We start from the raw sequence: 63,407 nt of genomic DNA on the forward strand, positions 1-63,407 counted from the left end.
TCATATTAAAAATTTGAGCTTGTGAGCTCAAACCATGTTCCGTGTTTTAATTGAACCGTTTGTTTGATTGCAAAACCTAAATAGAAGGGCCCCACCCTCGGTCTGTGTTTCCACGGGTGCCGTTCAAGCTATTTCATGCGTGGACGCGTCTTTCAGCCAGCCGGTCACGATCCAACCCCTCTACCCGCTACACCCCTCCTCCTCCCCCATCTGTCTCGAGCTCAACGGAGCCAGACGCCACTGACGCAGCACACGGCGTGTTCACTTTCGGCAGTCACGACTCAGGCTTCGTCGTGCACAAAAGGACAAAAAACTGCAAATAAGGACTCAAATGTCATTATCGAGCTCTATTTAAGCCGGTGAGCAGCTTTTTACTTGACTACTTGATTTACTTTATGTCTAAAACACCTCACGAGGACGAGCGGTCTTTCTGGCCACATTTAAATCAGTAAAAGAAAAAAAAAGGGAATAGCAATCAAAATAAATACACCAAAAAATGTATTTTGTGATAAATAGAAGTGCATTGAAAGATTCTGTAACGCACAGAGTGGTGTATTGCACGGACGCTATAGAAAGGAGCATTTCAGCACCACAAAGGGGGGACAGCTCCCCACTCGCGAAAAAAAATATTCAAAGCAATAATACTGCTTCAAAAGGTCATAACGACACTAATGTTATGAAAGTAAATTGCCAATGCATATAATAATCATCAGATATAGTCGTACTTCTCCTAATAGGGTGCAAACACAGATCTCCCTTACTTCTTAGCTGCACAGAATGGCATGAATCAACACTGAAGACTGCACAAATGATGCAAAATCTGACAAAAGGATGCAAGATAGATGAGAAAGCTTTCCAGAATACTCACCGTGCAAGACTGAGGAGTGTCACCATACAGGACAAAAAAGATAAAATAAAGCTGGTCTCTGCTTTAAAATGTTCTCTTGCTTTTCGGTTCTTCCTACTGTGCACACACTGTACTCTTGAATGGTGTGCCTTTTATAGGAGTGATGCCCCCTATCTATTTCTGGATCACGATCCAACCCTGTTTCTATTTTTAGCATGCGCGTGATGAAAAAAAAGAAGGAAAAAAAAGAAAAGCTCGCAGAGGTTCCTTGGAGGAATTTCGTGCGTGCAGCCTTCATCACCCCCCGCCCCTTTACCCTCCTCAACCCCCATCCTACACTCTCCCTCGCGCATGTTTAATGCGCGTGCACAGAGACGTCTCCTTCACACAATGAGTGGAAATGCATTTCTGATTTTCTGCAGATTCAAAAGCATGTGCATGGTGGGGCTTTCATTACATTTACAATTTCCTTTAAAAGCAAGCAAGAAATAAAAACTGCATACTGATATTCACTCATACAAATCCCAGTATTCCATGTTGTTCAAAATGGCAAAAAGAAAGCGACTTCCTTCTTTCATAGCTGCGTCAATGTTGACGTCAGGTAGAGAATCTCCCACTTGGATGATGAATGTAGGAGCCTCCATGCACAGCTTGTGGCAGAAAATGCACCCGCATGTGTCCAATGAAACATGTTTGAAAACAAATAAGGGGAAAAGGAGGGACATGCTGTAACTAAAATAAAATCTCCCCCTCTGCCTCAACAATAGAAGGCCATTCTATTATCTGCACACACCTCAGACGTCATGTGAGCTGGAGCGCCATGGATAGAAGTGTTTGTTTAAGCGCATCAGCTAGTGATCGTGAGGACAAAATACTAATGCTTCCAGGTTGGGTTTCCCCTCCAGCAGACCCACGTAGGGGCCCCAGGTATGCACTCCTTCCACGTGTGATGATGCAGAGCTGCAGATGGAGTTGGAGGGCTGCAGACCTCTCCACTCTATACCCCTACCCGATGCCTCCCCCTGCACAGGGCAGAATGCTGAAACGCGTAGTAACGGAGCGCCGCTTGGCCGACTGATGATGCTATTTTTAACTCCTATCCTCAACATGCCTGCCGCTGCAGCTTTCTCTGCTCAAGGTGGTCTACTACTGTACACAGGGCTAGCGCATGGTGAATGGTCAATATCTCTGGGTTCCTCTAGTTCTGCATATAAGCTTTCATAATTGTGATTGGGCATTAAAAAAGTAATAATCAATGAGCAACCACAAATACGTAACAGAAAATGAAGTGTGCTCAGCAGTGACATTTTCCTGTCTTTTTCTAGTGATGAACTATGATGACTACGATGTTTAACGTGTCCACTTGGTTTGTAAACTAGTATCCACAGTACACATTGTGCCGCAGCCATTGCTTTATTTGATATAAGATGACACACTTATATTGCCATTAAGATTGGTTTCCTGTCCTGAAAGGCTACTGTTGTCGTCAAAGGGAAAGACAATACCTACTATTGATAACCTTCATTAAAAAATATTTATGCATTCAAATCACAATTTTTTTTAGATCTCTGATAATGGAGAAAAAAGTTTAGACACAAATAATGGCACTGCTTACAGGCACAGCCATTTTGTGATGTCAGTTATACTCATGCATATTAGACTAGAGCACAGGTGCATGTGAGAACTGAAATTAATGACGTAAAGCGGAAGGGCGGGCAATTTGGAATAATCACATCTGATTAGCTTACATCAGGGGTGCTCAAGTCCAGTCCTCTAGAGCCCCTATCCAGCTTGTTTTCCATTTCTCCCACCTCCAACACACCTGACTCAAATAATCAGGATCATTATTAGGCTCCTGCAGAGCTTGCTGATGAGCTGATCATTTGATTCGGGTGTGTTCAGGTAGGGAGACATGGAAAACAAGTTGGATAGGGGCTCTCAAGGACCGGACTTGGGCACCTCTGGCTTACATAGTACCAGCGATGATAAAATATCTGTGCCCATCTTGAACGGCCACTTCTTGGAAATATTGTTTTTATTTACACGTTTCTCCATTATTATGCATTGTAAACATGTATTTATCTATTTTTCAGTATATTAAGCAAGATTCTTTCCTCTAGGGTGGAAAAAATGAAGGTGTTGTCTTTCCGTTTGCTCACGTTGCACTGGAACTGTCCATGGTGCTAAGGGAAGAATACTGCTTTGAGCTTAATTGCTTACTTATTTAACTAAGAGGAGGCATCTAAAAATATTTTCTTTCTTGTCCCCCAAAATAACATACAAGTCACAAATACAATGATGTGGGGTTTTAATTCTTATAAACTACACCTGTGTCAGTTGTACCAACTACATGACTTACCTTTTGTGTTTTAACAAAGCAAGAGCCACCACAACTTGAAACGTAAAAAAGACATTAGTACATGTGGTGGTAAACCAGGCTGATTTTGATGCCGTTAGTCTGGAATTCAGTCCCATTCATTGTAAACATGGTTTTCTAACAGCAAAGGTCCATCAGAGAACATTGGTGTGTAGTACAATTTGAGTACTGTAGTAATGATGTGTCCTGTCAGTAAAAAAGGGTTCCGTTTACAGTTTTCATTTTGGGGTTAAATGAACCACGCATATCGTAAAAATGCTCCATCAAGCAGCACAAGGGGGCACACTCATTTACCACAAAACACCCTTAATTTATTTAGATTGTTTTAAATTTTGGGCCAGAACGCTTTTTTTTCTCTCATAAAGATAATATTTCTGGGGGGAAAATATATATTATTTATGTTTGTATTCACTGATATGTTGTTCAACTGACCATTATGTACATCAACTATCATGCTATTTTAATACATTGTTAGTGCATTAGTTTTAGTAGAAAAAAATACTGGCATGTAAATAATTATCATACATCAGTATTAAAATTAATGCGCCATATTTTCAGGGCTATGATGGTTGGTGACCAGAGTGTACCTTTGCTGAAGCCAGAAGAACTAGATGGACAGGATATTTTCAGGAAGCAAAACATAACCTTTTCAAAATGTGCATGCGTGTGTATAAAGGTTGGTATGTGTGATTCATTGTTACGCAGAAAAGGCTTGCCGTCTTACCTAAGAAGAAATAAACACCTCGGTAAAAACATACAAAATACAGTGTATCACAAAAGTGAGTACACCCCTCGCATTTCTGCAGATATTTAAGTATATCTTTTCATGGGACAACACTGACAAAATGACACTTTGACAAAATGAAACGTTGTGTGTATGCAGCTTATGTAATAGAGTTAATTTATTTTCCCCTCTAAAATAACTCAAAATATTGCCATTAATATCTAAACCCCTGGCAACAAAAGTGAGTACACCGCACGGGAACTACGTACATCCCTAAATGTCCAAATTGAGTACTGCTTGTCATTTTTTTCTCCAAAATGTCATGTGACTTAAAGGAGTGATGTCAGCATTGCTGCAGATATTGAAGAGGTGGTGGGGGGGGGGGGGGGGTGTCATTCCCACCACCATGCTTGACTGTAGGCATGACACACTTTGTACTCCTCACCTGGTCGCTGCCACACATGGACCATAGGACATGGTTCCAGTAATACATGTGCTTTGTTGACATGTCTTCAGCAAACTGTTTGCAGGCTTTCTTGTGTACCGTCTTCAGAAGAGGCTTCCTCCTGGGGTGACAGCCATGCACGCCGATTTGATGTAGAGTGCGGCTTATGGTCTGAGCACTAACAGGCTGACCCCCCACCGCTTCAATCTCTGCAGCAATGCTGACAGCACTCCTGTAACGAGTCACATGACATTGTGGAGGGAAAATGACAAGCAGTACTCAATTTGGACATTTAGGGATGTACGTTTTTTCATAGGGGTGTACTCACTTTTGTTGCCAGGGGTTTAGATATTGATGGCCATATTTTGAGTTATTTTGAGGGGAAAATAAATTAACTCTATTATATAAGCTGCACACAGACAACTTTTCATTGTGTCAAAGCGTCATTTTGTCAGTGTTGTCCCATGAAAAGACATACATAAATATCTGCAAAAATGCAAGGGGTGTACTCACTTTTGTGAATGTACTATGGACTTTAGTAATGGGATGTTTTACACAACAGTCTTTATTTTAGCTTTTATAAACCCTAACATTTTGTTCTTTGTAAAGTTCTTCTTACACAGTGGTAAGTTTCTTTTCCTGGTTATTATGTAATATTTTACTGAATGGAGCAATGCACTCGTGTCATGTTCAGCTCGAATCAGGTCCTGCGCTGTTTTTCTGCAGCAACTATAAAAAGTCACTATCACTCAATTATGTAATATCATGCTGCAACGTTTGTTACTATACTCGGCAGTGCTGTGCTAAAAATATATGCTCAGATGTGAAATGATAGATTGTAGCACAACAATGATCATCAAAAGTTTAGCTGGAACAAATGCCAAACTTTTTTCAGTTGGCCAAGACAACATGGACAGGAACAGTTTATCAATGACTTGAATGCTGAGGGGATTGGGGGGCGGGGGGGGGGGGGCTCTCCTTTTAATGAATACTTACCTAGGGAAAACTGGCAAAAATACAATTAACATCTGACAAAACAAACAATTTACGTTTCAAGGCTGGGATGCACAAGGCATGAATATATCACTTTTTAAAAATTTAAACACAGTTCCTGCGAGAGTGGACGTGTGTCAATAAATGCGGTATAAGTACCTTGTAAATGGAGTAAGACAACAACTGCCTGAGCTACCACAGCAGTGAATACGCAGTACTATCAGTCTGAAAACACTGAATGGATACAAAGCCTCACACACTCATTCAATGCAGTGGCTCTGTGGTGTGCCAAGTCACATGCCTATTACATAACAAGACTCCTACTGCTGCGCTCAACGTCCCTGGCTAATCCATGCATGCTTTGATGCACATGAGCTATTTATATACTGCAGATAAGATAGGCCAGGTCAAAAATATAACTCTGCTCAATTATTCATTGAGAAACATTTTTTAGCAGAGCTGGCACTGTTAGACAGGAATAGACCAAGGGAGTAACAATAAATAATGCATATTAGCAATGCAGGAGTCTATTTGATGGCTTCAAATCTGAATGGGAATAGTGGAATAGTGTGCATACGCTTCAGCCACTCTGCAACCATCCTGTTTTATTTTTTGTACAGGATTCTAAAAATAGCAGGCTGCACTGTCCTCGTGCCATTTTTAGGTCTTGTGAGTTAACGGTGCGTGGGTGGAGGGATGTAGCATGAAAGAAAATATCTTTCACACATGTGCAGTGTAGTTACACTTGTGCATCTGAATGAATCTCTTTTAAGATCAGCCATTCAGATCAAACCATCACATTTACAATTTGCTGCGAGCTCTAACCTACAGCTCCCTAAGAGATGCATTGATGATCAATTTGACGACTGCAGCCACCTCACCAAGCTGAAGTAAAATAAACTAATCAGTAAATAAATCCATACGCATCGTCAGTCGTGGAAATCATGTAATGTGAAGCATATCGAATACTATACAGATCTGCACAGCTCATTGGAATATAAATGTGACACTTACAGTGTGTCACAAAAGTGAGTACCCCCCTTGCATTTCTGCAGATATTTAATTATATCTTTTCATGGGACAACACTGACAAAATGACACTTTGACATAAGGAAAAGTAGTCTGTGTGCAGTTCATATAATAGAGTTAATTTATTTTCCCCTCAAAATAACTAAAAATATAGCCATTAACATCTAAACCCCTGGCAACAAAAGTGAGTACATTGCACTGCTGGTCATTTTCCCTCCAAAATGTCATGTGACTCGTTACAGGATTGTGGGTGTGGGTGGTGGGGGGGGGTGTCATTCCCCATTCCATTTCTTGTGTACCGCCTTCAGAAGAGGCTTCCTCCTGGGTTGACAGCCATACACACCAATTTGATGTAGAGTGCGGCGTATGGTCTGAGCACTAACAGGTTGAGCCCCCACCTCTTCAATCTCTGCAGCAATGCTGACAGCACTCCTGTAACGGAGTGAAAATGACAAGCAGTACTCAATTTGGACATTTAGGGATGTACGTAGCTCCGATGTGGTGTACTCACTTTTGTTGCATGGGGTTTAGATATTAATGGCTATATTTTGAGTTATTTTGAGGGGAAAATAAATTAACTCTATTATATAAGCTGCACACAGACTACTTTTCATTATGTCAAAGTGTCATTTTGTCAGTGTTGTCCCATGAAAAGATATACTTAAATATCTGCGGAACTGCAAGGAGTGTACTCACTTTTGTGATACACTGTATATATGTTAGTATAAGAAACAAGGTTTCTATTGGACTTCTTCATTGACCATGAGTTTTGGGTAAAATAATACATTTTACATAATAAATAATAAAATTAAAATTTTCACAGAACACCTGCCTAAAAATGTGTTATTAACTGCTTATAATACATTTCAATCCTAGCTGAAAAGAGTATAATTCAAAATTTAAGGCAATTGACTTCAAACTGTGTCATCATTAGTTTTTGTTCCCCTGAGTGGGAAATAAAAAGCATAAAATAGCACTCTGATTTCTAACATGAAAATGAAGCCAGTGTGAGTACAACAAAAAGAAGGTGTGTTGAGATATGTTTGTTGAGCCATATGAAGAGAGCGTTAACCATTGAAGAAATGAGGAGATGAATCCCCATTTCTAGTTCATAATGTGCCTTAATTTGGCGTAAGAGGTTGCAAAGTCAGAGATACAATTTGAAAGTGTGAATCAAAAAGCATAGTCTAATCGGATATGACTTCAGGGTTTCTTAACACGATTACGTTTTTAGAAGATACTGTATATGAGGCCTCAGAAATCATAATTGTAGTAGTAACAGTAACAGTAGTAACAGCATAGTATGCAGGTAAACCTTGAAGGGAAAAATGGCATGCTAGGAGATACTGTACATACAGTGGTATGAAAAAGTATCTAAACCTTTTGGAATTTCTCCCATTTCTGCATAAAATCACCATTAAATATGATCTGATGTTTGTCAAAATCACAGATGAAAAAACTGTCTGCTTTAACTAAAACCACCGAAAAATGTATAGGTTTTCATATTTTAATGAGGATAGTATGCAAACAATGACGGGGGGAAAATAAGTAAGTGAACCATCACAATTAATATTCTGTGCCCCTCCCTTTTGGCGGCGATAAACTTCAACCAGATGCCTTCTGTAGCTGCAGATCACTCTGGCACAACCATCAGGACTAACTTTGGTCCATTCTTCTCAACAAAACTGCTGTAGTTAAGTCAGATTCCTGGGATGTCTGGCATGAATCACTGTCCTTAGGTCATGCCACAGCATATCAATGGGGTTCAAGTCTGGACTTTGACTTGGCCTCTCCAGAACGTGTATTTTGTTCTTGTGAAACCATTGTGAAGTTGATTTACTGATGTGTTTTGGCTCATTGTCTTGTTGCAGCATTCATCCTCTTTTTTAGCTTCAACTGTCTGACAGACGGCCTCAGGTTTGTCTGCAAAACATCCTGATAAACTTTTGGATTCATTCTTCCATTAATAATTGCAAGTTGTCCAGGCCCTGAGGCAGCTAAACAGCCCCAAATCATGATGCTCCCTCCACCATGCTTCACGGTATGGATGAGGTGCTGATGTCGGTAAGCTGTTCCATTTTTCCTTCACACATGATGTTGTGTGTTACTCCCAAACAATTCAGCTTTGGTTTCATCAGTTCACAAAATATTTTGCCAAAACTTCGGTGGAGTGTCCATGTGCCTATTTGTGAACATTAAAGGAGTAACATTGTTTTTTTTTGTTTTGTTTTTTTTAGACAGCAGTGGCTTTCTCCGTGGAGTCCTCCCATGAAAACCATTCTGGGCCATAGTTTAACATATAGTTGATGTGTGAACAGAGATATAGGACTGTGCTGGTGATTTCTGTAAGTCATTAGCAGACACTCTAGGCTTCTTTTTTGCTTCTCTGAGTATTCTGTGCTGAACTTTTAGCATCATCTTTGGTGGACGGCCACTCCTAGGGAGAGAAGCAACAGTGCCAAACTTTCTCCATCTGTAGACAACTTCTCTGTCTGTCGATTGATGAACATCCAGACTTTTAGAGATGGTTTTGTATCCTTTCCCAGCTTTATACAAATCAGCAATCCTTGATTGCAGGTGTTCAGACAGCTCTGCCATGAGCCATGATGCTCATCAGACAATGCTTCTCATCAAGACAATTCTTACCAGGTGTGTGTTTTAAAGTGGGCAGGGCAGCTTTAAACCACTCATCAGTGATTGGGCACACACCTGACTTAAATTGTTTGGTAAAAATTGGTTTCAAATGCTCAAATAAGTAATCTTAGGCAGAGGTTTCACTTACTTATTTTTCCCATTTTTGTCATTGTTTGCATGCTATCCTCATTAAAATATGAAAACCTATAAATTTTGGGGTGATTTTAATTAAAGCAGACACTTTTTTTTGCATCTGTGTGATTTTGAGAAGGATCAGATCACATCTGATGGTGATTTTATGCAGAAATACTTTTTCATACCATTGTATATATATTTGATTTGGAAAAAAAAAAAAAAAAAAAAGAAAAAAAAAACAGCATTTTTTTTACATCATCATGATAATATTGTTTGGAAAAAAAAATAAAATTGATTGATGCCAAAATTATTTTTTTAATCAGCATAATTATCATAACAAAACAATGTTTGTCCCTCAATGTTATCTTTGTAGAAATACTATTTGTAGTTGGCACAGTGAGAGTTCTGGCACTGATTAAATCCCTTTCACCCAAAAAGATGAAAGGTTTTCCAGCAGTTTCGTGTTGTGGGGAGTTTTCATTCTGCACTGATTGCTATAACACAAAGTCAACAAGTTCACCTACACTTCAACACAGTAATTCACAAGTGACTATTCCAAATGGTTTTATTACTATACAGCAGACAGGTCCAACGTCCGGCCCGGGGCCAAAATGCGGCCCATGGTCAAATTTCATCCGGCCCCCAGCCTCTGTCATAAAATCAGTAATATCTGGCCCGCACACAGACTTGATAAATTGGTCAGCAGTACTGCCACCAGCATATGAAGTAGCTTACATACTAAATGCTGCTCCTCATTTACCCACTAAAAGGCAGCAGCACTCTAAGCAACATTACCCCGTGTGACCCTTTACTCCCAATTTTCTAAAATGGCGACAATCAACAAAAAAAGTTGACTGCGACGGCTGACGCTTCAAGGATAGGTGAAAATTGGACTATTTCGTCACTAAAATACGCAACAACTGTGTCTGCCTCATTTGCAAAGAGACAGTCGCTGTTTTTAAAGAGTTCAATGTGAGGCGATATTACCAAACAAGACACGCTGACCTGTACGACAAGATTACAGGCAGCGAGAAATTGAAGCAACTTGAAGCTAGTTTAATTTCAAAGCAGCAGTATTTCGCAAGAGCCCGAGAGTCGAAAGAGAACGCCACAAGGCTCGTTGCGAGATTGTTGAAATTATTACCGTATTGGCCCGAATATAAGACGGCCCTGATTATAAGACGACCCCCTCTTTTTCAAGACTCAAGTTTGAATAAAAACTTTTTGAACACCAAATTAATTTTTATGTAGAAAATAATCACAGTACATCTGAAACAAATGATTATAACAATATATTTGAGAGAAAAAGCATGTTATTTTGCATCATTCAAACCTTAATATCTGAACATTTAAATATGTAAACTAAAGTGCAATCACATTCGTAAATGAATGGCTTCTGGTTTTTGAAATGTAAATAAACCAATCTATTGTGATAAAACGACAAAATTGAAATAACTGCATTAACCATCAAAGTGAATTATAACTGTAACTGTAGTCTTGAAACAAATCTGAAAGGAAAAACATTGCAAAAAAATAATGCAAACTGGTTAGACTTGAGAGTAGCTGAGATCTGTCATGACAGAACATCGCTTCAATGATATCTGGCGCCATCTAGCGTCGTTAATGGGTATAACGTCTAGACCGCGAATATAAGACGACCCCCACTTTTTCAGTCTTATTTCAATGCAAAAAAACACCGTCTTATATTAGGGCCAATACTGTAACTTAAAAAAAGATAATGAGGCAAAGGTGACACACAGTATGGCTTGCTAAAACTTGCTTAAATATATTGTTCTATGTAAAGGTTGTCAGCCAAGGTCGGCCCCCCACATTTTTACCACACCAAATCTGGCCCCCTGTGCAAAAAGTTTGAACACTCCTGCTATAGACCCTACCCACCGACGTCACAAAACCACGTGCTCGCTGTATGGTTCCGCCCACTTGTCCGTCATTTTGTCTCTGTATTAGCATTGGTTTCAATTGATCGAGGAATTTAAAATGCATTTCATGGAAGACCCGGTGCTTTCTGATGCCGTAAACTCACTGGATGTGTTGCATAAAAGGCGTTATGTGGAAAAGCTTCGTTCTATACAGTCGCCAGATCCATATTTGATGCCCAAATCGATGTTTTTCGACTTACTGTCTTCGCCCTGTCTGCCTGACATCTGCTACGCTGATATTTACAATTATCTTGTCCACACAAAATCAGCCTATTCTCACGAAAATTTGAAAAACTTGAAGAGCTTGGAGGCTTATAAATACTTCGTTGCTGGTTGGGTGAAACAGGTCCTCGTCCACGAAAATTCGGCAGGAATCTATCTTGTGCTTGGAAAGGTGAGTTACGAAATTTTCAATTCAAAATCTTTTGTTATTGCTAACATCCACTGTCAAGTCTAATGTATTTCATGTCGTTTGTCAATGGAGTTAAGGCTTTTAATGTTTATATGGTTTAGCGATAGCACTCTCACTACATACATACGTGTATGTTGTCGGCGATTAGCCTAGCAATGATCTTAATTGTGGTTATTTGTCAGCCCAAAACCCTCTAAGTATATCTTAAATGCATCTTACCGGATATAAAATGACTACTACATAGTCTGTGGTGATTTTTTGGTGCCCAGTTTTCACGTCGAATTGCAGCCGTCCATTTCGCTCTCCTTTTTGGATCCCTCGGAATACGGTAAAACTCCAAGTCTCTCCTTCCATCTTCTCTGTTAGTGCAACCAACAGCCACACACGCCTTCACCATTTTGATTATTAATGTTAAGGAGCAGAAAAACACGCCGTAAATAGGAGGAATGTACGTAGCCGTAACAGGTTAACACTATGTTTTGACGGACAATTGGGCGGTACCATTCAGGAGAGCGGAGTTGTGACGTCACGTGGGTAGAGTCTATACAGGGAATAGTAACATTGTTTTCCATTTTAGGGGCTCCTCCTGATTTATTTGGTATTCTTTATCGATACAGTATTATCAAGCACTCTTTCCTCTTACTTTTGTTTGTTTTTAACCTGCCTTTATTTTGATTGTGTTTATTTGAAAGTTGAAAGCGTGGAACATAAAAGGCCCTGTTAATCTGGAATATCCTAATTGCACTTTGTCAATTGACTCAGCATTTAGCAATTGATTGCTCCTGTAATCTTAATTCCTTACTCACAGATGCACCTTTAATTAACAACATTGTGTACCATGAAATTCTTTAAGGTTTGTATGACTTTAACAGCATTTACCGTAGATCGCTGACTGGTGGAAGGGTACTTGTTCCCAACACTGAATAAAGAAACCTCTTATCTCACACTATCCCATACTGTGATTACACTTACACCTATAATTTACTCTGTATTAACTACAGTAATGTGGCACCCTGTCATTACATTACTTTTTTTGTTTTTCTAATACAGTACTCCTTACATTATACAGAGATATACGAAAATGTTTGGGAACTTGTGACAATTTCCACTATTGTCATTCATAATTCATTGGTGTTTGGATAAACAACTTTATTTTTATAGATTAAACAAAAGATGGGCAGAGTAATATTTCAGAGGTCTATTGGGCTATTGGAACATTAGAAACATGCATCAAAATTTTACATATATATATATATATATATATATATATTAGGGCTGTCAAAATTATCGCGTTAACGGGCGTTAATTAATTTTTAAAATTAATCACGTTAAAATATTTGACGCAATTAACGCACTAGGCCCGCTCAGACAGATTTAAATGTCAGTACAGTGAAAGGCCAACTTGTTAATTGTGTTTTATGGAGTTTTTCCGCCCTCTGCTGGCGCTTGGGTGTGACTTGCATATGTTATGTGGCGTAATGTCGCCCTCTGCTGGCGATTCAGTGCAGCTGATTATTTGGGTTTCGGCGCGCTTTTCTGACGTGTTTATATGTCGACGCGAACTCACACTAATAGACAGTGCTATTCAGACCAGCTAACGTCCGCATCCAGTATTCAGTGGCAGTTCTCATAGCCCCATTACACTGTTTGTGTCTAATAGATGCATCGCTTGTGAGTTATATTCCTCCTTTGTTTATATTCATGAGCATTAGATAGTTATTGATGATGTGTATTTGAGTTTGTTCACATATATGGTGAAATGCAGTTACATTGTTAGATGCTTGTGAGCTAATTGGCTAGTGCTACTGCTCAAATGGACACGTGTGTGTACATTTTATGTTATTTTGTGATTTGTGCAAGTTATTGACACATTGCCTTGTTATTTTTAGTTTTACAAAAATACAAGAAACGTGCTCCTGTCAAAAAGAGATGACTTCAGTAAAGCCCATGCAACTTTGCCACACCGTCTGATTTCTTTTTGGAACTTATGTTCGCTATCTGTCAATTTGTGTACTCACACACATTGAGGACAGAATAGGGCTACTAGTTTATTTTTTGATTGAAAATTTTACAAATTTTATTAAAACGAAAACATTAAGAGGCGTTTTAATATAACATTTCTATAACTTGTACTAATATTCATCTTTTAAGAACTACAAGTCTTTCTATCCATGGATCACTTTAACAGAATGTTAATAATGTTAATGCCATCTTGTTGATTTATTGTTATAATAAACAAATACAGTCCTTATGTACCGTATGTTGAATGTATATATCCATCTTGTCTTTCCATTCCAACAATAATTTACAGAAAAATATGGCATATTTTATAGATGGTTTGAATTGCGATTAATTACGATTAATTAATTTTTAAGCTGTAATTAAATCGATTAAAATTTTAATCGTTTGACAGCCCTAATATATATATATATACATACACACACATATATATATATATATATATATATATATATATATATATTCACTTGCTTCCTTTTGTCATAAATAACAGCCTGTAGGAATTTCTTAGCCTCCCTACAAAACATCTCCAGTTCATGGTTGCCAAGCATGGACAGCCCATACCACATCACCTAGATTTTCCACTAAATTCAGGCCTGGGGTAGCTCTCAAAGAACATTGTATCTGCTCCTTTGTATGAATACCAGAGTAGATTTGTACAGTTAAAATATCGAGCCCTGACATGACTTCAACGTTGCGACTGTTTGTTGAACATTATTTTAGAGCGGGGTGGGCAAACTATTCCACAAAGGGCTGCAGTGGGTGCTAGTTTTGGTACATCCCCATCATGAGGACAGCATTTCACCAATCTGTTTTTTTATTACAAGTGCAATCAGTTGACTGCAGTCAGGTGCTTCTTGTTTCCACTGAAACCTCATTGGTTAAACTGTCTGTGCTGAATCAGTTGGAACAAAGACCAGGACCCACTGCGGCCCTCGAGGACCAGTTTGCTCGCCCTTGTTCTAGAGAATGTTGATATTCATGGAAACCATGCAACCCTGCAACCAATGCAAATGAGTTTGATCAGTGATTATTGCCGGCAGGAATGAGGAGTCCAGTTTGGGTCCTGGGGTCTGCATGTAACGTGAGGCTGTGCGTGCGCCAGAGATTAGAGCAAGAGAAAGAGTTCACCGCTACACTTGGGTTTGGTTGCTGAATCAATAACATTCAGAAGTGTCACAAGTTGGATTGTCTTGTGTGTTGTTAGATCAAGTTTTCCTCCATCAGAGGTGAGTAAATGTATTTTAGGTTGATGAGACGTTACTATTGTATTTAGCATGGAGCGCTAATCTAGTTAGCAACCATGCTGATCAGTGTCTTAAGTGTCTGTTTGTATTGTGTTTTGGAGAAGCATATCAGCACTTGAGTTATTGTTAGATAGTAAAGTTGTCTCCTTTCTTTTTATAAAGAAACCATACACATGAACCCATTCATAAAGCAGCTCAAAGTCTCAGAACAAACTCTCATTCAAACTGTAAATTGTCAATACAAGAGTGTGCTTTGAAATTGATTTGGATTGTATTCATAAACAACTGTTTGATAAAGAAAGCTGATTAATTGCAGTCTGCCTTATTCAATTTTGTATGAAAATTGATTCATTCAAACATTTTTTATCAGTCCTTTGCCCACCAGAAAAAAAAAGTCAATCACCAGCACTTTTTTTTATTTGAATGAACAAGACTTTTGTCTGATTTGTGTGCTGAGAAATTCTTGTTTTACACGCAGAACTTTTATTAACTTAACAAATTTTATGTACTTCAAACAGTAGTTATAAACTAGTTAAGTAATAATAATAATGTAATAAAAATAGTCATCAATTTTTTCTTCATTGTTACTTACAACAGTCAAGTGAAAATGTAATAAAAATAATAATAATAGTTTAGTTGCAGCTGTATCACTAACATACTAAAAAAGCAGCAAAGATGCTATTTAAAAAAAAAAAAAGTGTGTTCGTGTGTGTCTGATGGGTTAGGGCCGGTTGCGACGTGGTCACGTGGGTCGCTATATTTCACTTCGCATTCACAAACAAGAATGGGTAGTTACGCCCCTGAAGACAGTCATTTGCTTTACTTAGCCAAACTAAACATGAGGGGGCAAGATGGATATTTAGAATTTCTTTAAAACCTAAGCTTTCAAAGTCTTCAACAACAACTGAGCTTGAAGCGAGGATTGAACACAAATATGTACTGTATATGTATGTTGTGAATTCCCTGCTGTGAAGGCTGGACAGTGAGCTGCCTCAGTTTAGGACAACAGTGTTGCTGCGCATGCGCAGACTATTCTTGAAAAAGAGTAAAGTTCATCCTCGGCTAAGTATTGTTGTGCCTGCATTTGCATAAATAACAGTGTTTGTTGGTGATAAATACACCCACTCACATTAATGTCTGAATGCACTCAAATGGCCCAAAGGACGAAATCAACTGCAATTAAAGTTCATTCAACCAATTGAAATCACTGCATCTTCTTTGACCGGAGGATTAGGATAATTATATACAGCCAGCAACATTGTCACAGACTCCCAAATCCCTACACGTGGTCCTTCGAGCTGGATCCTGTTCATAATTGCACTATGGCAACTTCTAGTAACTATGAAGAAGAACAACCTGCAGTTGTACCTTGTCCAATTCGGCCTCATCAACTTCCCAGACACCTACATGACTTTGTCATCGACAGCCCAGCCTATCTGACTCGACGACAGTCACACCAGGTAATGGAAGTGCAACAAGAGGAACTGGCAGAAGATGCTTCGTTGACTGGGACAGAAGAACGTATGATGGTAAATAGTGTTATACTTGTATAGCGCTTTTCCACCTTTCAAGGTGCTCAAAACACTTTACACTACATTGCTATCTACCTACTGGTGACGCAGCACCAGGAGCAATGTGGGGTTCAGTATCTTGCTCAAGGATACCTTTGGGTTGGGGGTCAACTACTCTACCACTGAGCCACGCCACTCTAATGAGAGACATCATTTGGCAAATGAGACAGCTACAGTCAGCCATGGACAGTGTCAAAGGTCAAACTTGCCCTCCTTAAAATCAGTTTGATTCATCCGCAATGAATTTCTAGCCTTCCTCACATTAGTGGAACCATCAGAACATCCCCCCTAATGGATAATCAGATGAGTTCGACATCAGCTGACGGTGGACATCATCATCTACTAGACACCTACGAGGTTGGCCCGTTGACAACACAGTCCACACAGCAGCAAGAAAGCACTTGACATCTACAAGTGGCACGTTCTGCCATTTGGCACAGTGTGCAGTCCTTGTTGTGCCGTATACGCTCTACAGCGCCGCGTTCGACATCACCAGAATGACGACGATTACCTGATGGAGACGGTAACCACTTAATTCTGTGGAAATAACTGTCTGAAATCACTCCGCTCACCACGACAAGCTTAAGATCTTCTGGACCGCCTGAGTGCATTCATGGCCAAGGGTGGATTCGAGACAGTGGGCAGTGGGACTCAGACAGTGGGCATCCAACAAGACCGAGGTAATATCCCACCTTCCAACTGATGCACAATCAGCAATATCTGAACTGTGGCTAACTGCTGAAGGAGCTGAGCCCAAAGAGTCCACACTTGGACTGATCTGGCACTGTGTGACGGACACACAGGGTTACAAATATCAGCTTGCTGCACCTAAACTGCCCACTTTACAGAATCTTTAGACTGCTTGCCTCACAATATGACCCACTTGGCCACATCATCCCTATTACCACCAGAGCCAAGGTCTTGGTCCAGGCTCTTTGGGCTACAGAATGACAGTGGGATGAGCCAATTGCCAATGAGTTACTTCCAGTATGGCAGGCAGGGGAATACGAGCTCGCTCAGTTGCAAAACATCGTCTGACCAAGGTGTTATGTCCGAGAATCTGCTGACGACTCATCAGTGAAGCAGATTCACATTTTCTGCGACGCCTCCGAGAGGGCCTATGGCTTAGTGGCCTACTTGCGATATGAGGATGCAGAAGGACGTATCACCGTGTCATTTATTATGGCCAGGTCACGTGTCGCACCCAAACGACAGCAGACGATGCCCCGACGAGAATTATGCGCTGCAGTCACAGGGGCTCAACTGGCCAATGTTCTTCAGACGGAGTTGAGTTCGCCTATTCAATCTGTGGTGATGTGGTCTGATGCAACAACTGTACTGAGCTAGATATAGTCAGAGTCCAATCAGTACAAGGTATTTGTTGGCACAAGAGTGACTGAAATACTAGACTTTACCGCCCCAAAATCATGGAGGTATGTTTACATAGACCTGAACCCCGCCGAAGATATCAAGCTATCCCAGCCTAACCATTGGAGTCAGGGGCCTGTGTCCCTGTATCAGTCTACAGATCACTGGCCAGTGAACCCCTCGGTGAGTAACGAAGGTCATGACGAGTTGAAATCTCAAGCTTTCTGTGGTCACATTTCTATCACCAGCACTGAGACACCTGATCGTGTTAAAAATAATACATGGGATGAATTGCTACAAGCAACCCATCGGTCCTTACATGGGGCTAAGGTACCTTCCATGTCAGCTGACGATCGTATTGAGATGGAGACCACGGAGCTGACAAGGATACAAGCTGACAGCTTCCCGAGGAACTGAAGGCACTGAAGCACGGGAAACCAGCACATTCTTACAGCTGTTTAAGTGCTTTTAACCCTGAATATGATCCAGTATTGGGCCTCATTTGAGTTGGTGGTAGACTACGCAGATTGGAGGATCTTCCTGAAGACAGTCTTCATCATGTTGTCCTTAGCCCTGATCACCCGATCACACAGTTCTTGGTGAAGGACTACGAAAAGCATCTACACCATGCTGGCCCAGAGAGGGGTTTCGCCGAGATCCGGAGAAATTTCCGGATATATTTCCGGATATTACGTGGGCAACAGGTAATCAGGAAACATCAGAAACATTGCGCTGATTGTCTTAAATGGCGTAGCACCCCTGTTGCACCGATGATGCCACACCTGCCTGCTGCTCTACTCCAGATAAACAAACCCGGGTTCTGGTCCACCGTTCCCTATACAGTGAAAGTTGGAAGAAGGCATGAAAAACGGTGGGGCATCATATTTAAATGTCTTACTTCCAGATGTGTTCACCTTGATCTGGAGGTACACATGGACACAGATTCATTCTTGATGGCTTTGCGGTGATTTATTTCACGACGGGGCAAGCCATATGAGATTCTATGTGATAAAGGTGGGGAGCGTGAGCTCAAGGAATCTTTGGAAGATCTCGAGCCATCCCTGAGACAACAGCTGGCAAGCCAAAGTATCACATTCAAGTTCAATCCTCCCCTCGCTCATTTGGTTGTGCGTGGGAGAGGGAAGTAAGATTAGTCAAAGCCTCCCTTCAAGTTGTACTGTGGGATCAAGTTGTATCGGAGGAGGTGTTGTCAACTGTCCTGGCTGATGTGGAGGGTATACTTAACTCAAAACCAGTAGGATTCTCCTCTTCTGACTTGGCTAACCCTGATCCTGTAACCCCTAACCTACTGTTGATGGTGCGGCACGGCGCATCGCTTCCTCAAGCAGCATACGGTTCCAGTGAGCTTCTGGGTCACCGCCGTTGGAGGCACAGCCAGGTCTTGGCGGACCAGTTCTGGAGCCAAGTCACCCGCGAGTACCTTCCTGACCGTCAGCGACGCCAGAAGTGGAAAACCCAACCGTGGATCTTGCTACTGATCAAGGGGCCATGGTAGTGGATTCCCAGCTTCCTAGGGCACTCTGGCCTATAGGAAAGGTCGTCAGAGTTCATACCAGTAAAGATGGGACAGTTCATACAGCAGACATCGACATTAGGGCAACAGTCTACACTCGTCCAGTTACCAACTGCTTCCCGAGATGCTGAATGACCTGGACATCGGAGTCCCCTAACCACAGCAGGGACTTGTACTTTTTACACATTCAGGAATTAATGTGGGGGTGGCTGTGACGAATTCCCTGCTGTGAAGGCTGGACAGCGACCTGCCTCACTTTAAGACAACAGTGTTGCTATGCATCCGCATATATATATAAAATCTAAATTACTGGTATTCAAATTTTAAAAAATGACAAGGGTGCCCAATTTTTGTACCTTTGTAATTCTGACACATATTGCATATCTTCCATTATTTCTGATTGTAATCTAGTTTTACTTCTGAAAATTTTCCCTATCAGTTTTTTTTAATAGATAAATGAAGTTGCCGATTCAAACACCCATTGATTGATAAATGAAAATAGATGACCACAAGATGAGGTGAACTTCTTCATAACACTGGGTCCTCGGTGACATTTCCTGCTCAAGAAAGACAACATTTTTGAGTATTGTTACTGCAATTCCCATCTCATCCATGAAATCTACAAAGAGAAAAAACTACTGTTAAAATGAAATTACTAAAATTACAGACCAGATAGCCATAATGAAAAAAATTGTGATTATGTACATATTTTGTTCAACTAACGGATCGACTACTATGCATGCCTTGTTAAAATTCAGATAAGTGGACTCTCAGCTGGTTTCAATGATGCAAAATCATTGCATGCATCCAATGAAAATCGTCCCTGACCAAGCTATTGAAGACAATTAGCTCATTACATTTGTTTTGGTAGCAACGCCAAGTTCGTTTCATTCATGGCGAGCAATAATGACAGCCTACCACAAAATGTAACTGGAATCTATAACCCCAACCCTTAAGTAAACCGAATTAATGGACAGTGTCACCATGTGGTCAGTTGCTAAACATTTTCTACAGCAGCTACGTGTAATGCAAATTATAAAACATTATAACACATGTTGAATTTCCAAAGAGAAGACGAAAAAGTTTGAACTCCACATAGGGCTTTTAATACTGTACACTCAATACAGATTCCACTTGTGATGGCCAGAGGGAAATCTTTTTTTCTGCCTGACATATTGAAAAGCAAATGTAGCATCATTCATACTTTTTCATTAAGATTACTTTGAGCAAAATCAGTTTGTAGGTCCCAAACAAATAGGAATGATTGAAGTGCAAACATTAGGGTCCATTTCATGAGGGGACAAGATGAGGCCAAATATTTTTTTTTAAACTATGTGACCACTGAGATTAGAAACACATTTCATCTCAGCAATTACTTGGACAATCATAGACCTACTGTTATAATAAATTTAAGACACAACACTGTTGCCTGGTCACATAGTTCACACATTTCAGTTCAGCTGTACAATGGAGCAAGTAAGTATTTAGTCAACCACCAACTGTGCAAGTTCTCCTACTTGAAAAGATTAGAGAGGCCTGTAATTGTCAACATGGGTAAACCTCAACCATGAGAGACAGAATGTGGAAAAACAAAACAACAGAAAATCTAATTGTTTGATTTTTAAAGAATTTATTTGCAAATTAGAGTGAAAAATAAGTATTTGGTCACCTACAAACAGGCAAGACTTCTGGCTGTCAAAGAGGTCTAACTTCTTCTAACGAGGTCTAACGAGGCTCCACTCGTTACCTGTATTAATGGCAACCGTTTTAACTCATTATCGATATAAAAGACACCTGTCCACAACCTCAGTCAGTCACACTCCAAACTCCACTATGGCTAAGACCAAAGAGCTGTCGAGGGACACCAGAGACAAAATTGTAGACCTGCACCAGGCTGGGAAGATTGAATCTGCAAAAGGTAAAACGCTTGGTGTAAAGAAATCAACTATGGGAGCAATTATTAGAAAATGGAAGACATACAAGACCACTGATAATCTCCCTCGATCTGGGGATCAATGCAAGATCTCACCCCGTGGCGTCAAAATGATAACAAGAACGGTAAGCAAAAATCACAGAACCACACGGGAGGACCTAGTGAATGACCTACAGAGAGCTGGGACCACAGTAACCAAGGCAACTATCAGTAATACAATGCACCGCCAGGGACTCAAATCCTGCACTGCCAGACGTGTCCCCCTGCTGAAGAAAGTACACGTCCAGGCCCGTCTGCGGTTTGCTAGAGAGCATTTGGATGATCCAGAAGAGGACTGAGAGAATGTGTTATGGTCAGATGAAACCAAAATAGAACTTTTTTGGTAGAAACACAGGATCTCATGTTTGGAGGAGAAAGAATACTGAATTGCATCCGAAGAACACCATAACGACTGTGATGCATTGGGCTGGAAACATCATGCTTTGGGGCTGTTTTTCTGCACAGGGACCAGGACGACTGATCTGTGTAAAGCAAAGAATGAATGGGGCCATGTATCGAGAGATTTTGAGTGAAAATGTACTTCCATCAGCAAGGGCATTGAAGATGAGACGGGGCTGGGTCTTTCAGCATGACAATGATCCCAAACACACAGCCAGGGCAACCAAGGAGTGGCTTCGTAAGAAGCAATTCAAGGTCCTGGAGTGGCCTAGCCAGTATCCAGATCTCAACCCCATAGAAAATCTGTGGAGGAAGTTGAAAGTCCGTGTTGCCCAACGACAGCCCCAAAACATCACTGCTCTAGAGGAGATCTGCATGGAGGAATGGGCCAAAATACCAGCAACAGTGTGTGAAAAGCTTGTCAAGAGTTACAGAAGACGTTTGGCCTCCGTTATTGCCAACATAGGGTACATAACAAAGTACTGAGATGAACTTTTGGTATTGACCAAATACTTAGTTTCCACCATCTGAGGTTTACCCATGTTGACAATTACAAGCCTCTCTAATATTTTCAAGTAGGAGAACTTGCACAATTAATGGTTGACTAAATACTTATTTGCCCCACTGTAGTTCCATCAGAATACTACTATCAATGGGTTTCCCTTTTATTTTAAATGCAAACTCTTGCATAAATGTTCAAATGTCATCAACGGTGACACATAAATGCCATAGTTCCCTTCCATATTTGTAAACACTGTTTAGAAAACAGAATAGATAGTGTCAGCTGCAATTTTTGACAACAAATTGTTTTGAACAGTTGTTGTGGCAGTTTAAAAATTACAGAGAAGTAAATGTTTTTATCTTTGAACCATGGACATATGTTTGTGTGTTCTTGATTTCATGAGGGCATGATACTGGAAACAATCGGTTTGGTGATTTAGGGATAACGACGTTCCCTCTTGGTAAGGAGGTAACACTGAATAGTCCTCAGTCGGTCTTTGGCAGGGGCGAACTCAGGTTGCAGTTTCAACGTGGACTCGTACCAGTGCATTGCCTTTTCAAACTCCTCCTGCCACCAAGAAAGACAAATACAATGTTTCCAAACACTCATCCAAATAATTGATGCAAGTGGGGATAACATCATTGAGTTATTTTACCATTGCTATGTAGACGTTGGCAAGAGTGAAGTGATTAACAACAAAGTGTGGAGTAATTTCTACGGCCATGCGCGCAACAGTAAGCGCATCTTCCCACAATCGAGCATTCTGGAAGATGTTGGCCAAGCTGATGAGGGGAACATCCTAGTTAACGGGAAGAAACACATATAAGTAAATAATTACAGCAATGAATACTTGCATTAGGCTATATCACTCCACTCACACAGAAATCAATTCACATGCCTTACATCAATTAAAAAAAAAATAATAATTAGGGCTCAAGGATGTGACATCATAGACAATGTTGCAAGTATTATTGATCAACTGGTTCCAGAGCTGTAGCCATTTTGAGTCCTCTTCCTGCAGATAAGTCAGTTACCTTGTAAAACTGCTACTACTATAATGTTAGTTTGTCCAAATAGGGATTTCACTCAACTTGATTGTTGAGGTAGACAACAAATACCCATATGACAATGTGTTTAAGTGAGTTGGTAGTATCCTTGTTGGCCACACGGAGTCACCATTCTCACCATACCCAACAGTTAACTAAGGGTTCCCAGTTTATTCATTTAGTATTAAATGAGAATAATTCTCCACTCATTTCACTGTCATTTTTGCACTACAAAGCTGGGAAAAAATATCATCTGGCGATATATCGCGATCCTTTATGTCTCAATACCAAGTATCGATACTATTTTTCTGAGTATGGATACTGCAGATACAGTGTATCACAAAAGTGAGTACACCCATCGCATTTCTGCATATTTAATTATATCTTTTAATGGGACAACACTGACAAAACGACACTTTGACACAATGAAAAGTAGTCTGTGCAGATTATATATTAGTTAATTTATTTTCCCCTCAAAATAACTCAAAATATAGCCATTAATATCTAAACCCCTGGCAACAAAAGTGAGTACACACCTTAGAAACTACATCCCTAAATGTCCAATTTAAGTACCGCTTGTCATTTTCCCTCCAAAATGTCATGTGACTCGTTAGTGTTACTAGATCCAGGTGTGCATAGGGTGTCATTTTGTCAGTGTTGTCCAATGAAAAGATATACTTAAATATCTGCAGAAATACGAGGGGTGTACTCACTTTTGTGATACACTGTACTTCTAATGTGCTGCGTCAAAGCAGCGCCGGCGACAAGCCAACAAACTGGAGATGTCCTGATCCGATCACTCTCTGTCCTGCGGCTTTTTTCTTTGTCCACAGTGCACTGCTGTGCTGGTTAAAGATGAGTGACAGCCGTCGAAGCTTTGATGTCGCCAGAGAAGCCTGGGAGATGCTATACTCGAAAGGCGCCGCCATGTATCAATCATCGTTAAGCTTGTTAAACACTAGCTGAAGTGTCAGTGGCAAGTTATTGTGTCTGTGTAAGGCTAGGATAAATCCGATTTTTTTTTTGTTTTTTTCCAACTCGATTGAGGCATTAACTTGACCGTCTGAACAGGACCAGTCGCATAGAAGTGGGCCATTTCAAATCAGACCGGGTCTCACTTTCATATTTGGTTTAAGTCCGATCTGGGCCACTTTTTTCCAGAATGTGAAGGCGGTCTGAACTTTCAAGTCTCCCAAATGGCAAGTGGCAGGCAGGATGGCAGCGATGTATCTGTGCATTAGCGTAAGACCCTAGCTTGAACTAGGCTTCTTTTTTACGCAGGAGGTGGGCTTGACCACAGTCATAAAAAAAAAAAAAAAAAATGAAGAAAAGGATACGCCTGATAATGCTTGGTTTTCTTTCTGTGCACCAAAGAAGCAATATTAACATATTGCTTACATGGCCGAGTCGGGGCAAACTGACACACACACATAAGGCTTATGTGTGTGTGTGCACACACATAAGCCTTATGTGTGTGTGTCTGAACTTTCAAGTCTCCCAAATGGCAAGTGGCAGGCAGGATGGCAGCGATGTATCTGTGCATTAGCGTAAGACCCTAGCTTGAACTAGGCTTCTTTTTTACGCAGGAGGTGGGCTTGACCACAGTCATAAAAAAAAAAAAAAAAAATGAAGAAAAGGATACGCCTGATAATGCTTGGTTTTCTTTCTGTGCACCAAAGAAGCAATATTAACATATTGCTTACATGGCCGAGTCGGGGCAAACTGACACACACACATAAGGCTTATGTGTGTGTGTGCATGCACAGTGCATGCATGCGTTCTATCAATCCATATAAACTTTGAATATAAGCCTAAACAGGGATTATTAAGGTTTGTTATTTGTGTCCACTTTTTGAAAATCAAAATATGATCACCCTGGAATGATGTACAGCCAGCATGCGTAGTCATTTGTTTTGATGCTTATGCACATGTGGATCAGTTTGCTCAGTGAGTGCGTGTCGAACTGTGAATTAGTGTGCAAACTGCGCATGTGTAATACTTGAACAGGCTCAATGGATAAAGGCAGTCTGAATTAGAGATGTCCGATCCGATCCAAATATCGGATCGGACGCCGATATGGGCAAAAAAAATGCACATCGGTATCGGATCGGAACACGGGAAAAATTACGATCCAGACTTCCGATCCATTTTTTTTAAACGTCCGGTCCGGGTTTTCCAGTGCACCGATTGACATAATCCATTCCAGTTTTTGCTTCGGTTTCCCTAAAATCCGGTCCGCATTTTACGGCACACCTTCAACACACTACATTTACATTACAGTCTCCCAATTGACCGAGAGACTATCGGTAAAAATGTTAGCTGTGTGGGATCATTTCACCTTAAAGGACGACAAAGACGAAAAGGCAGAGAGCAACATATGCCACAATAAAGTCAAGCGTAGTGGTAAAGCTGTAAGATGTTTTAATACAACCAACCTAATCAAGCATTTAGCGAAATGCCACCACAAACAATATGAGGAGTATGTTAAGAAAACCAAAGACAAAAAGAAAGGTCCTACGCAACTAACACTGGCAGAAACTTTTGCTATGCGTGACAAACTGGCACTCAACAGTCCCAAAGCCCAGGGAATAACAAGAGTCATTGCCGAAGAATTCCTTCTGGATGACGATTCATAAACATCCAAATTCCGATTACTGAAATATGTCAAGTAAAGCGGAACTAATACACAGCGCGGTCTTCGGGACGCAATGTGAAACTGACCGCATTGCGTCCCGAAAGTAAACATAACTTGTCTTAGACCCGAGTAATGCCAATGCTCAACTCACGGCTTTAGCTCAACTCATGCCGCTGGATAAAAAACACAAGAATACCTGACTGCTGATGACAGCCGCTACAAACTACGTCAACGTAGTTTTACTGGAGATAATAGATATCATATGTATATAGAACCAGATGCTACACGACAGACTCGACTGCGTTGGCAACATTGAAGTATTGAAAACCAGAGGCGTTAGTAAACAGCCGCCATCTTAAAGCAGAAGACTTCCCTAGTAGGCTGTTGTGAACCTTCCAAGCGAACCTAATTAACTTTTTATCTAAAATACTCCTAAATCGGCAAAATCTTGACTTGAATCTATCTTCAAAACAGTTTTAAAACTTTCACATGTCGAAAGTAGACAGAAGGGAAATTATGGAATAACGGGAGCAATTTTAACAACTTTAACAGTTGATTCGCAAAATTAAATGAATTGAATGTAGTTTAAAGCTGCTGATACAGAATGGGGACTTGAGTATTTTATTTACTGTTTTAAAATGTTAACTTGATACTGAAATAGTCATTTATTTAAACCTGAGAGGCTTTTTATACAATTTTAGTAACTAATGCACGAAACATGAAAAGCATCTAATAGCTTGGAGGATTTGTGGGATTTTCCACTGAGGCTGTTGGTGTGTTTTGCTTTTTTAAGACAGTTTACAATATTATTTGCACGTTTTACTGACTGACTATGCCATTTCTGTTTGTTATTTATAATGTTTTGTAGAGCTGTCCCAAACGACTAATTTTCTTTCGATTAGTCAGCAGACTATTTTTACGATTAGTCGACTAATCTTATAATTTTTTTTTTTATTACTAATTTAGCAATTAAATTTTTTTTTACGCTTGTCAATTCACAAAAACATTTTGGAACACTTAAATTCTTGATTAAAGTACAAAACAAACATAAATAACAATAATAAATCACAAATAAACAATGAGTTCAAATGCTGATAGAATTAACTTGTGCAAAAGAATGGAATGTAAACAGATTCAGAACACTGACTTCACCTTTCCAAAATGATTCAAAACAATTCTTAAAAAAATACCTAGAATTAATATTATAGTATACCTTAGTACTATATATAATAGTATTATAATAATTATTCATTGCCAATCAGAATTTTCATAAAGGGTGTCATTTTAAAGGTATTCGTAGTGTAGAATCTGAAGAATGTGGGATTAACTCCAGAAATCGGTATTTATATGACGAATATTACATGCTTTTATTTTGAAATATTCACCGGAAGTACGTTCGCTTAACCGCTAATTTAAGCTTTACACTCCGCAAAAAAAGCACTTTTTGTCATTGCATGTGTTGTCAGTAATAGATTTTTTTTTCCTTTTGCAAATGCTGTTAACCAGCGATTTTTCATGTTTGAAGTGTCACCTTTTAACTGCAAGTTTTGGAGAAGGCTGCCTGTTTTATAGCTAGCGAAAGTAGGTCGTCTTTTTTCCCCATTCACCTCAATGTAGCAATGCTAACGTATATAGTGTTTAATATGGATGTGTTTTCTTATTTTGTATGTCTGAACTTTAATTCTACACCGTGTTGATGAGAGAAAAGAACTGGAGAGTCTCATATGCCATCAGCACGCACGCACAAATGTATGGACGCACGCGCGTGCAGCGATAAAACGCAGCCGTGAAAATGACCGCCCTCATTTTTATTTACCATGCGATAAATGGGCTCATTGCATATCGCGACAGGCTTAGCTACTTCAATAAAACATGTCATTAGTTAGTTGGACGGACTTACAATCTCCTGTCGTTATCATTCACGGCCGACGTGCAGCCAAGCTTGGACACAACAGTGTACCCTCCTTTGTTTCTTTAAAAATAAGTCAATGTTTTGGACTCTGGTGCGCTTTTTTGGCTTTGTGCCGCTTTCCCCGCTTGCATACCAAGCGTCCGACATTCTGAACTTTCTACGCATGTATTTTTTTAACCCTTCATTAACCGTCGACGGGATGTTGCGCTCGTCGACGGATTTACGTCATCGACTATGTCGACTAGTCGGGACAGCTCTAATGTTTTGTGTTTATCACTGAATAAACAGGTCAGTTTCTTGTTACCAACTGTTGTGTGTTATTCAAACTCACCTAATTCAGCTGGCTAGTTGTTATCAAGAGTACTAAAACCTTTTTCAACATGAGTCTGACAACTAAGTAAGGAGGCTAAACTTTAAACTTTAACACATGCTCAGATAGGTCGGTATCGGCCAGTATCGGTATCGGATCGGAAGTGCAAAACAATATCGGTATTGGATCAGAAGTGCAAAAACCTGGATCGGGACATCCCTATTCTGAATGGCCACGTCAATAGAACATATGACAAAAAATCGGAACTGTGCATTCAGACCTGCACTATGAGCCTAGCCTAAGTGTTCTCAGCAGTGTGAGCGAATTTGAGTGGACTGACTCAAAGTCACATTCAATAAAGACCAGTATTTTTCTCCGTTTTTCTTGTTTAATTAATAATATATATACAGTATACTGTATATATATATATATATATATATATATATATATACACATATATAAAATAATGATTCAGTGGCACAGTAACATGCTTAAAAAAACTAATTTTCTTTTCGGTATCGGATCGGGACTCGGTATAAAATGTGAAGTGTTAAAATAGTTTTTGTTCTATTTTGCACAGGAACAGTTGCTGCAACAGTCAATGTACTTTTCAATGTAAAAAAAAAAAAAAAAAAAAAAAAAAGAATATATGTCAAATGGCATTTAGTTTAAGCGGAGACACATGCAATTTTAAAAGGTACTATGTTGCCATAGTTGAAGTTTCACAATATGTATCGGATCGCCACACAGGTATCGGGATCGTCTCAGCTCTACTCCGATATATGAAGTTATTTAGTCCAGTACTGAACCAATGAATGCTTCTGCTGAAAAATAGTGATTAGTTGAATCGCAAAATAATCACATGTGCTTGTATGCTATTAGACAACATTTATTGTTTAATAATTTGCAGAGGTGGGTAGTAGTAACACTTTAGATTTGCTCCATTACATTTACTTGAGTAACTTTTTGAGAAAAATGTACTTGTAAGAGTAGTTTTACTAAGCCGTGCTTTTTACTTTCACTTGAATAGATTTGTGAAGAAGAAACGCTACTCTTACTCCGCTACTTTGGGTTACACGAGTCGGTACATTTTTCCTCTTTATTCCACATATTAGATTTTTTTTTTTTTTGCCAGAGACGCCAACAGTGGCTCAACCAGTGTCACCAATGAGACGTCGCAACAATTATCACATGACTCCATTATACCAATCAGACTCAAGCTCGCCGTTCTATGATCCCACAGGCCTGTTCAATTACGTGGCATCTTTAAAGCACCGTAAAAAAAAAAAAAGTGTTTGGCATAGAGCGCCACCGTCAACATGACTCAAAAGCACAGATTTTATTTTCTCTCCCAGTTTTTATTTGGCACCGATTGATAATATTTAGGAAGTCATTTTTCTCCACTAGAGGACACTCATGCTCTTTGGATGAATAATGCTTAATTTCTGCATATTTTTTTCTCTTGCCGGAATTCAATGCTTTTTTTTTGAGGGGGGGCGGGGGTTGTATTTCTTTGGCTTTATGTAGTTATGTAATATGTTACAGTACAATATTATAATTACAGTACATATATACATAACTGTGCTGAGGGAAAAAAGTATATTGTTTAAAAAAAATAATAATCAAACCGTTTAAAAAAAACATCTTAAGCAGTTACTCACAATGTTACTTATTACTTGAGTATTCTTTTCACCACTTTTTTACCTGTACCTGTGTACATTTTTGGATGACTACGTTTACTTTTACTTACGTAATATTATTATGAAGAAACGCTACTCTTGAGTTAATTTATTGGCTACTCTACCCACTTCTGATAATTTGACAAAACTTTTTCACAATCACAACTATGGAAACAAGTATGTTTTAATCTTACATGAGTTGTTTTTCTCCATGTTTGCTAATTTGCACCTTTCAGGTGCCAGCAGGTTGTTGTTGGAGGAGCAGCATCCTTGGGATTATACTGTAACCAATCATATGCATAAAAGGACGTGCAGAGAATTGTGGGATTATTCTATTTGCATTCACGGAGGTTTAACTCGAAGGAGGCTTTTGCAGGGCTCCTCTTGGCAAAGGCCTTTCTCAGATGGATTGAAATCCATCCACACCATAGACATGTTCACTCTAGCCAGAGAAGTGTGCAATTACCTGCGCTTTTTGCGTACATTATCAAAACTTCCTGGTCGAAAGTGTTTCCAGTTATGTTTCAGACGGATATCTTTTATTTAGGAGCATATCTAAAAACATTTGAAGAGATTCAGAATTGCATTACTTGAAATGTACTTTTCTGTCATTCTTCTGGCTTGTTCTGTTGTCGCAACAGTGTGTCATTCTAGCTTGTGCATCGTCATCTCAAACACCAACTGCCCTCATACTGTATCTTACATCAACACAATTAATAATACGTAAATTAGTTTCTTAAATGCATGCCACCACAAGGCAATCATGCTAACTCAAAAGCTTTATTGTCTGTTGCTAAAGGTACAGAGATTACCCACCTTCATGTGATAGGGAGCATAATTGAGGGCTTGTCGTAGGCAGTCAATCGCTCTCTTGCCTTGACCTTTCACTCTCCAATAAAGTGCAGCCATACTGGATAATACCCACGATGTCTGATTCTACAAGAGATATGGAAATAGCAATATCAATATTTGATTTAAAAGGTGAAAATCATGTTATGCCTTTAATTGATCTGTTTTGAGTCCATAGACAACAATAAAGGCCTGATATCGCTGGAAAAATATAAAACGTTACTCCAGTGTTATTGAATTGATTTCGTTTGCCCATTGATTTAAATTCCAACTTACCTTCTCCAATACTTTGGCAATTCGAGTCCCCACCTGCTCAAAGGACTGAGGGGAGAATTCCTCTTTGCCAAGATTTTGTAGTACCTGAGGGCAGGATATTAAAATAATGTGCCACTTAATATAAAATAGACCATCATTTGTATGACTTGTTTAAGTATGATTTACCATTAAGTGTCTAACCTATAATTTAGCCTACCTCACTGAGTTGGCTCTCTCCTGTGTAGTGGATAGCAGCTCGATTAGCCATGCCTGCCAAATGGTCAAGGGTGTGCATACTGGCAGCAAGGTTTGCATTGCATAAAGGCTCGGCAGCTGGCTCCTGGAGTGGGGTGGCAAAATCTATGTGCTCTGTGATGCTGGGGAAAGGAGACAGCAAATTCAATTGTAGGTTACTGTCAAACGCTAAACCGCAGTTGTATGGGGGTCTTCAGATTTCAAAGGTTTTGATAGTTGATGTTTCAGGCAAAAAAACAGCGTGCAATTAACTCATTTGCTCAACCGCGTAAGAATACACTGTTATTCATCATAATTATTTTTCTTTCCCGTCCATCTCAACACACGCACATTCACAGGACTGCTCCACATTCATGCACCTTACTGCCGCAAGCCCCCGTCTAGGCTAGAATTATAATGCGCAATACATGTACATGTATATTTTATTAGTTTTAAATGTCAATACCATCCGAGCAATTGCATCGTAATTTCCTGCCGATGAAAATAAGACAAATAAAGTCTAAGTCTAATAGTGGATATTTTATTGGTTTTGTTCATTCAAATACCATGATAGGTCCTTCACTATTGTGTTAGTGTGACGTGTCTCCAGATTAGATTGCAGTCTTCTATCTTCCCAATTCAGAAGGTTTAGAAAAAAATAGCTAACAGGATACTTCCAGATGGCACATTGCTAGTTACTAAAATTAATTATGAACTGAAACAATGATCAAAACTTTACAAATTCTTTAGAAGTCCTAAAATTTTTAGTGATTTTTAGTGAGTTGTCACTGTCCTATCCTCATGAGGTCATTTTTAGAGAGAAGGTTCACCACTACTCCTTGTTATCTCCATGTGTGGATACTCTCACCAGTTTACAAATTGACATTTGAACCATTTCTTGACTTATAAGTGTCCCTTACTGTGCTTGCATTTCTTTTTATCTTGACATTTTGATCTTCTGTTAATTTGTCAAGGAATTTCTTAATGAAAAGGTCTGGTAAGTGAAAAGTAACTCAGCTCTTTCCAAAAATGTGATCAGCCATAGTTAAGTTCATAACTACACAATTACTTTTTAACACAGGGCTGTATAGTTTTCAAAGTGTTTTCTTTTCCTTGATGTATCAAATCATTTAAAGCAACACCAGGGAACTTTCAGTTTTGGTCTAGTTTAGCGGTGCAGGTGGACAAAAGCGATAGTGTTTTGCCTTAACAAAAACTGGATTTCCCATGAGGACCAGCGTACAGTATCGTAAAATCCTGATCTCCCGGTTGCCTGCAGTTGGATTGAACAAAATTTCTGTTTCCAGCGGCAATGTGAAGGATGAATAGTGATGAGGTAATCTAATTGTGGCTAAACAATATATGACGATGTTGAAAATAAGAAACGTTTGATTTTGTACCGTATTCCCCCACCGGCCCTCTGCCAGGGTCACGCCAGCCAGTGAAAGCCGGGCCAATGATTTTTCTTCAGTGTCCTTTGATCCTGGTTTTTTTGTCTCCTCGGACAAAACTTTTCGGCTTTTTTGTTGCTCTGCCATCTTTGGAGAATTCGCACGAAAGCTTTTGCATCGACTTCCGTCTTTATAACAAATGGGGTAAAGGTGAAGTGACGTATGCCTTAAAGCAGTCACCATATTTGTACTTTTCTCGTGTGGCAGGTTTCCTGCCACCTTCTCAAAGTTAATTAGTGCCGGTGAAAGCCATATAGACCCACTCAGGCCATAACAGAGCTGTCATTCAAATAGTTGTCAGTCGACAAAACAGCTCGAATGTGATGAAAATATTTTATAAAGGTTGAAAAGTTCCCTAGTATTGCTTTAAAAACTTGTTTCATATTTACTTGGGTTCTCTGTCTGATAGGTTTGACTATCTTAATTGTTTGAGTTGAGAACCTGCAAGAATTTGAAAACTGGCCTGATAATTTTATTCAGGGCACTGCAGCTGTGTAAATTTCAAGGTCTACAGCAGGGGTGCCCAATCCCGGTCCTCGAGAGCTCCCAGGGTCCCCCCAGGAGTGATAGGGTTAGGGTTAGCTACACATGACCATTTCCCTTGGCAATTGTTTTTTTCTAATCACATTACAAGAAGTATAAAAAACACATGTTAATCCTTTGTTAGCTATTGAAGACATTTCTTTTAAGCAGATAGAGAAAATCCATACTCTTATTCAATCAAGAAAAACATTTAAATATACCAGGAGGTGTTTTACTATCACCTACATTATAATTTGCCTATCACCATGCCATTTTATTCAGATCAACGTTACCCCATACTCGTTCCAATAATAGTGTCAACCGTGTTATGTATCTGAGGGTGATGGTGGATCTACGACTCCGGTTTATCCACGCTAAGGCTAGTGCACCTGCCAATACCCCATTGAACATGGCTAACTCTTGAGTTAAAACTACGAAATTCACATTCATTCGAAAGGCAAACCGTGCAGAAATACATTTTTGCATCTAACACATTTTAATTGGAGAAATTGGCAACTTTGAAATGTTAACCAGGTCCACTGCCTTCGCATGACCCATAAACTGCGACCCAAAGTATCTGGATGCGATTTGGTCGTCGATCCAATACCTCACATGCTGGTCCAACTGTTTGGACTTGGTTGTCTTGTTGAGGCTTTCATCGAACATAACAACTAAGGCATCTGAGCGGTTCCTTACGTTAGCACACAGTACTGTGCGATTGCCTGCTGTTGTGATGTTGATGCTAATGATGCTAACAGCGCACACGCACGAGGTGCATTATGATTTGTAGTGTAGTGAATCGTAAAAATTCTACGCGTCATCTTCGTTATGGATAAAAAATTAAAAAAAAAACTTTGTCACGGATATAATTTAGGTTGCACTTGTTCTTCAAAATTAAAACCACGGTGAAAAAATTCTAGACTTACGACAGCTAATTTAATACTTTTAATACCTTTAATAATGGAAAACTAAATTCAATGCTCTTTTAATACTTTTAATAACCCGCGGGTACCCTGGCTCCTATCCAGCTTGTTTTCCATGTCTCCCTCCTCTAACACACCTAAATCAACTAATCAGGATCGTTATCAGGCCGCTGCAGAGCTTGCTGATGAGCTTGCTGATGAGCTGATTATTTGATTCAGGTGTGTTAAAGGAGGGAGACACAGAAAACAAGCTGGATAGGGGCTCTCAAGGACCGGGATTGGGCACCCCTGGTCTACAGCATATATGTGCCAATGGTCTGAGCAGAAGAAAACACTCAAATGCTTGTAGCCTTCAGTGTTTGATAAGACAGAAATGATCACAGGACTAAAATTTACTCGATGTTCTTGGCCGACACAGCGAGCCAAGTGCTTGCCGCAGTGGTGAGGTCAACCCTTCTAGTGCGCTGACACTCCTCTGGCCCTGGCCAGCCAAGACTAGTATAGTCTCTCCAGCGACCTGCCCAGAGTAAAGAAAAAGTAAATTCAACAATTTGAGAGTCCAGCATGTATTCTTTTGCCCAGGTGTAAGTCAGTGATACCTGGAGGACCTGTTGATGGGATAGTTGGTCCGCTAATTTCCAGAATAGAATTCCCTTCAGGCAATGGCTCCCCATCCTGGCCATCATCAGAGATGGCTACATTCACAGTCCCATCCACCTTTGCCTTTTTTACTCTCTTAACTTGAAAGGTAATCTAACATAGAAACACACAGATTAGGACCTAATAAGAGTGGAATTAAAAATGATTACCCCTTTCTTGATATCTGATTTGTTTTGCACATTAATCATACACCAAGGTTCTAATCCATCAAACCAATTTTAATATCACACACAGATAACCGAAGGAAATATAAAATGCTGTTTCTCAATGATAATTTACCAAGAAGGGACAAAAAAATACAAACCAATCTGGCCCCGAGTTTTTCTTCCAAAGAGCACAACGCCATATATTTTGGCTAATTAGGATGGAAAAAAATTATTTTTTTAAATGACAAAGCAACTGTTACTTAGGTTTTGGCAAAAAAGTACACAGTCAACAGCCAAACCCGACTGCGACCACATTTGTTGAATAACGAAATCACTTATAAAGAAGATTTCAGACAAAGTGAAGAAGGCTACAAGATGTCAACAACATAGACATAAAGCCAACATCCAAAGAATTTCAAAAAGAAATGAGTTAGAAAAAAGTCATTGAAATCCGTTTGGAAAAGGTTAGAAAGTCATTTCCAAGACTTTGGGGCTACAGAAAGCTATTGTCAGAGCCATTGTCCACAAATGGAGAAAACACGGGAACAGTGGCAAACCATCTAGGAGTGGTTGGCCAACTAAAAAGACTCCAAGAACGCTACTACGACTTATCCAGCAGGTCACAATGGACGCAAGAACAACATACAAAGAACGGCTGGCCTTGCAGGTCTCAGTGTTCATGGCTACCACGAGAAAGACAAGCATTAAGTATTGTCTAAAATTCCCTCAACAAATAAAAAAAACTTCTTGATGTGGACTTTTGGCAAAACACTCTGTGGCCTGAGCTAAAAAGAAAACATTTTAGAAAAGTATGTAGCCTGTTACAACTGGCGTAAAAATGGCAGTGACCGTGAATGGGCAGCTCATGCTAGTTACGATACAATACGCCGATTTGAAGTAGTTTCGCAAAGAAGAGTGGGCTAAAATTCTTCCACAGCGATGTCAAAGACTCATCATCAATGATCGCAATTGCTCGACTTCAGTTACTCCTGCCAAGAGTGGCACGATCAGAAGTTTCAAAGGTGCAATTTTTCCATTTTTCCACTTAGAGGCAGATAGTTTGTACTTTTATATGCCTTAGTATATTAAATCTTCATTTAGAAAATGCATTTTTTATTTCCTTGTGGTGCGATAAAAAGTCAAATAAATGAAAAAGGGGCGAATATTTTTCCATTTTAGATCAATTTCTATTTTAAATATCAGATGTCTATGCAGTAAGGATAGATGTCGTACCCATTCTGATCCGTCGTCATCCTCACAATTTCCTAAGCAGGGCCCTCCTCCACCGTGGGGCTCAATCACATGGTCATTCTTGAGCACCCGGATACCCCGCAAGTCACCTTGTTTACTACTGACATCCAAAGCTCCTTCAAAAGCTCCCATGAGGTCCTCCTTCAGCTGCCACTCCTCACCATTGACCCCATCACCTCCAAGTGAGGGGATCATCCCTGAAGAATGGACAGCCTGCAGTTTTCCTGCAGCCTCACCAGATCCATTTGTGTCCAGAATTACCCCTATTCAAAAGGGAAACGGGGATTATACACATGTTAAAAATAATTTAAGATTTGTTGGAATTTCCAAAATTAGAGACAGAGCTAGTGGGAAGCACAAAAAAAGGAGCATGGGTTCAAGTTAAAGTTGCAAAGTAGAGCAGTGCATGAATCGGGGTGACTCCAGGTGTGAAAAAGCGATCAGCGAATCCAGACTTTTAAAACTGAGAACAAATATTGCCAAAGTTAATTTACCTGTGAATTATGTAATGTGATGTTATGAATGTGTATGCATCATGTTAAGCTTTGGAAACCAAAGATATTCCAGCCTCACTAGCTCAAATTCTTACTTTCAAAAAGCAGAGAGTCTTCTATGGCTGAAATGGAAGACATATCCTCTTTTTCTTCACCGCCCTCCCACTCCTCCAACTGTATGGCCAGGTCATCCTCAGGGCCGCAAACAGAACCCTCTGGAAGAAACATTCAAATAGACATGAGGAAAATGACTCCAACTATTAAAAGATACAGCAATGTAACTTAACTGAAAATCCTGTTCAAAATGCTGTGATACAAAACAGCACTTTAAGGATGTCCTACTGTCTTGCTTGAGCTATTACGCACTTTTCACATTACTCATATTGATATGAATTAAGAGCAGTGTGTTGTCTGTGCTCAGAATCATTACTTAATCTATGATGTCACTGTCACTCTTGCAGCTTCAAGGAACAACATTTGTAGTTTCTCACGACTAGATTAGAGAAGACCTGCCTGACACATGGCCTGGTGAGTTAAGTAATAGCTCCGAATGGTTAAATGTGTTGTGAGCTGATTGTCTCTCATCGGAAAAAGGACCGTCAGGCCAGCGTTACGTTATTTAAAAGGAAAATCACTACCCTTCATTGATTTTGAACAAGACGATGCCATTCTATGATATTGAGGAATGGTATAAGAGCTTGTAGGTAAACAGAAAGTAATGTTGGATAAATGATCATCATGATTTTTTGACGTCGTTTATTTAAATCAAACATGTCCAAAGTCCGGCCCGGGGCCAAATGCCACCCGCCCCCAGCCTTTGTCATGAAATCAATAACGTCTGGCCCTCACACAGACTTTTAATAAATTGGTCAGCAGTACTGCTACCAGTATATGAAGTAGCTTACTTACACACTAAATGCTGCTCCTCATTTACCCACTACAAGGCAGCAGCACTGTAAGCAACAGTACCCCAATTTTCTAAGATGGCGACAATCAACAAAAAAAAGTTGACTGCGACGGCCGACGCTTCAAGGATAGGTGGAAATTGGACTATTTCTTCACTAAAATACGCAACAACTGTGTCTGCCTCATTTGCAGAGACATTCGCTGTTTTTAAAAGAGTTCAATGTGAGGTGATATTACCAAACAAGACACGCTGACATGTACGACAAGATTTCAGGGATGATACACAGCGAGATATTGACGCAACTTGAAGCTAGTTTAATTTCACAGCAGCAGTATTTCGCAAGAGCCATAGACTCGAAACAGAACGGCACGAAGGCTAGTTGCGAGATTGTTGAAATTATTAATTTAAAAAAATATTAAAGCAAATATGACACATAGAATGGTTTGCTAAAATTTGCTTAAATGTATTGTTCTACGGAAAGGACGTCAGCCAAGGTCGGTCCCCCACATTTTTACCACACCAAATCTGTCCCCCTTTGCAAAAAGTTTGGACACCCCTGATTCAAATAAAGGACAGTTGCTACAGACATTTAAAAGGCAAACATAGCGCATGGCGTTGGTGGTCACTTTTTCAGGTTTCCACCAATCTTCTGCTCATCTAAAGTCGGGTCGCTGAGGTAGAAGCTTCAGTAGAAAAGGCCAGATTTCTGTATCCCACTACATCCAGCTGTCCAGGGGGAAACACGAAGTGTTTTTAGGCCAGTCAGGAGACACTCCGACATGTTCTGTTCCACTCCAGGGCCCTCCTTCAGGTTGGACTTGCCCTGAACACCTCACAAGGAAGGCATCCATAAAGCATATTGATCAGTTGCCTGAGCCACCTTATCTGGCTGCTCACTGTGGGGATGTGAGTTGTACAAGGTAGTAGGCTGTAATGATGGTGGTAAACTCTGCGGGAGGTGGTCCAGTCTCCCTAATCTTGGGGGAAGTTCTAGGCACCTTAGCTGAACTGCACTGGTCAATGGTATCCCCTTAGAACTCCTTGTGCATTTTTTTTTTAGCAATTTTCTTCAAACATACAGTTATCTGCAGACTTCATTCGAGAGTCCTTACAAATGATGCATATGGAAGTACTTTAAATCCATAATGCATATGAAAGCCCACTTCACATGGAATTAGTATTATTTTTCTTCCATTGTTCAAGTGGACCGACACATGCTGTTGTGTCGGCAAAGGAGAAAAAAATACAAAAAGACTACAGTTGGCAGCCATAATGTCAGTGAATTACACAAATTTACAGACTCTGCTTGTCCTGTACAAATGAGCTGCAATGAACAAGTAGGTTGGATGGTCATTGGCAAATTACCAAAAGTCCACAAGTAATACTCATCCAGTGCTAATCAGATCAATCAGAAGGGGTTGTGTGGTAATTACCTCAACAGAGATTAATTAGTGGACTGTTCAATGTTGTATTCTTTTGTTGTAGAGGACATTTATTTTCCTAAAAAAAATGTACTCACGTGAACAGGGCTGTTGGCTTGAGAGATTGTAAAGGAAGGGATAAAATTGCAGACATCGCAGAAGGGGTATGCTTTTGCGACACTGTTCACAGTTAGCAAAGGATGAGAAGGAACTGGAGGAGGAAACGGCTGTCATCATGGTGTGACGGAATAATGCCAGAGCTCCTGTCACATTGCCCTGGGCCAACCGCAAGCTCACGAGGCTGAGTAGTGCATGGGGCTGAAGGGGGGAAAAGTGGAGTTGTTAAATTAAATTACCAATTATTTGAATAATATTTGTCCGATACTGATTGGTTGCACCACTCATCAGCAAAAACTAAATACAATAATACAATAAATATTTATTTAACAAGATTTTCTATGTTGTATTTGTAAGACATTAAAATTGCTTGTGTTTTCGTGACACTTTGCTAAAATGAGCACAGCCCTCACATTTTTTCATATTTCATTATCATGGGGAAACACTCGAGAAATGATACTTTGAGACAACAAAAAGTTTACAGCTGCCCAGTGTAAACCCCTTCCCAACCTTCCCAACAATAACTCAAATTACAGTCATTAAAAACTAAACGCCTGGCAACAAAAATGAGATAACCCACGAATGTAAATATCCAAGTCGTTTTCCTTACCCAGGGTCATGTTATTAGTAGGGATATGAAATTTGTGTTTGTTGTATCAGCAGCAGGGGTTGCGTTAACCGAATATTTTCCGTCGTTGACTGATTTTTTAAAAACGGTGACGGAAAAAACTGAAGTCCAGCCGTCATTTTGACCGGTTGCAATTCACACCCCAGACCACAGGGTGGCGAGTGAGCTTATTAATTAGCTATTGTCTCTCTTGATGCATGACGTCGTTGGCCTTACTCTGAAAAATGTCAAGGCAACTGAGTGTCCGAAGTTTCTTCAAAAAGCCCCAAAATGACGATGGTGTTGATAAAAGAGGTGAAAAAACAGGGACTGCACAAGCGGGCACACAATTCAAGTCCATGCGCACCAGGAGGAAAGTGTGAGACTACGTTCAGGCCACAGCAGGTGAACTGTTAATTTCATTGTTCCATATGCTACATATGGTAGGCTACCTAACTACTGCGGCCACAGTCAGCTGTTTTTGTCACTGCGGAGAAAAAGTTACATATTCATCTGCTTGATGTGTGATGGCACGGTGTGGATTCTCTGTTAAGCTTTTTCGGACAGAATATTAATTTAAAATGAATGAAAACTAAATACTATTGAATATGTTGAAGCGGTATGCAATGTTAAGAGTCTTGTTAGCTGTAGGCGCACTATCCTAGACCCCTCACTATCCACTCGCGGGGGCCTGCGCTTCTCAGTGACGTTCCTTATTCTCGCTATATGATTATACAACTTTAACATTTGTTAATAATACGCTCTGTGTGTAGTATCATCCATCGCTTTTCCTTTTTAAATGGGCACTTATAAGTGAACGCAAGAAGTAACAACGGGAACATTTTTAAACAGGCATTTCACGGGAGAGCATTTCGACTCTTCGGCCAATCATATAGCGAGAGCGAGTGGATAGAGAGGGGACCGCGCGCGGCTCTTAATTAAGTGTCTCTGTCACGTGACTGTCGTAGCCGGTAACGCGCTCGGCCAAATGGACACACAAGTACGGAAGGTGAATTATGCCAAACAAAGGGTCACCACAATGTCATTATCATCATTTTAAAAATTTAAGTGACGGGTAAAAATAGATTATGACCGGATTTTTATGACCCTGTCAGTCAAAATGACAGACAACGAAAAAGTCTAGCGCAACCTCTGATCAGCAGACACATAGTTAAACACAACTGCATGACTCAATTGTCTAGAAAAAACAGGCTGTACTACTACAATATCAAAAGTCACAAGCCCATGACTATTTACCTCAGTTGCATTGTAAGCCAGTGCTTGCTCGACCAATGCTTCCGCGTGGGTTGTCAATCCATAATGTAGCATCAAGTTAGCAGCATTTGTGAGGGCCAAAGGGCGGTGGGAATGCGGGGCTTTGATCCACACTTGGCGCAGGCACTGAAGGGCACTACTGCCATTTCCTTGGGCCCGCCAGAATAGAGATGCTTCATTGTGGACCTGCCAGCTGGATAACTTGTCCTACACAAAACCAATACCCTCCTAAGTGTATCTTAGCTTTAGAAACATGGAGATACGATTTGTGATAAGTGTATGTGGTCATGGGTGAGGTCTGGATGATATTTCAAGAAGATACAGTAATAATCACATAGCAAGATCAACATACTGTATGAGAACATGATAGGCGTGTTATGGGAAGCCCACTTGCTTACTAATTTCATCTTTTCAGCAATTTTAGAACCAATTTGTTCCAATGTCAAACCGCCACTCCGGGACTGCAATATCTGAAATCATAGAACAATTATAATGTTTTGGTTCACTTTTACGCAACAGCAAAACGCGGCCATTTTTGTTATGGGTTTAAAAACACCCAGAAAAAGGAAACAAAGGGACACCTGGGAGGCAAAGTGATCTGGCAGCTTGTCTTTAAAAAGCCAGTCCATTGAAGCAGGCAGGGGAGTAGAATGCACTTGGGAGACAGAACCACAAACTGGCAGGTTCACTGTCTGAGGAGGACTGTGATTGCCATAGAGGACAGTTGCCACTGAGCTGGTTGTGCACATATAGATTATAATTAGTTTGTACAGTTTTTTGACTTTTGAAGAATGGTTAGGTACTGAAAAGAAACTGATATCTTGCATGTGTACTTGCCTGTGATTCTTCGTTTCGGAAAAAAAGTGAAATGTTGGCAAAAGGTGCGCAGGAGGGACACTTGGGTATTCACGAACACAGTCTTCCCTCTGAGGCCACATCAACTTCTGCACATACTGCAAAAAAAAAAAAAAAGGGGTTGGATGCAAATATCACTTTTTTTACCTTTTAATCATGCATTATTGTCATTTCCTGGTTAAAACACAGTCGGAGTGGTTTTTTTAACAATTCAGCTATCTTTGCGAAATCGTCGAATCTCTGCTGGCTGCTGGTGGGGGGTGCTAAAACGCTCAGTAGTACCAACCTCTGCCTGTTTCCCCAAGCTCCTCCTCTGCTTTGACGTGTGCCTCACCTTCCCTCCTCAAACCATTGTCTGACCTGCCCCTCCCTTATGCTGAATGCACAGGTGACACATTAACAGTTGTATTGCAATAATTAATCGATTACCTCGAGTAATTCGTTTGCATTTACAGTTATCCCTTGCTACTTTGCGCTTCAAAAGTTGTGCTCTCAGTACCTTGCGGATGTTGTTTCAATGAAAAATTGAATACATAAATGCAGATGGTCTGTCCTGAGCTGATCGCATAGTCTTACTTCCCCTCAATCCCTCTCCGTGCTCTTTGTTGGTCAGGCAGTGCACTGGAGTTGTGTATAAAGGTTAAAGACGATTGACAGATGTTTGGGTATGATCTTGGCAGAGACCCCGAACTTCAAAGCGCCGCATGCATTAATCATCGTTTAATTAAAAAAGTAGATAATATTAATTAATTAATCATTGATAAACTATTTAATTTATTGATTAAATTAAAATGTTAAACAGTTGCTGTGGCAACTTATTGTGTGTACGTGACCAGCTTGAGCGGATTTGAGTGGATTCACTCAATAAAGCATTTAATAAAGCCAAGCATTTATACTTTGGGGAAAACAGTGAAAAAACATGTTTTATATGTATCACTTTCCAATGCTAAATCTGAATAAATACAATAAATACAATCGCTGTAGTTTTATTTATTTGGGTATATATACTGCCCTCTAGTGGCAGCAGTGAATTTGTATAACTCAAGCTAACATGGTTGAATCCAGCTGCTCCCTGTTAAAACCCACATAAGAGAAGTTTTTGTTTGAGCTAATATGTTTGTTCCTGTATTTGTTATTTAGTTTAGAAGTATATTTAGAAGTTTTTTGTGGGAATGTGTGTTCAAACGATTTGTTAAGAGCTTTGTAAGAAATAAAGGGTTAGGGTTAAAACAGCTAGTGGACTTTTGCTATCCAAGTTAGCCAATTGTTGTTTTGTTATACAATAGAAACCCATTTAGTTATTTTTTATACTATTTCAGGCTAAGATCAAGTATTTATTTATTATTATTTTTTAAAATGCATTTATTGTTCTTGTGAAATGAAAGTGCAATTCTACATCGTTTGAAGAAACACATTTTGTATTAGCATTTAATGTACGAAAGTGCAATGCTGGCAAATCAAAATAAATGTTATTGCAGGCATAAACAACATTTCCTTTGATGTACATCTCCTAAAATGTTTTCTGCAACGCACTAAATGTTTGTTATCCAATTACTCGATTATTTGAACTAACCAATCAATAGATTAATCAGTTACCTAAATAATTGATAGCTGCATCCCTAGTTAACAGTGTTAACTTTCTACAAATTGGGGATCATGAGGATGTGGGGTGGATATTTCCTTTTTTTCATTGTGAAAAATTGGCAACGTGTCCGAGTGTTGCAATGCAAAGTCAATGAAAAATAGGCAACATGTCTGAGTGTTGAGAGTGTCAATCATTACTCTGAATTTTGCAGGTGTAAAAAAGAATAGGTACAAAATTACAATCAACATCAATGTTCTATCTTGCCTGTGTATCCTCATAATGACTGCTCCAGAGAGCAGCAACAGGATCCTGGTCACCTGACATCGAAGGATGGAGCTGAGGGCTGTGTGCCGTCCGATTTGAATTGTGATCTGACACAAGTGCCACACTGGATGCTACCGATATCTCTTCTCCAAACTACATAAAAAATGGAAGGGGTAAAATCAGTAAGTTCGTTTGATTGCATAGTTTGCTGACAGGACCTACCCCACCTGAATAGATCTTAAAGCACCTTCCATAAAAATCAAGTACTAAAAAAAAAACAATAGACTTACTTGCACAAAATCCACATGTTCAAACAGGTCACCCCGATGGTAGCGCACAGGTAGATCGAAAGGGCAGTGGAGGCTGCCTTGCTGTTGACCCAGGCGGCAAATTTGATGGTTCCCTGTGCCAGTAAAATAATTTATGCCAAAATGTTATATATTTTTTTTAACTTCACAATTCACAATTGCATTACTTTGGCCTCTGTATGTATTTTCAAGATATGAGCAAACTCATTGATCAGTGCCTGAAATCTTGAATACCATAATTGTCGTCGTACCAAGTTGGGCTTCCTTGGCCATTTGAGTCTCATGGATAATGTCGTGCAGGACCTGCTCTTCCTTCAACAGCTTGTGTTTATCTAGCCCCTCCTGCTGGCGAAGGAAGTGATCATGCTGCTTTTGATACTCCTTTAGCTCGTTCAGTGTCCGTTGCAAGGATCTATACATGAAGACATTTTATATATTTTTAATTTTTTGGACTAAATAAGTGGCTCCGGAGTAAGTCGCACAAGCCAAAAAATGTCTAAGGTAAAACAAAACAAAACAAAAACACATTAGTCCTACTGAAGTTTAAGTCACATTTTTATGGTGAAACGTATTTGATGAAATCTATCACCTAGAACAGCTATTTTATCTTGAAAGGCGATTTAAAATAATGTGGCAAGTGACGTGGGGAAATAAGTACGGAGACAAAGGACATTAATTTCACTTTGAGCCTCATACACCACATGACTCCAAGTAACAGCTCGCTATATTCAATGCAGCACACAAGCAGGTCATTAGTGAACAAAACTACTCCCAGAATCAGAAATCAGAATGGATATTATTGTCATAAAGGTGCTATAACAAACTACCCATCAACCTTTGTGGGTGTAAAAGACCAATAAGAACAGTCACAAACAGTCACTGCAATAAAAATAGAGAACAAAATGGCTGACAAAGTGTACGGTATGCTAACCTAATACATTTAGCTCACGCTACATGAGGCATAAACAACAATGTATGGTGTTGGAATTTTATAAAAGTGTATTCTAGTAATTAAAATTGTTTTTGCTGAGAATACAAAACATTACACGATGGCCGCCATGTTTTGGGTGCGCAGTTCATTCTGGGGGCTATGACATAGATTGAGGTCTTCCTTGTTGTCAAATTCGTTTGATACCACACAGCACAACTCTTAGATCAGGGGTGTCAAACCAGTCCTCGAAGGGCTGTCTGTAGTGGGTGCTGGATTTCATTCCAACCAAACGAGGTGAATGCCTTTTCCCCAATCTGGTGTCATACCAGTGTAATCAGTTGACTGGAGTCAGGGGCTGGTTCTTTTAGTAGAAACTTCATTGGTTGAACTGTCTGTGGTGGATTTGTTGGAACAAAGACCAGGACCCACTCTGGCCCTTTGTGGAATCGGTTTGACACCCCTGCATTAGAGGTACTTTTCAGTCAAGCGGAAATTAAAGGGTGCGAGGTAAGCCTACATCCGTTTGCTAAATACAAAAGGTTAAAAAATGTGAGGGTGTGGTTGGACAAGTCCAGCGTGCTCGCTTCACTTTACCCCGGATGATTTCGAATGCTCACTGGTGTGTCTGGTTACAAACGACGGCTTAAACCAAATGTAGCATGTATGTCGAGAACATTTAATGTCCAACAAATAAATAGCCTATCAATGACAGTGACAGAAATGAATTGCTTGTCTCCTTACGTGTTGCCATCGGTGAACATTCACCACAGACACACCATCGAAATGTGACCAACTTAAGATTACTCCCCCATGTTGTCTACGTTTTCAGTTTAATTTTCACTTCTGTCCAGGGTTGAAAGTGGGTCAGAACGGTCAGGAACGGAGTTCCGATATAAGATTCAGGGCCGGAATGCTGTTTCGGTACTTTGATTCCAAAAATATGACAGCAACTGTCAAAATGCTATGTAAAAAAAAAAAAAAAAAATGCTAAGCTGCCACACATGCATTTCATCTCCAAGAAGAAAACAATCTACCAACATCAGATTTACATGCACAAATGTTAACAACAAGCCTAATAAAGTGCTTGTGTAGCGTAATCCGTTTCCACCGATATTTATTTTATTCCACGGACGGCATGGAGGTTTCCCCAGCTGCTGCAGTTATCTGATGAGTCACGTCAATGTGCGAATGCACGCAGCAAAGCAAAATACCTTGACTCATTTATCCGTTCAATTGGCTGACATACTGACATGTGATCAGCAGAGATAGTTAGCTCATATTGGCTCAAATGTGCATATTTTCTGGAACAGCAACAAAAAAAAAAAGGTTGTTGAATTGATGCAACAAAAAAGGCCTATGCAACATAAAATCAAATCTTTAAGAGCAACAAAGGAGTTGAGGGTTATTTATCATATTTAGTTTTATTTGCTCTGATGGGGAGGTTCAGAACATCTTAGCTGTCAATGTGCACTTTGGACTTATATTTGTTCATTTATGTTAGGCTACTTATTCATTTCCTTATGATTTAAAAAAGTCTATGTTTGCGGGATCTTCAAAATATATTCCATTTCACTCTGCATAACATAAGTAATTTGTACTTATTTTTCTCAATGTATGTTACTTATGTTTATTATTAAAAAATAAATAAATAAATGAAAAACTTTAATTTTAATATACATCCTATGTTCTTAAATAGTCAAAAAGTGAGATTTGGCATTTAGTGTGTATGGAAATGAGGGAAAATAAAAATTAGGAGATGGAGGCTGGGTTATTGCTATTTTTGTTAACTTTTATTTTGCAAATCATTGAAAAATACAATTTTGAATTAAAATCAGTTTTTGTATGTGTTGTAGAAATAACTGTGCTAAAACAGTTTTCTTAGCATTTCAGTAGTTAAAAAGGTTTGCACCCCCCCCCCCCCAAAAAAAAAAAAGAAAGAAAAAAAGTACATAAAAAAATAACATTTCTGTCTCTGTCATGACCTTCACGTCGGGGAGTTCCTGCAAGAAATTCTAGCCAATTTCACTCCTGCTTCTGTCTCTGTCAGTCTTCAATATTTTCATTTCGGGCTTAAATTGAAAAGGCAGAACGGTTGACCTCATCACGACAGACAGCCACTAAAGCCGGCGGAACGCTTTAGGTCACTACCCAGCAAACATTACAAGCTAATCAACAATCAATTTATATTAGGGCTGTCAAAATTATCGCGTTAATTGATTTTTTAAATTAATCACGTTAACATATTTGACGCAATTAATGCATGCACTAAATGACCCGCTCATTGCCTCAAACAAATTACAATGAGGCCGTTTATGGACATTAAGAGTGAAGAGAATGCCACCGGCCGCTTGGGGGCAGCGCCGTTCCATACTCATGTTATTTCTTCTAAACGTGGGAGAATTAGTAGTTGTGAGACGTTTATGCTGTATTCACAATGCAATGCAAATTGCTATTTGTGCTCCACACATATTTCGGTAAGTTTTCTTTCTTTTAGTGGCAATTATGTGTCTCTTGTTGTATTTTGGGTAAGATATGTACAGATATACAGTATGTTATAAAGTAAAGGCGAGTGGACACAGGCGTTCTTTGGACCGCGCCGTTTATTGGCATAAGCTTCTCCTTCACAACAAACATAAGTATCGTTAAGTGAAAGCACAACAAAAATAATATTCCTATCTCTCCAAAAAAAAATAATGCTCACAAAAAGAAAAGCACTTCAGTCTATAGTAATGAGGCCCTATTCTGACACACAGTTAAACAACAATGCAAAATGAACTGGCATTCCATATCAAAATAGCTATGCAAAATACACGTAAAACTTAGACTTTGGTCACTCTATTTTTATTATTGTTATTTTTATTTTTATTCTTATTATTATTATATTAACTCTACTTTTGATTGAAAATTTTACAAATTTTATTAAAACAAAAACATGAAGAGGGTTTTTTTTATATAAAATTACTATAACTTGTAACTATAACAATTATCTTTTAAGAACAAGTCTTTCTATCCGTGGATCACTTTAACAGAAAAAATGTTAATATGGGCATTTGTGGATTTATTGTTACAATAAACAAATACAGTACTTATGTACAGTATGTTGTATGTATATATCCGTCGTGTGTCTTATCTTTCCATTCCAACAATAATTTACAGAAAAATATGGCATATTTTAGAGATGGTTTGAATTGCTATTAGTTGCGATTAATTACGATTAATTAATTTTTAAGCTGTAATTAACTCGATTAAAAATTTTAATCCTTTGACAGCCCTAATTTATATTGAAATAATTTTTTAAATATTATTTTAACCTGCGACTTATTTTCAAAAGTTGTGTAATATAGTCACGTTTCTACATTAAAATAAAGAATATAGGTCCAATATGTTATTTTAGTCAGGTAATGCCTGAAAAAAATCCAAATTTAAGTTTCTCTAGAGTATAAATCACATCCCATGCTAGAAATCCCTCCAACATAGCAGTGCAGAGTTGAAACAAATCTGCAAAGAAGAATGGTACAAAATTCCTCCACAGCTATGTTAAAGACTCGTCACCAATTATCGCAAACGTTTGATTTCAATATTTACTGCCAAAGGTGGGCGCAACTCACTATTAGGTTCAGGGGGGGCAATTACCGTACGTTTTCATTAAAAAATTCCAAATTTAAGTTTCTCTGGAGTATAAATCGCATCCCAGGCCAAACTATGAAAAAAAACAAGACTTATTAATCAAAAATATATATAGCCTAAAACTGGCTGTTCATGATCGAAATCCATCCAATATATCAGTGCATAGTTGAAACAAATCTGCAAAGAAAAATGGTACAAAATTCCTCCACAGCTACGTTAAAGACTCATCCCCAATTATCGTAAACGTTTGATTTCAATATTTACTGCCAAAGGTGGGCACAACTCGCTATTAGGTTCAGGGGGCAGTTACGTTTTCAAATGGGGTCAGATAGGTATTTTTCTCTCCCATTGATAAAATCCTCATTGAGAATATCTTTTCATATTCAGGTTGTCTCATTGATTTGATTAAATTAAACCTTCGCAAGTGCTAAGTATGTAAAAAACAGAAATCAGAAAAGGGGAAAATAATTATTCATTGCACTGTAGACAACTTCACGAGTGGGTGCATGGGAGAAGTACCAGTATTTATGTAAAATAATTTGATTTGATGACTAAATGCCTATAAACCACAATTAGCCTTTCTTTAATTAACCTCTGTTCAAATAGGTATGTACACAAGTGTCTACCTGTGTTGGGCTTCTAGGCGCTGCTCAAGCTTTTGCTGGCAGAGAACAGCATGTTTCCTTCTTAAGGCCAACTCAAAGTCTGGCTGGGCCTGTAATGCCTGCTCATAGCAAAGCACTGAGTGGTTGTATTCCCCAAGCATCTGATAAGAGCAGAGAATATAGGAAAATACATTTGTAGATTTCTGTGAATCTACATATTGAATGAAAAAAGTTCATTATCTTATACAGTCCTCTTGTTTCCTAACTTGCAGAATAAAGGCTGAGGTACAGTGCTGCTCGAAAGTTTGTGAACCCCCTCAACATTTTGGAATTTTCTATTATTTCAACCTGATTTCCTAATCAATCAATTCAGTAGTTTTTTTTTGTTTTTTTAACAGTTGTGTTGTCGAGACTAAATTAAAAAGAGTTTTCATCAACTGATGTAGGTGCAAAATTGAACTGTTTGGTCACAACCAAAACCGCCATGTCTGGCGAAAAGTCATACCACCAAAAGAACCTTCTCCCAACAGTGAAGCATGGAGGTGGGAATGTCAAGATCTGGGCTTGCTTTTCATCCTCAGGACCTGGACAACTCCACATAGTCCAGGGAATCATGAATTCTGAGGAATATTGTCAAATCCTAGAACATAACCTGACGCCATCTGTTTTGAAGTTAAAGCTTGGCAGAAGGTGGATCATGCAACATGATAATGATCCAAAGCATTCCAGCTATACAACCAAGGAATGGCTGAAAAAGAAGAAGATTCGTGTTCTGGACTGGCCCAGTCAAAGTCCTGACCTAAATCCCATTGAAATGCTGTGGCGGGACCTGAAGCGAGCAGTTCATGCCAGACGCCCATCAAACCTCTCTCAACTGACTGCGTTCTGCAAGGAAGAATGGGCAAAAATCCCCCAAAGTAGATGTGAGAGGCTGATTAGTCACTACAGAAACCGTTTGGTTGAGGTAATCTCTGCAAAAGGAGGCGCAATATCCTATTAACTGAAGGGGTTCACATACTTTTGCACACATGATATCTGAGTTTTTCTTAAATCAACCACTTTTGTTAAATAAAGAATGACAATATAACTATTTCTTTTGTTTCAGCCCATTATTTGGAATGTCAGTATTGTGGATTTGGGTATAACTTAACATTTAATAAGGTTATTTTAGTTTTTTTTACAAAAAATCTGACCATCGCTGTGGGGTTCACAAACTTTCGAGCAGCACTGTATATTGGGAATTGACACAATTTTCAGCCTTCTAGTTCTGGACCACACCACAGTGGAATTGAAATGAAACGAGATGTGCATTAAGTGCAGACATGAGCGGTGATGCAAATTATACCACATACACTTTCCACTTTTTTAAGGACCAAAAGTAATTGGACAAACTAACAATCATAAATCAACTAGGCGTTTGTTTAAATACTTTGTTGCAAATTCTTTGCAATCTCTGACAACCTGAAGTCTCATACTTAAGGGCATCACCAGACCCTGGATTATGTCTCTGTTGATGCTCTGTCAGGCAACTGTCGCAGGCCTCTGCTGCAGCTGTATTATATCTTATGAGCTTTGAAGCAATGTGTGAGGCAACTGGCTTCTCAAATATTCAATGGGGTTGGTATTGTTGGCTGACAATGGAACTGGACTCCTTGTGGGTATCAATAATGTGACAAAAGAAGTGTTTCAAGAAAAGTCAGCTGCTCACATTCAGCCAAATGCACTTAAAGCACATCTTGATTTCTTCATTTGAAATTCATTGCGTTGTGGACCAGTGCTGGAATACTGTAGTTCATGATTTTGGCCCCTTTTAACTTACAGCATAAATGTTTCCCAAGGTGTAGTGACTGGTGAAAAGGTCCGATGGGAGGTCCAGAGCAGCATGGGCTAGAACAGCAGCATCGGCTGAGAAATGGGCGCGGTGCAGGATGTTTGCCATATTAACTAGCGCTACATCCTTGTGATGCCTGATATCAAACCAAAAGAAAAGGAATATAAGCATGTGTGGGCAATTTCAGAACAACATAATTAATTGAAGTATCCAGCAGTAACACCCCCCCCAAAAAAAATAAAAAATAAAAATAAAATAAAACTAATGCTACCTAGGCGAAAAGTGCAGAGCTCGCACCACGCAATCCATTGCCCTGAGAGGCTCGTTTTTTATACGCCAATAGAAAGATGCCATGTTGTACAGCACCCAGGATGATGCATTCTGAAACACAAAAAACACACAAGTTAATTGTTTTTGTTGGTTTACTGTTTTGAAATATCAAAGTGTTTTTTTTGTGTACCTCACACAGGTTTTAGTCAGCTAGACAAGCATTACATTTTTTTCTCCAACTTATGCAGCCCTATCTGATACAGATAATATGATACAGATAAAATGGAGCAGCCTTGAATGCACGTACCCTGTGAAATCTTTTTCCAATCGATATTCAATCGTTCATTCCAAAGATGTCTTTTGCATTAATACTCATTAATTGCATACGTTATTTCAGAACTGTCATTTTCTCATTCGAAGCCGCGAGGAAAAGAAGAAGAAGACTTTTCATGATGAAATGCAACCAAATAAATGGCATTAAAGCAAATATCACTCACCTACCATTCTGAAACAGAGCTGGTTCCTCAATACTGATATTCATTCGAAGAGCTACAAGTTCAATAGACAACTTATTTTTTCCCTTAAAGTGACTATGATTTTGTAAGTCACTGCACAAGACCGTACCATTTTAGAAAACGGGGAAAAATACTGGTAATTGTTTTCAAAACAAACACATTACTGCAATTAGGGATGTCCTGATCCAATACTCACTAACTGTATCGGCACCAAATACGGCTATTTTTGGAGTACTGGACCGTATCAGATTTGGTGACAAGATCCGAAAGTTTAAAAATGTCTGCTGAGTGAGACTAGTGCTCTTTAGAAACTAATGGTAGAAACAGGGCATTGTGTACTATTCTTGAGGAGGTACCAGCAGAGCTCCATTTAATACAAAAAAATATTTTTTGCATCATTTTTTTACTGGTCTAAAAATATCGGTATTTGATCAGTATTGGCAAAACATATCTTGACAAAAAAATCGGATTGGAAGTCAAAAAATCAGCATCGGAACATCCCTAATTGCAATAGTCTCCTTTTGATAAATTACAAATATGATTAGTCTGCTTTCATTAAAGACTCCAGAAATCAGAAATACTTACTAGTATCTTGTAACCCTATTGTTTCTGGGCAGGACCGCACTTTGAATAAGTAGCATTTCCTAAAAATGACACTATGCCCGCAAGTGTGATCGTCATTTAACTAAAGTAGTTGACATATAAACTAAAGTAGTTGACGTATGTTTTGTAGACAAACCAGCAAAATATGATTTAGTTAAAGGTACAATACAAAGCCATTTTTACATCGCATAAAATACAGATCTTACCCTCAGCAATGCCTGATGGATGCGATGGCCCACTACGTCTATAATGGGGCCCAGCTTATGAGACAAAGCATTAAAAATTGGGTCCTCCTTTGAAAGTAATGGAGAGGTGAGGTTTGCCCGCTCTTGCACACCCTACAACACACCATGAAGAATACAAAGATGATAAATGCTTTACTTTAATAGTTTAAGCGATAAATATGAAGAATGATTATTTGCTAAAAACAATAAACAGATTGAACAATACATTTCTTTGTAGTGTGTGCAATTAAATATAAGTTTAACATGATTTGCAACTCTTTTTTTTTTCTCTCTCTTCCTTTTCCTTTCATGTTGAAAACAATGTCAACACTTCATAGGAAGGCGGTTTCCAAAACTACGGATGGCAAGTTCCACATGCAAATGCAGTACAGACTACAGTATAAAACGGTCGCAGACCGTAGTGGCAATCGCCTGTTATGTCATTTCATGGATTTCGGGCTGTGAATGATATGTTATCTAGGGTTAGTGAAAAACTTTCCAAAGAAACAAGACAAAAAAACTTTTAAAGCCAAGCACTGTTCGAAAGCTGTTATATCTCAATAAAAATTAGTAACAAATTGTCCTTATAGCTCTAATTGCATTTTGTTCATATTGAAAGACAAGCAGACTCATGTTTTCTTAAACAAATAGCCATAGAATTTCAACGAACCACCATGAAGTTTTGAACCAACTTCCCTTGGGACAGACAACCTCTGTTGCCACCTGCTGTCAACACTGTTGTACAAAATATTGCTACCGTGCTTCATGACTCCCAGTATGCAATGCGGATCCAAATAAAGTTCAAAGTTCATATTCTGTGCTAATTATTTCTTCTGTTACTGTTCCAGTTCTTTCATTAATTGCTAGCTATGCTATTTAGTTTGTGTGATATGTTATATGTTATCATTTTAGTTTTGTTTTTAAACTGTGAGTTTGAATGACCTCCTATTACTTGTTATGTTCGTAGAATCCTGCCTGTGGTTCTGCTTACATGATCTGAGTGGATGGTCAGTAGCTACTTGTGGTAAAGATGCTGAAATGGGCTAGTAATTTAACTAAAATATTAATGGGCTATTTGCCCAAGTCATGAAACAGTGCATCTCGTGTATATATCTTGCCTTTTTTTCCGAACTCGATGCGTATCATGACTGTATCACGATATATTGTCAAATGATAGTCTGAAATCTACATAGAGATATTTAAAAAGATATGTTGTTGCAGTCACAGTCACCACAGCACAGATATAGATCTGTTCAGTATCATCTACATTGTAAACTAGGATACCAAGTGTAACAGATGACAAGCTGACCACCCACTTACCCTAAGATGTTGGAATGCATGGATACTATAAGGTAGGTCCAATACTTTTGCGCAATCTGGCTTTTCAAGATCCGGAGGTAGAGCAGAGAGTAAATCCACATAGTCCTCAGGGCTACAACAAAGAAATTGGAAGTACATGAATGAAGTTGCATCAAATAAAGTTGTCGTGGAAAACAATAGTCGAAGTTGCTTGTGCCAGTAGTTTTTAACAACGAAAAAAGATATCATTTGGAAATACAATTGATTCTTTAGCATGATATAAGAAAACATATAAATTTAGTTGAACATGCTTTTTGGTAGACGTTTAAGCAGGTTTGGGTAAACTACGGCCTCGAGGCCACATTCGGCCCATCCTGTCTGATCGGCTCTCATGTTTATCAAGTCTAAATAAAACATAATATTCGATGGTTATATTTTGGGAAGAAGTGCTTTGTGTATGCGCTGTGAGATGTTGCCAATTTCAATTTAGCGATGACTTTTTCCTACATTTAGTTACTTTTCCAACCCACTTAGATTCCAAGAGACAAGTGACAAGGATAACTGTCCTAATTTTATTAATATTCTTAGCAAAAACGGCTGTAGGGATTTGTCCTGATAAACAACAGTTGTTTCACAGACTACATTTTTAGTTTTATAAGACATCATAGTATCATATATCACTATCAATAATAGTTTATGTTCCACCTTTCGGGTTTCACCATCTTTGTATTTATATACTGTATCAAGTACTGTGTTTTTTTAAAGTCCAAACTACAAGCAGCTAATAGGAGTTTTGTTGACATTTTTGGTGTTCGTGCAGCGAGTTATGTCTGGAAAAAGTCACAAACAGGATGGTAGGCAAGACGCGACAAACAGCAAGTGAAATCTCTATTATAACATTTTAACATTTGAAGATCTGAGGAGGTATAGGTATAAAGCGAGCCTCGGTACTTTGCGGAAACATCCCCTCATTACTGGACAGATGCTTCAAAGATTTGGCGCACCTCGTTACATCATTACTCTTTTCAATTCATTTTGCCTTTGTTTCCAGATCCTGCACTGCTCAGTTCCCTGGACAGCTTACCTGGTTGCTCACAAACCGCCCACCTGATCTTTTGTACACCGACTGCCTTCAATTGTTGCAATAAATATTTGTCACCTCTGCCACCACTTGGGTTCCCCGCTCATCCAGAAACAAGCTTTCAGGCCCTCAACATGTCGCACAATGTGATTGAACCATCTTCCTCGCAAAATCCTCCAAACATGCAACACAAGCCAACTACATGTAAAATACAGTAGTTCTGCTACACGGTACAATGATGAAATGCGAGAAATGAAAATAACGATGTCACAAAAGATCCTCCTATAGGATGCAAAACTTCAAATCCAAACTCCATCGTTGACCTGATTTTTGTGAATGTTGATGTGTCAAACAATGACTTCTGGCTTTACACACACACACACCCACACACACACATACACATACACATATTATGTGTGTGTATATATATATATATATATATATATAAATATATATATATATATATTTTTTTAATTAATTTTGTATTTTTTTTAAATAACAATATACAGGTATACCATTTCCCTGTATAATGTAAACAAGAAGATGCATGACAAGGCATGAAATTAAAATGAGGTTGAAGTGACGTGGTCCTTGACAAGGGCCTCATTTCTCAAATGACCCTTTTGGAAAATGAATTGGCCACCCATGTCTGCCCTGAATCGTCTCTGTGTCTGGAAAAAAATCTGAAGACACAGTATCCCTTGACAAGAGGGGTTACATTTGTTTTAAAGACTCACCTTATGTCTTTACTCTCTAAAGAGATGTAAGTTCCATCATAAAGGTCAAGGTCACCAAGAGGTACTTTGGCCATTATGCAATCTGCATCCTCTTTGTAGTGTCGCTGCTCTAGCCCGGTGTCCCTGTCTTCATTTTCCTCAATGTGAATTTTCTGTGCTACTAGCATCTTCTTCTCAAAATAGGGAAAGAGAAAAATAAAATAAAATTCAAGTTCAAGGTCCTACGAAATGGTGACCATGTCAAAAAATGAAAAAACTGAAAACAATGTATCACTGAACGCTCACTTTTCCCCCTAGTAATTCTGGGTGTGACATCACAGTCATAATTGATTATCAGGGATAGCTTTGTATACGTACAGTATATGTATACACTTATATCTACATGCAGGGGGACCCCCCAAAAACTTTAACAATCCAATAAAACCAGGAGTGATATAAGAAAAAAAAATTTTTTTCATAGGGATTGGAACTTTAAAAGATGCCATTTAAGAAATAGTCATGGAATTTTCATTTGAAAATGACATCATTTAAATGGTGTCGTCCTGCATGAATGCTTTCTATAAATCTGCTGATGACTTCTGTTGAAAAAACGGGAATTTTTGAGTATTGGCAGACAAGAGCAAGTGGCAGTACTAGAGATGCCCCGATCCGATATTTGGATCGGATTGGACGCCGATATGGGCATAAAAATACGCATCGGTATCGGATCGGCCAACACGGAAAAATTCCGATCCAGGCTTCCGATCCAGTTTTTTTTTTTCCCGGTCCGGGTTTTCCAGTGCACCGATTTACATAATCCATTCCAGTTTTTGCTTCGGTTTCCCTAAAATCCGGTCCGCATTTTACGGCACACCTGCAACACACTATAGTTACATTACAGTCTCCCAATTTACCGAGAGACTTTATCGGTAAAAATGTCAGCTGTGTGGGATCATTTCACCTTAAAGGACGACAAAGATGAAGAGGAAGAGTGCAACATATGCCACATTAAAGTCAAGCGTGTTGGTAAAGAAGTTTTAATACAACCAACCTAATCAAGCATTTAGCGAAATACCACCACAAACAATATAAGGAAGTATGTTAGGAAAACCGAAGACAAAAAGAAAGGTCCTACGCAATGATTCAAGAATGAAAGAATGAAAAATGATTCACAAACATCCAAATTCCGATTATTGAAATATGCCAAGTAAAGCGGAACTAATACACAGCGCGGTCTTCGGGACGCAATGAGAAACGGACCGCATTGCGTCCTGAGAGTAAACATCATGTTTGTCATAGACCCGGGTAATGCCAATGCTCAACTCACGGCTTTAGCCAAACTCATGCCGCTGACTGCTGCTGACAGCCGCTACAAACTACGTCAACATCGTTTTACTGCAGATAATAGATATCATATGTATATAGAACTAGATGCAATATGACAGACTCGACGGCGTTCGCAACATTGAAGTACTGAAAACGAGTTGCGTTAGTAAACAGCCGCCATCTTAAAGCAGGAGACTTCCCTAGTAGGCTGTTACGAACCTTCCAAGGGAACCTAATTAACTTTTTATGCAAAATACTCCTAAATCGGCAAAATCATGACTTGAATCTATCTTCAAAACAGTTTTAAAACTTTCACATGTCGAAAGTAGACAGAAGGGAAATTATGGAATAACGGGAGCAATTTCAACAACTTTAACAGTTGATTCACAAAATAAAATGAATTGAATGTAGTTTAAAGCTACTGATACAGAATGGGGACTTGAGTATTTTATTTACTGTTTTAAAATGTTAATTTGATACTGAAATAGTCGTTTATTTAAACCTGAGAGGCTTTTTTATTTTTTGTAACTAATGCACGAAACATTAAAAGCATCTGATAGCTTGGGGGGTTTGTGGGATTTTCCACTGAGGTTGTTTGTGTGTTTTGCTTTCTTAAGACAGTTTACAATATTATTTGCACGTTCTACTGACTGACTATGCCATTTCTGTTTGTTATTTATAATGTTTTGTGTTTGTCACTGAATAAACAGGTCAGTTTCTTGTTACCAACCGTTGTGTGTTATTCAAACTCACCTAATTCAGCTGGCTAGTTGTTATCAAGAGTACTAAAACCTTTTTCAACATGAATCTGACAACTAAGTAAGGAGGCTAAATAACTTTAAACTTTACCACATGCTCAGATAGGCCGGTATCGGTATCGGCCAGTATTGGTTTCGGATCGGAAGTGCAAAACAATATTCGTATCGGATCGGAAGTGCAAAACAATATTGGTATCGGATCGGAAGTGCAAAAACCTGGATCGGGACATCCCTAGGCAGTACTGCAAGTCAGTGATCTTGAGCAAGTAAACAATGCCCATTTTAGTAACCATGGATGAAATTCACAGTATCCCAGCTCAGATGAGGAATCAATAAGAAATCACAACAGCAGATTTCAAGAATGCATTCGTACAGGAGGAATTTAAAAAATGTCATTTTGAAAATAATAAAATTACGTCATACATGCATACTTACATATATTACAAATATACAGTATATATAGGCTTTCACAATAAAAATAAATAAAATTAAAAAAAAAAAAAAAAAAAAAAAAACACAGGTTAAATAGAGTCTCCCATGTGTATCAAGCTTTCTATCAGTCAAAATCTTCTGTCAACGTTTCTATGCGAGTGAACCTTGTCAAAACATGGCTTTAATGGCATCCTCTGGCACCTTGCGGCATTGTAAAAAGCGCAATCAACAAAACAGCACACAAATAGGTGAGTTTTCAGCAATAACAGAGAATTGGTACAAAATTGCTACATTTACTCACCTCCAGTTTCTTGAGGTAGCTAACACGAGATTCCTGCCGCATGAAGATCACCACGTCATCCGGATGCTTGAGATTCAAAGGTGAATCAACCTAGAAAACATTTAGTACGGGGAAAGAACTAGAATTAATGTCAAACTTTTAAACTAAATAGTGTATTTTGTTAATATCCCTTTAAATACGTCAAGTTGCCAAGTGAATGAAAATGGTACGCGTAAATTTAGCATAACATAGGGGACGCTGACAGGGGCAAGGCTTAAATGTTTTGGTCATTTTGACCTTACCTACTATCTCCTGCGTTTTACTATTAATCGTTGAGGGTGCATGAAGCACTTTCTTAGCCAATTCAACTTAAGGGATGGGGTAAACAAACAGGGCTCAAATAGACCACAGACACGACTTAAAAAAAAAATACCGGTTAAGATAATACAAATATGTTACTGTTATTGCTAAAAGACGTAGCATTTGAAGCTAGCCACAAATAGATTCGATAGGTAAGACTATGAGCTGTCATACTTCCTGTTTTATTTTCCCGTCCTCTGTGACAACCCAGTGGGTCATCGCTCCTCCGGAATCCACGATGAGGATGCAGAGAAGAATGAAAAGTTTTCCCTGTAAAAACGTTTTTGCCAAACAGCTGACTCGACAGGGAAAGGACTCAGGGCATATTTTCTCCATGTCCGCCATTTTTGTGTCTCCTTAGCACTGTGGCAACTGGCAACAAATGCGCGGCCTCCGACCACAAAGCGGCACTGAACAACTCAACTGCAAGACAAGCGCAACATCACATCACACATAGGCAAATCGCTTTTGCCCTGAAGACGTACGTCTACTTCGTCGCCATTTTGGACGTGGCAAAGCACGTGATAGATTTAAGCGTGTACTACTGGTTTCATGTGATTCATTAGTGTATTTGGCCTTCATAAAATCATTTTGCGAACATGTTATTGTATTGTTTTTTTTTTTTTTTGCTCATATCCTGGAAAGTGGTGCCCTCATTCTAATGAACTAATTGGCCATTGATGGTGATAGACAAACCGCAGTTGCTATAAAAATGAAGTGCTTTTATTTTTTTACATTGATCACACAATAACGTTGGCATATTAACGCTTACAACACTCAAATTAAGGAAACAAATGAACATCCTTCCTACCGTTGTAATGTCCTTCATAAATTAACTGCCAGTGAAAGCGATAGACACCAATCCAATAATCCATTTCGACTGGGAGGTCCTCAAACAAAGAAGCGTTGCTTATTTAATTTGGAGTCAGGTTGGCCGGTTAGTCTGTGTGTGAGCATCTGGGTGTGAGTCGTGGCCAACAGCAAGTGTTCTCATTTCGGATAAATGTCTTAGACTGTTAATCCCACTCAACTAACTCAAGGCTGGAGGTGCATCGACATCCAAGCTTCCAAACCCATTTGTGAGCAGGGTTCGTACGGGTCCCTGAAATCCTTGAAAATACTTGGATATTACTTTCGTGTTTTCAGGGTTTGAATAATCATTGAATTTTGCGTAAAGTCCTTGAAAATACTTGGGAGTGTTCAGGCTTTCAGCACACAATATTTCTCAGGACTCTGTCTAAGGATATAAATTATTAATGCCAGAGGTGGGTAGAGTGGCCAAAAAAATCTACTCAAGAGTAGCGTTACTTCAAAATAATATTACTCAAGTGAATGTAGTCATCCAAAAAAAGTTCTCAAGTACAAGATAAAAAGTATTTGGTGAAAAGAATACTCAAGTAATGAGTAACATTGTGAGTAAATGCTTTAAATATTTGAATTTTTTTTTTTTTTTTTTTTAAGCAATGGGTTTTTCCCCCCTAAGCACAGTTATCTATATGAACTGCTATTATTATAATTTGAAGAAGAATCTAATCAAATGTATTTTTACAGCCCTTTACAAAAATCCGAGAGGTCTGAATTTGACGATTTTGTGTCATCTTTTTGGCATCATATGGTCAAATATGGTCCAGTTGTAGTACAGTATAATAATAACAGTTCATATAGATCACATGTTGTGCATGAGAAAAAAATATACCATTATTTTTTTTTTTTTAAAAAGAGCCGTTTTAAGCAGTTACTCACAATGTTACTCATTACTTGAGTATTCTTTTCAACGAATATTTTTTACTTGTACTTAAGTAAATTTTTGGGTGACTACTTTTACTTTGACTTGATTAATATTATTTGGAAGTAACGCTACTCTTACTTTAGTAAAATATTGGGCTACTGTACCCACCTCTGCCCAAGCGCATTTATCAAGGTTTCCTTAGCTGTGACTTCTGTGTCCACCGAACAGAATGCTATCACCACGCCAGCAGCTCAGAGTTTGGCACAAAACACTCACTGCTGCTGGGAAAAGTACCCTTCTGCAGGGGGGTTCAGAATACTAGGGGGGTTCAGAATCGGCACCTTTCAAACTAAATTTCATGAGCCTACGGGGTCGTAGAACATTTTGGAAGACGTTTCCGAAGGCACCAAATGTTATTTATGCCTCACCGTGGAAAAACAAAACAAAACATTGAGATAACGTTTAAAAGGTACTAGAAAAACAGGAAAATTGGTCTTCAAAGTCCTTAAAAAATGCTTGAACATAGACTTCACTATCATTTGATATGATAGTGTAGTCTATGGCTTTAATTTGGACACCACCACCATGGGCCACTCCATCCATAACATTGACTAAGTGTGATGACCCTGTGGGTCAATTGTTCTTTTTTACCGCTTTTGTCCACTGGTGTGTGTGTGTGAGTTGGGTGGCTGATTGAATGAATTCGGTGCAGGTGCTGCTGATTCAACCACTCCTGATTGGTGCCCCCTCATTGGCCAAGGTTTGGACTTCCTGGCCTACAAAAGAAGCTTGCCAGAAGCACTCTGTCTCCTCGCCAGCCAGACCAGCATCCAGAAACGCCAGTTCGCGTGTGTTCGGTTTTCGGTGATTCCTGCTTCGTTTACTCTGCTGTTCTGTGTTTGCTGGCCTTTCTGGGTGAGGGTTGGTCGGGAGGAGCTCGCCCCAGTCTTAAAGTGATTTGGGGGCTCGTCCGTTGCTTTTTTTTCGTCGTTCGTCGCCTGTCCTGGTGAGTCTGTTTTCTACCTCGATATCTGCTTTTGGTTGGCAGTTTTTTCTTTTTTGGTGGTGGCGACTATGGAGTTTAATGTAGAAAATTTTGTTAGCAATCCGACTGTACAGGTACTTGGTAAGTGTAGAAAGAGCGATCTTGTTCTAATTGCACACGCTTTTGAGGTGGTTGTGGCTCCTAACATCAGGAAACCTGAACTACGTGAGCTCCTGTTCAATGTGTTAAATGACAGGGGTTTGTTTGGTGAACCAGCCCTGACAGAGGGGCCAGGTGCTGTGCCTGGTATTCCCCCACTCCGTAGCTACCTCCCCAAGTCAGGCTGCTATGTCTGCCGAGGAGCTGAGGATAACGCTTCGCATAAGAGGTCGAGGTGAGACAAAAGGAGTTGGAGGTGGAAGCCATGCATCTTAGGGTGAAAGCTCTAGAGCTAGAGCGGGGTGCGGCTGCTACAGCCAGTCCCAGAACCCCAGTCACCGCTCACAGGTATGCCTCATGAAGGGTTTGATGTTAGCCGGCACATCGCATTAGTTCCCTTTCAGAGAGTCTGAAGTGGACTCGTATTTTAATGTTTTCGAACGTGTCGCAGCTACATTGAATTGGCCCAAAAATGTGTGGCCCTTATTGCTTCAATGTAGATTAGTTGGTAAAGCCCAGGAAGTGTGCACCTCGCTGTCTTTAGAAGACGGCATAAATTACGATATTGTGAAAGCCACCGTCCTTCGCGCGAATGAGTTGGTGCCAGAGGCATATAGGCAAAAATTTAGGAAATGTGGAAAAACTGCCACCCAAACTTATGTAGAGTTCGCGAGGGAGAAAACTGCTTTGTTCGACAGATGGTGCCAAGCTAGCAAGATTCAAAATTTCGACAATTTACGTGAATTAATATTGATGGAAGAATTTAAAAATTGTCTTCCAGAGAATTGTAATTTATTTAAATGAGCAGAAAACCATCTGCCTTACTGAAGCTGCAGTATTGGCAGATGAATTCGCATTGACACACAAACATTTGTCCTCGCCAATAACTCGTCGTGATTCGGCTCCCGTTGACAAACCTCGATCCCCTAAAACCTATCGCCGTAACCCTGTCACCGTTTCTTCAGCTACAGAAACCCGTGAATGTTTTTACTGCCATGAGCGAGGACACCTGATTGGTTCCTGCCCCATCTTGAAAAGAAAATCTAAAAGTGCCAAACCACCATCCTCAATAGCATCAGTCCAGACCAGAAAATCTGCTCCTCCTAGCATGAATCTAGCAACACCAAAACGCCAGGTTGATGCAGATTTTCAACCATTCGTCTCAAAAGGTTCAGTAACATTGGAAAACACAAAGCCGGTCGATATCACTATTCTGCGGGATACTGGGGCAAAGCAATCGCTTATTTGTGGGGATGTTCTTGCCTGGCTCTGCCAGACTATTCTCCACTGAGAGAAATAGTCTGGGAACCATCCCATTTACGGCCTTTTCGAGCAGATACAAAATCAATCGACAAATCAGATTAGTTTATTTGCGTGACGTGTTCTTCACGAGCAACGTCACTCTTGCGCGTCGAAAGTCGTCTCTTCAACAACACAGATGGTGAACGGCAGAGCCGAGAATATGTTCCAGCCCACGGTAAAATCAGTTTTAAATGACCAAAAACACATCGACACGAGTCATTGACAACAGTCTGTCTCGCGCTAGCCATGTTGAATAAACTCCGCTCTCTTCGTATGTTTACTTCCGCGCGCAGGTCCCTCGTCCTGCCGTCGCCATTTTACTAACGTCACGTCTGCCCGTCGCTGATTGGTCCACTCCGCTGTCTGTTTGCTGTGGCTTGCTCCGCCCTGGAAATTGTATCCGAGTGAATGGTGGCCAGACTCAATAGCTGGAACAGCGGTGAGTCTGGTGTACCAGGCAAGGGATGTTCTCCCATTTTCAGCTGAGTCCTATTCTGGCTCAAATATTTCAGTTTTGGGT

At 39.4% G+C, this 63,407-nt stretch overlaps 1 protein-coding gene across 2 annotated transcripts; it reads right to left on the reverse strand.

Moving 5' to 3' along the window:
* Positions 1-20,370: 20,370 nt before the first annotated feature.
* On the reverse strand, positions 20,371-59,933 carry ttc17 (tetratricopeptide repeat domain 17). 2 transcript variants are annotated; one of them, XM_057847734.1, is made up of 26 exons: positions 59,524-59,933; positions 58,887-59,135; positions 58,374-58,463; positions 55,578-55,750; positions 53,781-53,892; positions 52,443-52,574; positions 51,120-51,229; positions 50,837-50,984; positions 49,039-49,178; positions 44,106-44,266; positions 43,837-43,949; positions 43,547-43,699; positions 41,680-41,795; positions 41,424-41,577; positions 41,241-41,312; positions 40,825-41,049; positions 38,942-39,161; positions 36,611-36,730; positions 36,004-36,284; positions 34,564-34,717; positions 34,361-34,481; positions 31,052-31,211; positions 30,856-30,939; positions 30,547-30,666; positions 22,804-22,947; positions 20,371-22,715 (listed from the first exon to the last, which is right to left on the reverse strand). In XM_057847734.1, the coding sequence occupies exons 2-26, from the start codon at positions 59,055-59,057 to the stop codon at positions 22,584-22,586; spliced, it is 3,606 nt and encodes a 1,201-aa protein (XP_057703717.1). In that variant the 5' UTR covers positions 59,058-59,135; positions 59,524-59,933; the 3' UTR covers positions 20,371-22,583. The 2 variants fall into 2 exon arrangements, with proteins under 2 accessions (XP_057703717.1, XP_057703725.1); XM_057847742.1 differs by having other exon boundaries at positions 55,578-55,747; positions 58,887-59,932.
* Positions 59,934-63,407: the final 3,474 nt, after the last annotated feature.

The sequence above is a fragment of the Corythoichthys intestinalis genome, chromosome 1 (genome assembly GCF_030265065.1).
Source record: "Corythoichthys intestinalis isolate RoL2023-P3 chromosome 1, ASM3026506v1, whole genome shotgun sequence".
Taxonomy (NCBI): Eukaryota; Metazoa; Chordata; class Actinopteri; order Syngnathiformes; family Syngnathidae; genus Corythoichthys; species Corythoichthys intestinalis.

Bases quoted from the DNA above. Each gene is read 5' to 3' on its own strand.
- ttc17 (XM_057847734.1), bottom strand. From the start codon at position 59,057: ATGGCGGACATGGAGAAAATATGCCCTGAGTCCTTTCCCTGTCGAGTC. The intron at 58,464-58,886 runs GTATGACAGCTC...AATGTTTTCTAG, and splicing joins ACGGGAAAATAAAACAGGAA to GTTGATTCACCTTTGAATCT. The intron at 34,718-36,003 runs GTACGACATCTA...TTTCTATGTTAG, and splicing joins ATGACGACGGATCAGAATGG to ATTACCTTTCAAGTTAAGAG.